The sequence below is a fragment of the Microcaecilia unicolor genome, chromosome 14 (genome assembly GCF_901765095.1).
Source record: "Microcaecilia unicolor chromosome 14, aMicUni1.1, whole genome shotgun sequence".
Lineage (NCBI taxonomy): Eukaryota > Metazoa > Chordata > Amphibia > Gymnophiona > Siphonopidae > Microcaecilia > Microcaecilia unicolor.
In genome coordinates, this window is record NC_044044.1 from 41457533 (window position 1) to 41528778 (window position 71246).

The following is a 71246-nucleotide window of genomic DNA, read 5'->3' on the forward strand; positions in this document are numbered from 1 at the left end:
TCTACTTCCACACCTGCTGGTCTGCTCTGTGTTTTGCTGCTTGCAGGTCATCGCCTCTGGGTTTGTTTGTGGTCTGAAGACTATTTGGTTGTAGGCTCCTTTGTCTACTGCCACTGCTGTGTCAACAGAAGCTAAACTGGGCTTAAGAAGGAAAGCACAGCTACCGTGGCTGCAAGATTGAGCACAGCCATTCTGTGAAAGGAGCCTGCAGCCGAAGTCCTGTAACTACATTTAAAAAAAACAAATGGTAAGCAGTTGTTCCTGTCAAGTCCTTGCTGGTTCTGTTTTTTAAACAAAAGGAGAGCTGCAATGTCACAAGAACACAGAAAATGACAAACTGAAGAGGGACGAGGAGCCTTGCCCAATGCACAAATGCCTTCACATGGGCAAAGGGCTTCTGTTCAGTTAGAGAACTCTAGCACACAGTGTACTTTCAGATCTTCTGTTTGTTTGTCTCTGGAGAACATGATGGATTTCTGGTGCCAGGTTTTCAACGTCTAGACAACTCACCACCTGTGGAATAAGAGGAAAAAGCTCCTCACTGTCAAACAAGTGTACAACAGCGGTGAACTCCGTCCTCTAAACTCCTCAGCCGGTCAGCCTGCTCCCCAGAAAACCTCAGCTTCCAAATCTCTGCTCCCAGATTTCACTGCAGTAGTAAGATCTATGCATCAGCAAAACAAAATCTGGAGGAAAAGAAAGGGCTGTTTACATCCCTTTGCCAATTCCCAGGCAGAAGGTCCCATCTCTCCCCATCCAGTATCTGTACACAAGAGCTTGCATTTGGTGGTTGTAAATGCCATCTTAAATGAAAGAGCTTCCCTATAACCAAGCCTCACATTTTCATCTACTACTACTACTAATTTCTATAGCGCTACTTGACACGCAACGCTGTACACATTATATACAGGTACTTTCTCTGCCCCTAGCAGGCTCACAATCTAAGTTGGGTTAAATGACTTGCCCAATGTCACAAGCAGCTGCAGTTCGAATCAAACCCAGGTTACCAGATTCAAAGTCCACTGCACTAACCATTAGGCTACTCCACACCATGGATCTACCTATGGAGTTTCATAACCATTTTCACAACAGATTACGTTTGATATTCTTGGCACTTCGCATATGCCACAATTGTCTGGACATTTTAAGAAACCCACAGGGATTTCCTTTCTAGATATACATATGAGGCCCTGCATACAAGCCACACTCAGAAAGGGCATCATATTATTCCCATTTATGACAAATAAGTGAAAGCACCCATTTTTACTTAAAAACAAAAGTTTTTATTCCAGAAAGATAGGATATGGGCTAAATCCCCAGCTCCTAGTCTCTTGCAAATCCTCAGTGTCCACGGCAAGAACCTGACCATTTTGAGTATGTCCTCTCCCACAACCAGAGGTGCTCCACCAGCAGCTCACACTTTTCCCCATTTCCTACCATCTACCACTAATGTAAACTTTCACCTCCAGATTAATATGGGTTGCTTTTCTTGGTTTCAATAGGTCAATCTAGGGCCAGAAAGTATGGTACACAAATTCAGAATGTTGGGGTGCAGAACACAATGGCTTCCAGCTCATGTCTGAACTACTTCCAAGGTCATTACCACAAAGAAACCTCACAATCACAGTGCAATTGCCATGAAGTAGTCAGCTGAGCATCTGATCGCATTACTACTGGAACACTGTTTTTATACAAAAAAAAAAGGATGTTCGATATAGATGTGTAGACAACTTGACCTACAGAAGCACAGTCATGGGAAAGGAAATGTATGCAAAATAATTTTAACAATTTTAAAATATGTGAACTGTATTCTTGCTCATGGGTTTCTTTACAATCTAATGGCAAGACAGATGGAGGTGGTAGAGCCTTTGGCCCCAGTACACTTTTGAAGAATAGCCAGCGACTAGGCTAAGGTTCAATAGCTGGGGTGGGAAGGGGGGCATGAACCAAGCCACTCAAGAGACAGAGCAGGAAGTCGACAACAGTGGCAAATGTTAAGATTTCAGGGTTTTGGCCTGCTCTCTACTTCTCAATTTCATGGCTCCGTGACCACACGGGTGTTTTTATATTACTCCACCACCTGGCAGTCATCCAGGGCTAGAAAACCTGGCTAGCTGAGCTCTCCAACACCTGGCCTCCCACTGCTTTATACAAACACAAGTCTTTGTACATATCTGCCACAATCCAAGACAAACCATATTGAAAAACACAAGGTATAAATACTACCAAAAATAGATATTTTCCATTTGTCTTATTTCAACTTCTTTTAGAGAACGGAAAGCTAACATCTGAGCACTGGCTGATGTTAGCATAACACACCAATATTCAATTGTTAATCTCCTACCAGACTCCATAGGACCAGTGTTTGATGCTGAAATATCTGTATCCATGACATTTTTGTACCAAACTGCCAAGTCCTGTTTGAAGTTTTAAACTCTTGCATGTTACATGGTAGGGCTTTTAGCCTTTGTCCTCCCCTCTGCTTTTGGCCTTCTTTTCCATACACAAGATCTATGTGTGCTGGGTGGTAGGTGAGGGCATTCACTCTGTAGATTCTAACACAGACATGCTTAAAGCCAGGTCCCAATAGTGCTCCACTCCATATTTTTTAAAATGCTCCCGTGCCATGTTTTCAGTTGGGCACTGTTTAAATTTCATGTCGCCAAAGCTGCGTTCTTTTGTTGTACCCTTGAACACAAACAAAAAAGTGTCAAGAAATCAAAGTAGTCAGTAATAAACAGAAAAGGACAAAACATTTATTTGTAACAGAACAACTCCAGAAAATAATTTGTCACTTTCCAAATTCTGAAGCCATCTCTATAGGACATTTTAAGGCTTCAGGTGTGGTGTGCTATCTTTTTATTCCTGGGTGGTCAGAAACCCAGAGTACATTGCAACATAAGTTGGTATGATTACATCTAATCACTCTGATAGGTTAATTAGAGAACACACATTTAATCTAGAAACAGCCACATCAATACTATATTGGAACAGAGTGAACAAGCAAAGTGAGCAAGAGACAAAGCTACTGACAGAGAAATCTTAAGTTTATTAGTGTCTGGATGAATTAACACTTTGAAAAGTTTATAAACATTAAAAAACTACCCCTAAAGCAAAGTTGCTTACCCGTAAAAAGGGGTTCTCCATAGATAGCAGGGAAATTCAGCCAAACTTTGCAGAATTGTCATCTAATAGTGCCAGGGTGCCCGGAGTCCTCCATCTTGAAAGGTGTGGTGTATTTTGGTTGTCAGTTTTAACTTGGTGCATTTGTGCAGATTCCTGCATTCTCTTTAGCAGCCTATGGTAGGTGCTTCTCAACCCAATTTTTGGGGTATACCCAGCCAGATTTTCAGGATAGCCACAATGAATATGCATGAAATGCATAAATTTGCATTCCAAAGAGGCAGTGCATGCATATTCATTGTGGATATTCTGAAAACCTACCTGACTGGATGTGTCCTGAGTTTTGGGTTGAGAAGAACTGGCCTGGGAGACTTCAGGTATCCTAAAGCTAACAAATGAGACTTCATGTGTGCATATAAAGAAAAAAATAGGCATCCCCAAGAATAAAGAAGTTTTACAAAGTGGCTAAAGCTGGAGGGACAGTGTGGCTGTAATTCCCTGCTGTCTACAGAGAACCCCTGGTACATGTAAGCAAATCTGCTTTCTCCATAGACAAAGGCGAAATTAGTTCTTACTGTTAATTTGCTTTCCTTTAGTCCCTCCAGACTGGCCCATAATCTGACTGATGGGTTGTGAACACCTTCTAGCAGGTGGAGACTGAAAACTCTGACTCTAGAGAGAGCCAGTAAGAGCTCTGGCTAGCTAGAGATAGATTCAGTATTATCATAACAAAGCAGAAGAAGAAAAGCAAAGAACCACATTCTGTGCCACCAGGAAACTTGAACAGCCAACAACAACATATTATCAATGAGTATGTGCCTCTTGCGAAAGTAAATATACTTGCTGCACATGTATCGTTTTTTTACTACTACTACTACAAATCATTTCTATAGCGCTACCAGTCGTACACAGCGCTTCACAATTGAACATGAAGAAAAGACAGTCCCTGCTAAAAAGAGCTTACAATCTAAATCAGGACAGACAGACAGGACAAATAAGGGATAAGGGTAGGACAGACAGATGGGACACATAGGGAAAAGGGACTATTGAAGAGAGGAAGACAAGATAAAGGTTACGAGCAGGTGACAAGTTAGGAATTAAAAGCAGCATCAAACAGGTAGGCCGTATAGGTATGAGAGAGCCCTCTTCTGAATATCCCCATACATAAAGCATCCCGCAACTGGGATCTTCTCTTTCTGTAAATGAGGTAAAGCAGGGGGTTCTCAACCCGACGTTAGACAGGTTTTCAGGATATCCACAAGGAATAACCACGACATAAATTTGCATTCACTACCTCTACTGTACGCAATATTAATTGTGGCTGTCCTGAAAATCTGATTGGCTCTGTCCCGAGAACATGTTCTGCCCAACTTATGAGCCAAGCCACACTGCTTCCTGTTGTAACTGGCGACTCCTCGTCCCCCCCATGCCAATTGACATAAGTAACTGCTGTGGCAATATCTGATGAGTACTCGCCCACTAACAGAGAACAAAACGCTGCCAGAGCCAACCAAATTGCTCTTGTTTCCAAGAGGTTGATCGAGCAGGAAGTCTCCGGCCGAGACCAAAGACCCTGCGCAACCCATCCAAGACAGTGAGCTCCCCAGCTCCATAGGCTGGCATCTGTTGTGACTACAATCCACTGCGGCAGATCCAGAGGCATCCCCCGTTGGTCAGGTTGGTTGTCCAAAGCCACCAACAGAGGCTGCTGCGCTCCCGAGCTCACAGTGGCAATTTCAACTGCAGGGAATCCTTCTGTGGCAACCACCTAGACAGGAGGCACTTCTGCAGAGATCTCATGTGTGCCCTGGCCCAAGGCACCACTTCTATCGTTGCTGCCATGGAACCCAAAACTTGAGGCTAATCCCTTGCACTCGGTACCAACCTCTACAGAAATGCTTGAATCTGAGCCTGCAACTTGTGAATCCTGCTCTGAGGAAGAAACACTTGATCCTGAATTGTATCGAAGGACACCCCTAGGTAGTTGAGTGTCTTGAGACGATACTAGATGACTCTTGAGAGATTTGACCACACAAGGGACTGAAGGAACTAAACCATTCAAGCCGTGACCTGCAGACTTTCCTCTGATCAGCCAATCGTCCATGTAAGGATGAACTAGAATACAGTCTTTCGTGAAAGCCGCTGGCACTACAATCATAACATAAGCATCGCCATGCTGGGACAGACCAAGGGTCCATCGAGCCCAGCACCCTGTCACCGACAGCGGCCAAAAGAACAAACAACCTTTGTGAACATGTGAGGAGTCATAGCGAGTCCAAAAGGCAAAGCCCAAACTGATAATGCTTGCCCAAAACTACTACTTATCATTTCTATAGCGCTACTAGACGTACGCAGCGCTGTACACTTGAACATGAAGAGACAATCCCTGCTCGACAGAGCTTACAATCTAATTAGGACAAACAAGAGATAAGGGAATATTAAAGTGAGGGTGATAAAATAAGGGTTCTGAACAAGTGAATAAGGGTTAGGAGTTAAAAGAAGCAAAGCAAAGACAGCGCTGGTGCATGGGCCAAATTGGAATGTACAGATAGGCCTCCGTTAAGTCCAGCGCAATCAAGAACTCCCTGGACCAGACGGCCACTATGACCAAGCGAAGAGTCTCCATACAAAAAACTGGTGACCGTGAGGGCTCAATTGACAGCCTTGAAATCCAAAATCGGTTGGAAAGACCCTTCTTTCTTCGACAACAAAATAGAATAACGCCCCTGCCAGACCTCTGAGGAGGGAACTGGACAAATAGCCTGTAGATCGAGAAGTCTTTTCCGAGTATCCCAGAACAAACCCACCTTCGGGCAAGAACGACAGGGAGACTCCAGGAAGGCGTCTGGAAGATGTTGCGCAAGTTCTTGATTGCCTGGGCCCCCGCCCATAACAGGATCATACCTGGCCCTTTATTTTCAACTCTAGGAGACCAAGGAGAAGAAATTTATTTTGTTACATTTGTATCCACATTTTCCCACCTTTTTGCAGGCTCAATGTGGCTTACATTTTACCGTTAACGGCGTTAGCCGATTCTGGTCTGAACAAATACATGGTATGAATGAATGCAAAGTAATATTGTGGTATGATAGGTAATTGGAGGGAACGTAAAGAGAGAGAGGAGAGGAAGAGTCAGGTAATGTCCATTACGGTCTTTGGTTATATTGTATCACAAGTGTTCAGGTATTTTATGTTGGGTCGGGGGGGTATGCTCTTCTGAACAGAAATCCACATGCACACCACTAATAAATAAATAACTATATATCAAAGGCCTCTGGGAGAGAGAAAAGGGTCACACGTACAATCAAGCTGTGCACAACCATCTCAAAATCCCTCAGGTCCTCTGCTCTTTTATTAAAAATGCATTAAGTCATAACTTAACTGGTTACATCACAAATCATGAGACACAAACTTTGAAAAATCATTGGCTAGATTACATTCTGCTTATATCTGCAAGTTCAAGGGATTCAGGGTACCTTCCCAAACTGCTAGTGGATTTAGTAAAAATCAAACATTTATAGGAATGTGAAACTATCATACATTATTCCATACATCTGTATGCTCAGACATCTGCATGAATCACATTCACTTCCCTATTCTCTTCCAAACATGTTTATGTCTATAAAAGTTTCCTGCATCTGGTAAAGACAGCATTTAGTCATTTTCCATCTTATTTACTATACTAACATTTAACCTCTAATATTTCTCTCTATGAATGGGGGGACCATTATTTTCAAATATAACCTTAATATCATCATTCTAAGGCGTAAACGTCGCAAATAACCTCAGAGGTAATCCAGGCCCACCTCCAATAGAAATGTGTTAAGCGAGCTCCCACAGCTTTCATCAGAGGCTGGACCCAGAAACCTTCATTAGGCAGGAAAGAGGCTCCTGCATCTCTGCCCCCTGCTCCCCCCCCCCCCCCCCCCTCTGAAAGGAGTGCTGAACTGAAGCTACTCTACCAGCCCTATACTGATGAAAATCTCATCCCCAGCTTCGCACAGAAAGCAGGCCACGACCCAAAGCCTTAGGCCGGTCTTCAGAAAGTTGAGGCACTTTACTATCTCCTAGACTGCAGACCAAATTGTCTAATTCATCTCCAAATAGAAAGGATCCTCGAAATGGGAACTTAGGGCCAGATGCACTAAACTTAAAGAGCCTTTAACAAGCCATTAACGAGCAAGTAGTAAACCCTGGCGTGCACTAAAGGCTTCTCCGAGTCTTTTTCCAACGACGATAGCAGCTAACCAAAACGGAATGCAGATGAGCAAATTGTGTAGAAACCCTGTTGTAATGAGATGCACTAACCTTTTCCGATTGCCTATGGACGTCCTTTACTGTATATAAAAAAAAGACGAGCTGTGCCTATGGACGTCCTTTATGGACGTCCTTCACTATATATATAATGTCCTTCACCGCCGCTCCCAACTCCCCCCTGCATTGAAATGACTAGAGGACATGAATTGAGGTTGAAGGGGGGCAGACTCAGGAGTAATGTCAGGAAGTATGTTTTCACAGAAAGGGTAGTAGATACGTGGAATGCCCTCACGAGGGAGTCAGATGATTCTTGGATAGGTTGACAACCCATTCCAATGACTGAAACAGACTGACCACGCTGGCCATCACCAGAATCCTTCATCCACCTGCTGAGATAAAATATTTAAGAGGCTTCTGCACAGGACACTATGGAGCAGAGCTCTCTCATTCTCTCTATCTCCACCTGCAGATAGATGGGCATATCCTGCAAGTCTCTTAATTGATCAGTGGGATGAAATGGAAACATCTGTTTTATTTCTTGTGCTTTTCAATCCCACTTGTAAAGCAAAGCAGTTAAAATATCACCTTAAGATTAGGCATCCAAACTTTAAACCCATTTGTTACCTTCCAACTATCAGCACAGAACTGAAGGTTTAAAACGATGGGGAAATCCCCGACTAGACATAGAGAGGAGGCAAAAAACAGAAACACCTCACATACCTCCCAGACCAAGACACACTTGTTTGCCTTTACAACAGATTCTTCATCAGATTCGTTGTCATCTGTAAAACAAGCAAACTTTATTTCAAAGCAGAGCTCCAATACCTTGACATCAAAAAGCACTGTGAAAGCTGCCATGCCATAAGAGATAGGATGAAAGGATAAGACCATGCCATGCCAAGGATTATCCATACACTGTAGTTTCTATATTTCAGATTACACTCACCCCATACTCACCTTTTCCTTTGGAGCTGGTCGTTTGTTCATCCCATTTTATTCGGTGTAGAATAACACGTTTGAATTTCTTTTGCGATTTTGGCCCTAAATGGACAACAAATATAAATTAGTTATCTTCCTTACAATAAGCTTCTGACAATCACATACAAAAAGGTTTTTTTGTCATGTACATTTTCCTTAGTGTGAATCCAGAAACCCACTCACAGCGATGCCCTGTTCCATCTTTAGAAACTAGGTGGATCCAAAAACCCACTCAAAGTGATGCCCTGTTCCATTTTTAGAAAGTAGGTGGCCACTGACTAAGTGAATTGCCAGGGCTGACAAATCAACTTAGAATTCTAAAGAAAAGATGCCAAAAAGAAAACATCCTCTCAACAATAGTCCAAATTCATTGAGCTCTCTAATTAAGGAAGGAGGTGGAACAATTATTTAAAGAATATTTTTAAAACATTTTCAAGCAAAAAAAGAAAAAAATACCTAGTGGGGACTCTATTCCAGGACATTCATCCCCACAGTCCATGCATATGCACAGGTCCAAAAAGTTATCAAGTCAGAATCCTCATGTGCTCCCCGACACGTCTGGAAAATTTGGCATGAGCAGAACACTTAACAATAAATGTTATTAACACCATTTACACAGAAAACTAAAGCAGGGTCTCTTCAATTTCAATCCTCTCAGGACCCTCAACCAGATCTGATTTTTGGGCCATTTAAAACTTCACTATTAATTTGGTTCCAAAATCCAATATGTAGAAATAGTGCTCGCAGACTATCCTGAAAACCAGGAGGCACTGGTATACCCTGATCAACTATTCCTCTCCAAAACAGCTACTGCTACAGCAGTGAGACAGACTTGTTACTGTTTGATTTCTCTTTAGCATGAGCTTAGTGAAAGATGTGCATGTTTTACTCCTGAAGTAATTAATTCCCATGTAAAGATGTAATTTCATGGTCACAGACTGGTTATTTCAGAACAACTAGTACTGAAATTTATAACACATTAGTAGGGTACTACTACAGATTTCCACATTGGTGTCCATGGCTCTTGCTCTGACCAGGCCCTGCATTCAAAACAGCAAATTACATTTCCATGTACACTTAAGTAAATAGCATGAAGAACATAACCACACCTATAGCCCTTTTCTGTGGTCCTAGGTTGAAACAAATTTTATACCAAAATGTATACAGACATGGAGAGGCTTTTAAGAATAACCCTCTGTACTGCAAGATATTTACAACAGTAAGCACTATGGCTTAAATTAGATTCAACCTAAAATGTTTAAATGCCTTTACTAATTACCAGTAGCAGGAGCTTTGCCCTACCTGATAATTCGTTTTCTGATAGCTCTTGCACCAGTCTGCACCCTGGCTTACACAGTGCCTCTCAGGAACAGGAGACCAACTCTCATGAAGCAGAAAATCCCACAAGACTTCTTGTGCTCCCCTGAGCCCACAACTCCAGCTGGTGCCATTTTGGTGGCTTCAACAGCATAATCTAAAAAAACTCAAAGAGAAAACAGAGTGTAAGTATTCTGTAAACTCATTTTAGGATTAAAAAAAAAACTTAAAAATTGGATAGGTAAAGATAATTACATGCCAAAGTCAAAATGTAATGAAGAAATACAAGGAAAACACGAGAGACTGCTGCAAACTGGTATGAGAGCTAAAAGAACAGGAATTAGCAAGTAGGTCAAAATCCTTGTTCTAGAGTGTCGACACCAGTCTGCAAGCTTGGATTTAGAAAATCAATATCTTAAGGAATGGGACTTACTGCGGCTTGAAGCAGTGTTCTACCGAAGGCTGATTCCATCACTGACCACTTATCTTATAAGACCTTGGTGTTTATACGAACGGATTTTTAAGTTTCTCCTTTACAAATCTTTTGTGTTGGAGCTAATACCTTTTTCCACAGTCCATGTAATATATACATAAATATATATTTTTTTAAATCTGGTAACCACTTTTTAATACCTGATCGTATCCACATATTTACAGCAGGTGATCCTGTTTTATGTAGATCTTTGTAAAGCCTTGTTTGTTAATAGTATCTGTTTTTATTTATTCCTCAGTTTTATCCCACTCCAGAAGATGCAGGATTTTTCAATGACACTTGGGAGTCAGTTTTGAGACCGCCCTTTGTAGTTGTTCCTTTCAGCCAGTAGGTGCAACTGCCCTGGCTGTAACTGCATTACATCCTTCCTCAGGAACAAATACGTCAGCTTCATGGTATGCCCCACTCAAGCAAAGTCCCAAACAGGAAACTTAAATGCAAGTCTCCTGCGCTGCAGTAGGACAGCTTGAGTCATGAGGCCAGACCTGTAAAGAATGTAAAGCTCTAAAGCATTTAATAAATGTGACAATTTATTTCACAGACTGACCGTAGAGCTAGCTAATGCAAAAAAATTTAAATTCAGGGACTAATACAAATCAAGTCCATAAAACAAATGGCAGCAAAACTGCTACCAAGATAAATCTAGCAGCTCTTCACAAGAACCACCAAAAATAAAATGTTTACAGTTAAATTAACAGATTTTATTAGAAATGGTGTGTTCAACGCTAAAGTCCCACTCAATGAAGACGGACGGACAGATAGTCCAGACTTGGCAAGCTGGAGTGGAGAAGTACCCTAGTGGTTAGAGTTCCAGTCTTGATATAAAGAAGTGCCTAGTTCAAATCTGCAAATCACTTAATCCTCCACTGCCTCAGGTACAAAATTAGATTGTGAGACCTCCAGATACAAGGAAATACCCAGAGTACTTGAATGTAACTCACCTTGAATTACTACTGAAAACGTTGTGAGCAAAATCCAAATAAATAAATAACTAAAAATAAATAAGCTGAATATCTCAAGGGGGTTTTTTTTTTTTGGGGGGGGGGGGGGGGGGGTTGTTTTTACATTTTTCTCTCAGCTTCCAAGTTAATTTTCTGGATTATAAGAGAGAGGCAGTTGAGGCAAGACATCTACAGGAGGTTTAAAAAGCAAGGTTTCCTTGGCCAAAATAATTTACTACAGATGTATAATGCACATCTTTCCCAAGTTTGAGTTAAGATATCAGCATTTTAGGTAGTTTCACTCTTTGCCTTGTTTCTTTATGACTTCTTGTGGTTGCAAGATCTAGTTAAGGAGACAAAGTCAGTGAATATTCCGTTTTAATTCCCATTCATTTCGAAGGCCAGTTTCTTTGAATAATGATTTTTTTTTCTGCTGTTATTCATTAGATGTCACATTTTCAGTCTCTTTGTTGAATTTGTGCCTTTAGTTTGCTGCTTAAAAGAAATTACTTCAACTACTACCGTCGTTGTTGGCCAAGTACATGTGTAGGGTCTTTGTCTTGTCTATCATCAGAATTCTGTGATAGGTATCTCCCTACTGCTCACATTATTGGCTGCAGTTACAGGGAATCTATGTATCCAGTTTTTGGCAAATTACATTGGTTGCCATTGTCATCATTTAAGATTATCTGTCCAACATTTCAAGCCTTTGAGGTGATAAAGTCGGCAGTTTGCACTTCACAGTCCCACGTGCTTATCTTATTCATCACAAGATGCTCTTTTAGAGAAGCTCTCCTTTTAAACAAGCTTTGCATTGATGCTATTTGGAGCAACTTACCTCTTGAGACTCATCTGGCCACAAGTTATTTGCACTGTGGAGAAACTAATTGAAACATTCTTTTTCTCAGAGCCCTTTATGCAGGGTTGGATAATTGTTTTTGCTGCTTCTGCTCCTGTGCTTTTTACACATTCTGATGTATATCATTAGTTGTCTCACTGCTGATGTGTCAAATATTAGAACAGTGATATAAATCCAATTTTTGATCTTTGGTGTGAAAAGACCACCAGCACAACTATTCCTTGGATCACAAAATAATGCATATTGCGACACCAGATCTGATAAATGCATAGGATTATTCTTATAGCGAATGTTGAAGTTTTACCCATGGCACGATACTCATTACATATACCTTCTATGATTTCCAGGCAGGGTCTTTAAAAAAAAAAAATAAACATGTAATTGCACTGACAATAAACCACTTCTCCAATGGAATAGCAAATCTTTTTTTTCTACTTATAAGAAGACTGTTGATGTAAAGAAGTCACTACCAAATGATGAACATCTTGAGCAGGAGCTGAGAAATATATCAACAACTTTTATCAGTCTGTGGTCTTTAACTGACCAACTTTTGCTGACATGGTTTCTAGAAATGGCAGCCTTCCAACAGAAATGTCTACATAAAATGGCTGTGCTGGGGTTCTTAAAATTGCTAGAAGGGTTTTAGGGCTTTGGGGGGAAAACACTCTGGAATCAAAGGTCAAATCAAATGGAACAGCCTTGTACTGCAACTAGTATAGCAACCCCATAATCCATTGTCACACACTGCTGCAGGATGAGTTTCTTAAAGAGCTAGAGATCAAAATATCTGATCACTATTTCTGGCTTGTTCTGTCCACTTTCTTTGACTGCCAGAGTATCTTCAAATGAACAATAGATTTCTTTGGAGGATTTTATTTAATTCACTGTAAGGTGCTAACTCATTTTTCCCCATTATATCTTTATGTAATCACTTAAAACTCATTTCTAGAAACAGTAAATGTTTAAGCTGCCTGGTTCTATAATTCTGTGCAGAAAACAGCAAATTCTATAATTGGCAAGAAAAAAGAGAGGATGACCAGGCTAAATGCTAACACTAACCTTAGTATGCAAACTGCAAGTTTATTAAACCACAATTCAAACACATGCACACAGACTGGACACTTGATTAAAGGTGGTATTTACTTGGTCATAGATTGAGGGTCCACCAAAGAATGAAGTTTTAAAACATCTGCTGCTATAGCTGATTTTGAGGCAACAGATACATCCCTTGCAAACTGCCCATCAGTATACATCTTTCCAGTGTATTATCTCAGGAATATAAGAGCCCCTAATGCAAACTTGTTGCCAAAATATGTTGGGCACCTAAGGAGAAATTAAGTCTCACCTGATAATTTTCTTTCCATTAGTCCTTCCCACTATTCCAGAACCTGTGGGATAGTTGTGTCAATCAACCAGCAAACTGAAAACAAATGAGACATCTCTCTCTTGGCATCCAGTCCAGCTCCTCAGTATTTACGTAGATAAGCAATAAAGAGAAACTCAGAATAAAAACAACAAGTTTAAACAACTCAAACCTAACACTAACAAGACGAGCAAACATTTGTGGACTCCCTCATCTCTGCACGAACTGTAGAGAACAAGAGATATGAAGGAAGCACCATTCAAGGTGACAATCGTTATCTGACCCATTAGTTCACATCAACTAAACATCTCAGAAATCTCAGGAGGGCCTCTGGAATAGTGGGAAAGACTAATGGAAAGAAAATTATCAGGTAAGACCTAATTTCTCCTTCCATTAAGTAGCTTCTCACTATTCCAGAACATGTGGGATGTTCAAAAGCAATCCTTAGAGTTGGTGGGATCCTGGCACCACCGCCATGAGGACCGAAGCCCCAAAAACTGGTTTCTGAGGGCACTGCAGCATTCACCCTGTAGTGCTTGGCAAAAGGTATGCAGCATCAACCACATCACCACCTTGCAAATATCCACCAAATGCAGTTAGTCTCTGCCCAGGATAGCGCTGTACACCTTGTAGAATGAGCCTGCAAGGCCCAAGGAGAATACTTCACTGCAAGCAATTAAGCTGATGCGATAGTTTCCTTCAGACAACTAGCAATTGTGGGCTTGTAAGCCATAAGGCCAAGCCTCTGTTTAACAAAAAGCACGATATGTCCGATTTGCAAAACTCATTCATGACTTACAGATATTTTAATGAGGCCTGTATGCACCTCAAGAAGCTTCAAGGAAGAATAAGGAGCTTCTTCATCCTCTCTGCGAAAGGAGAGAAGCTCCACATAGTGGGTGAGTTGAAATGCAGACAACTCTTTCAGAAGAAAGGAAAGAACCATGCGCAGGGAGACCCCACCTCCGAAAAACAAAGAAAGGGATTCCAACAAGAGAGTCTATAGCTTTGAAACCCTACGTGCATACTCAAGAGCCACCAGGAACATTGCCTTTAGCGTAAGATCTTTCAAGTAGGTGTTCCCAGTGGATCAAAAGAAGGCTTCTGAAGAGCCAGGACTACGAAAGGAAGGCCACAAGCAGCCCATTCCCCTCAAGTATCGAATAATATCCGGGTGAGCTGCAAGAGACTTCTACAGTCGCCCCCTGAAACAGGCCAAAGTAGCAACCTGAACTTTTAGAGAACCCAAATCTTTTCTGAAGACCTGTCTGGAGAAACACTAGGATGTGTGTGATCTGAGCAGAGAAAGGTGAAAGTCCGCACTCGGAACAACAGCCCTCGAATGTCCTTCACACCGTTGCACACGCCATGGACGTAGAGCATTTCCGAGCCTGAAACAAGGTAGCAATGACTGAATCAAATTAACCTTTTTGTCTCAGCCAAGCCTTTTCAACAGCCAAGCCATACAACCAAAGGGGCACGGATCCTCCATAAGCACCAGATCTTGTTTCAGTGGGTCGTGTACCTGCAGAAGATGGAAAGGACCCACATCCAGCAGTCGGATCAGGTCCGCATACCACGGCCTCTGAGGCCAATCTGGGGCTACAAGAATAATTCAACCCCGGTGCAATGTGATTCTTTTCAACATGCAGCCTACCACGGGCCAAGGAGAGAGGACATATAGTAAATGTGTCTCCGGCCAAGGCTGCAGTAGGGTATCGATCCCCATGAAGCCCGGTTCTTTCCAAACGCTAAAGAACTTGGGTATTTTGGCATTCCTTTTGTCAACATCCAGAAGCAGAGAACCCTATTGGTAGATTATCTGTTAAAAACACTGGCTGGATAGTTCTCATTCTCCCGGGTCCAAGGAGTGCCTGCTGAGAAAGTTCACCTTCACATTCAAGGACCCAGCAATGTGAGCTGACAACAAGCAGAGAAGCTTTTTCTCCACCCAACTCATGAGGGATGCTGTCTCCATCACCACTGGAAGGTTGCGAGTCCCGCCATGCTTGTTGATAAAAGCCATCGCCATCACATTGTCAGAAAAAACTCGGACCAGGGCTTCCGTCAGTAAGGGAGCAAAGTCGCATAAGTCACATGGCCTGAGCTCCAAGCGATTTATTGACTAGAGAGACTCCTATTCCGTTCAGGTGCCCTGTGCCAAATGGAACTTGTAATGAGCCCCCAACCCGACTTGCTAGAATCCGTTATTCAATTCACATCAATTCTTGTATACTGCTAATATCCCCTTTCCAGGGTTCAGTGCCGTTTACATTCTATATTATCAGAAAGGGAGCTCCAACACTCAAATTCCTGGGCGACAACTACCACTGCATACTCCATCTGGCAACCAGTGTGCAAGGAAGATGAAGTTTGTACTTCTATGACACCAAAAACCAGCGGCTGAGAAGAGATTGCTGCAATGGCCGCATATGAGCCATTGCCCAAGGCACTTCTATCATCTCTGCCCCATGCTGCAACCAGGACAGCCAAAAACATAATGCAGGCCATAAACTGTAACATGTCATACACAGCATCTGCCAAGTAAGCCAACCAAACTTCTAGCCGGGGTTTATGGTGCCCGTCTTGCACTGCAGACTGCTAATGCCACATCAGGCATCCTCTTGCCAGTAATGAGCTGCACACTGTCGCCTGAAAGCACAAAGAGGCCACTTTAAAGGCTTGTTTCAGCTAGCCTTCTAGCTTCCTATTCTGTAGGTCTTTTAGGGCAATACCCCCTTACAATAGCAAGGTGGTCTTCTTAGTCACCGCCGTAACCTGGGAGCCCACCCTGGGAAGCTGCAATTTATCTTTTTCCTTCAGAACTAGCAGATAGAGGTGAACCATGGCTCTTCTCACTCTCAGCCCCGCATCTGGCGAGTCCCATTTTGCTGCAATCAGGTCCTGAATGCATCGGAAAAGCCTTAGAAGAACCTCTAAGTCCCTCATGATTGACAGAGATGAAACTACTGAAAACGAAGCAAAAGGCCCCTCAACGGAATGCACCACTACTGCCTCAAGAGTACTGAGCTCCTCTTTATGAAACCACCTCAGTATTTTCAGATCACCCCCCTCCTCGGGAGGGCGCTCTCCTTCCTCTAACAGCGCCTTCAACAGTGGTTCCTCTGAACATAGTAAGGCCAGATCACATAAGGAGGGAGAAGCAGAGATATCCTCATCTGCCCACTCTTGAAGGTCTAAATGAGATCTCTTAGGAGCCGAAGGGGCAGCAGGGTGAGAAAATGAAGCACCTTGCAGCAATTCCAACTGTTCCTGATTCAGTAAATAGGCCTGGTGTAACAGCAATATAAACTCCAGCGAAAACAAAGATCCCGGTGCAGCTGAATGCTGTTGAGCCCTGAGGCTGTAAAATAGCAGAGTGCTCCACATGTGATCACACAAAGGCTGCTCCTAACTGCCAGTCGGCCCTAACAAAATGGCGCCTGTTCCAGCTCTCTCCTGCCTCAAACTGCACATCGGCTTTGCTGAAGAGCACGAAGACCACAGTATATTCGGAGGCTGCGATGTGCTGCCGCCAACTGTTTCCCTCTGCATCCCGTGGGATTTCCGTCTTGCACACTCTGCAATACCCTGACGCTGGCCCTGGCAGGTTTCACAACAGGAACACCGTTAACTGCCTTGACGGAGTCACCATTCACCCTGACTGCCACCAGCTCAGCACAACATGTCCCAAGCAGTGAGTCAGGATCCCTCTCCTGCACCAAGTAGAACTTGCAGCCCTCCAAGGAGTTCCGAGTCAAACTTTAGTTGGACTTACCATTTCCGGCTGCTGTCGTCAAGTTCACAGTCTCCACCACAGATGAGAAAGGCTCAGGATTGAAAAGGAGAGCTCCACAAGAAACAGAGAGGTGAAGGGAGAGAAGAAATACATTTGCAGGGCACCAGAGAAAGGGATCTGAAGACCTCCAGATACGACTGCAGACTCGAACCATTTGCAAAGCTCAACTGGAACAGGAGCAAATAGCTCAGAACCAGAAGCTGAAAAATGTGTCCATCCACCTGCTGAAGATAGAAAATACGGAGGAGCTGAACTAGACACCAAGAGAGAAGCATCTCAGCTCAGTTTTCAGTTCTCTATCTCCACCTGCTGGTTGATGCAGTGCAACTATCCTACAGGTTCTGGAATAGTGGGAAGCTACATAATGGACTGTTTCAGAAGCATTTGAACTGGATTACTTTAAAGACTGTATATGAACGGTTAGTTTAATAAACTTGTAGTTCACATATTTCTGTTACTAGCACTCGACCTAGTCTCCTCTGCTTTTTTTTCCTGCTATACTTTTGTTAACATTTCTTGTATGTTACGATACATGGGAAGAGCTTGACCCCCTCCTCTTCCATTTCAGACTGCATTTCTAGCAAGGGATCAGAAAGGTTTTTTTTTATTTTGGGGGGGGGGGGGGGGGGGAACTTCAGGCAAGGTGTGAACAGCTTCTTATCAAAATCAGAGACTCAAACCTTTGCGTGGATTTGAGCAAAGGTGATTTTCAATATCTATGCAAGAACTACAGCTATAGGCTTCTCTGTCCAGATGGTCCATTTGGGTTTTCATACGGAATTAATTCCATTAATAAAACAAGAGTCCACTTCTTCAAGAAAAGTACCTAATTTAACCATTCAAGCACAAGCCACAGCATAACCCAAGGTTCTTCAGGTTTACATCAACATTTTCATCTCAGACAAGGCTTATGTAGTACAAGGAACATATCTTCTCCCTCCTTATTTCAATGCACACTAGATGTTACACCATTATCACAGCACAGTTCATTTGGACATTCTATACCAGGCTAGAATAGCAAAATGTCTGGCATATTCAGACAGATCACACCAGCATAGGGAGCAACCCAGGAATAAGTACTCACTTGGGTTGGCAGAACTAAGGAAGTCTGTAATTCTTAAGTTCAGTGGTGTCTATTTTGAACTCCAGCTAAAAGCAGTTTAAATCAAGTATTGACTCTTCAAGATCAGTTTCTCTTGTCAAATGTATATATACAGTCTTCATCTAGAGGAAACCCCCCCCCCCCCCCCCCCCCTTCACACACACACACAAAAAACAAAACAAAGGCGGCACCAGTGGGAGCTGTGGGTACAACGATGTATGCTGTTTCACAAGATTTCTGCTTCATGAGAGCTGGCCCTCCCATTCCCAAGAGGCACTGCATAACTAAGGGTGACGCCTTGGATTGAGAGAAACAGAATTTTATAATTTTAAGAGAAGAAAAAATAGAAAGCACTACCAAATAGTTAGGCAGAGCACAGAAAATATCATTCATACGTATTTTGACAGAAAACTGACCTTTAAAAAGTCAGCTCTTTAAGTCTACTTTAAAAGCGACTCGTCTTAAGGGATAAAAACACAAGACATGAATCAATGAATTTTCTGACAAGAAAGAGGTGAGATGGGTGTTACAGAGTGAAACAAAATATACAAGAATTCTTGAACATTTGAGGAGAAAGAGATGGTGCACTAAAATTAAGTAAAAAAAATATATATATACATACATTTAAGTAGAATAAATTCCATCAAACCCTTCCCAGCCTCACCTCCTTCTACAACCACCACATTCACATCTTTATGCAGGATCACAACTCCTGTAAGATACAGTTGTCCTGCATTGGCTTCAATTTTAAATTTTTTTGCTGGATTACTCAAATTCCGAACTCTACAAAGAGAAAGATGAACATTTAGAGGATACTTTTCAACACACATGATTTTCTAATGCAGTCATCCATCACGCATGTGTGTAAACACTCTAAATGTATGGAAAATCTATCATGGAACGTAAAACCCTTGGCATTGCTTAATGAAGACACTCACCTGTACACTGCCACATGAACGCCCTGTGAAACGTCTTCTTTTAGTTTTTTTATTTTTTTCTCTTTCCTCTGTTCTGCTGTCAGTTTTCGGGCTGCATTTGCCTCCTCATGAGCTCTGTGGTGAGGAAGAAGCACCAAACAGGAATCTTGTCAACACCTGTTCTATTATCTAGCAAACCAGTCTGTACAGCAGGGATTGACCAATGCCTCCCCATACCCATCTTTTCCAAATTTAGGAAGCTAGAATTCAAATCTCATCCTACCACCTCTCTTGCCTTAGTTTGATACATTTAATATGAAACATCTGTGAAAACTCGCTCATTAAATTTTTGGAAATAGGTCCCTTGAAATCTGTCTTGCTGAATGAGGCACTAAAATGACAACTTCAGTCTGAAAATGATCAACTATACTAAGAAATCTTTTGACTGTTGATACTTTGGAATACTAGAAAATTAAAGCTTTAAATTTGTAGGCAAACAAATCTCTATATATAAAAGGCACCACCAACGTTCTAAATGAAGCCTCCAGCCGGAAGTGTGAAGGGGGAGAGATATCCGGTTTCCCCATGAGTGTCTGCCCCGCCCTCGCTCTCTCTGTAACACAAGCAGTGAAGGAAAACACAGCAAAGCACGAAATCAAATTGCTCTCTCTGTAACAGTGAAGGACTCAGAGGGGGGAGGGAAGAGAGGGCAGAAGCCCTCACTATCTCTGTAACACAAACACAGCACAGCAGGAAACTTAACACTGAAGGACTGAACTCCGAGGGGGGAGGGGACAGAGGGGACAGACAGCACAGGGGAAGGGAGAGAGGGCAGGGACACACACACTCCCACATGCACACAGAAGAAAACCTTCCTAGCCCCCTTTTTATTTGCATCAGAAACGGGGCTTTTTTACTACTGTTTAGTTATTAGAAAATTGATACACTGCCTTTAAATCACAAGATACATCAAGGCAGTTTACAATAATGACAACATACAAAGGTGAAATTAGGTTTTACCTGCTAATTTTCTTTTAGTCCGTCCAGGCTGGCACAAGCTTGGCTTATGCACCACTATCAGCAGCTGGAGACTGAGAACCACTGATTTCTAAGTAACCCATAAGTGGGCTGAGCAGTCCCCCTAGAGTCAATCATCAAATAGCCAAGCAGATTGAATAACATCCTGGGGGGGCAGGGGCTACCCCTCCCCTTTTTCTTTAGAGTTGGTGCACACTGAACACCTGTTCGGCACCATTTTTTATTATTCTTAAGAACATTAGACTAGCCATACTGAGTCAGACCAGTGGTCCACTACCCAGTATCCTGTTTGGAACAGTGGCCAATCCAGGTCACAAGTATCTGGCAGAAACCCAAATAGTAGCAACATTCCATGCTACCAATCCCAGAGCAAGCAGAGACATCCCCATGTCTGCCTCAATAGCAGACTATGTACTTTTCCTCCAGGAACTTGTCCAAATCTTTTTTTTAAGCCCAGATACACTAACTGTGCTTACCCTCCGGCAGAAAGTTCCAGAGCTGAACTATTTATTGAGTGAAAAATACTCCCTATTTGTTTTAAAAATATTACCATGTAACTTCATCAAGTGTCCCCTAGTCTGTACTTTTTGAAAGACTAAAAAAAAAGATTAACTTTTACTCGTACTACACCATTCAGGATTTTGTAGACCTCAATCACATCTGCCCTCAGCCATATCTTTTCCAAGCTAAAGAGCCCTAGCCTTTCCTCATACGACAGAAGTTCCATCCCCTTTATCATTGTGGTCGCTCTTCTTTGAATCTTTTCTAATTCCGCTATATCTTTTTTGAGATACACTGACCAGAAATGAATGCAACACTCTGCGTCAGTCCCAAAATTTCAGGTGACTGGAGCCAAGTTTTGCATGCATTTGGTCTGCTTTTAATCTAGATTTTAAATTAAAAAAAAAAAAAAAAGGATTTCATTTATTTGTAAAATAAGCAAACCTACTTTTGCCTTTTTGCCATTTGAGCTCTAACATGAGCTTCCACTTTTGTGGGATCCTGAACAGCTTCAGTCCCCAAAACTCGCATTAAGTTAGATATTCGCACTGAAACAGGAAATAAAGAAATGTTAGATCAAAGTGCAGAAAAGAAGTACAGTGTGTAGTAATCTTAACACAATTTGCTGACAAGTCATACACTTAAACTTAAAAAAAAAATTATAAATCAATTTGTACTAGACAAGCATGTTCACTGTATGAATGAAAATTAAAGAAATAAAACTTTTCAACATCATCTGAACGAGGCAGCTAAGGGATTCATGAGTTCCAAGATCTTTTCCTGAGAGAAATGGGAAATGTTTTACTTAAGACATCACACCAGTTTTATGGAAGGTTTTTTTTCTTCATTTTAAATTTTACAAGAAATACAGAATAGTAAAGAACCAATTCTGGTGCATGGACATAATCAGAAATGAGGTCTCCATTTTCATTTTTCAGAAGATTTTCTTAAAAAAAAAAAATACATAAATGTATTCAAATTTAAAAAATAATAAAATAAGTGTATCAGGATTTGGAATTTATGGGAAACCCTCTCCCTACTGCCTGAGGGCTTTACTTAAGGACAATAAGGTCTATTATAGTCCATGGCTAATACAAGACCTGATCTGTGAAACATCCGATATTCTCTACTTATTGCCTGAGCTGTTTGCAAACTATCAAAGAACACTGGTCTGAGGGTCTGAGTGGAAACTACTTTTTTCAGAACCTACAAACTATATTATTCATTTATCTATACCCACTTACAACACATACCTTTTGGCTCCGGAGGAGGCATAAGACCAAGTCTAACTTTCTCCTGCAATTCCTTCTGAGCTTCTCTCCGTGTCTGGCGCCGTAACTTTTTTTGCTCTTTTTGTGTCAGATAAACTCCCAGAGTCACTGGTGCATCACTATCGACTAATGGACAAGGAGCACAAAGAGAAGAACTTATTACACGTTTAGTTTATGACTCTGCTCCTTTAACTCAAAGTTTCATTTCAACCACAATGTACATCTGTGCTCTTAAACACACTATACAGAACTCTCACCAGTACAACTAGATAGGAAGGAGAAATCAGATTTTACCTGCAAATTTTTCTTCCTTTAGTCACTCCAGACCCAGTCCAGATGGGTAGGTATACACCCACCCACCAGCGGATAGAGACCGAGAATCAGTGGCACATGAGACTAGTGTTCTGAGTGTGGTTAGTACATGTGCATTTAACAGGAGTTTGTGAAGAGCTATGATTACAAATGCAGACTCATTTGAAGCCATTTTAGCAATTCAAGTCACTGCATCTGGCCATATGAGCTCCTTTTCTCCCCTATATATAAATGTTAAAAGTTCTCAAATTATTCCATACATATTGGATAGTGGTTATACTGTTTACAGCAGTATTGGAATTGTTTTCCATATTAGTTATTTGCATACGTTACACTGTATACACATCTGTTGACATATTATGGATATGTTAGACCTATGTATATTGTAATCACAGTTGTGTACATGTTATGATATACTGAGCATTTCATTGTAGAACACCTTTTTCTTAAACTGCTTTGTTCTATGCCTTGAACTTGAAGATTGTGGATTATAAATGCCTAAATTAAAACACTCTAGAGCTGCAAAATTTGAGTTCTGAGAGATGCTAATGCCAAACCCTTCTCCACACTATTCTGAAGATTCTAAACTCTCTGCCACCAACTAACACAAGGGCAGGACAAATCTTCATTGGTAAGTTATTTGCTGGGAAATTGCTTTTAAAGTTGGGAAAGGTACATTTAGCACTAAACAGATTATCTCAGAGTGTTTATTTTTAAGTTACTTTACTTATTTAGCAAAGGCAGTTTAAGGAATTTAGGGTTTTCTTTCTTTGTTTAGCATTAAAAGTCATACAGTTCCATAGGTTAGCAGTTAAGGGACCATCCTTGGGTGAAATGGCCAACCTCTAGCCTGCCTCAGCAAAATAAATTCCACGGAAAAGACCTGAGGCCCTCCTGCATCATCCTCCTCGCCACTGCACTTGTCCTCCAAGATCAAGATACCAACTGTTGCTACTATATGGGTTTCTGCCAGGTACTTGTGACCTAGATTGGCCACTGTTGGAAGCAGGATACTGGGCTGACTCAGTATGGCTATTCTTATGTTCACCCTGGATGCAGGCTCAAAAAGAGGCTTCAATGGAGGACCCAATTCCATGCGGGAGGACTCCAAGATGGAACATCAGGGCCTCCTTTTCCACCTGAACCACGACTCCCATGAGCTACCTTTGATTCCCTCCATGGAAGGACTTTCCGACAGACTTCCTTGCGTGAGCAGCACCTGCCGCTAACGGAAAGGCTGCTTCAATGGCTGCAGTGCCAGCTTTTCTCTAACTTCATCACCATTACTAACACTGATGTCACACCAAAGTGCCTTGCATGGATGGCCCTCCACAGCCAGAGCTTTCTTCACAGCTTCCAGCTGTCTTCTACAGTACAGCTGATCAGACCTGGACAGGTAATAATCTGATTCTTTGCCCAAGGCCTTTTGTTATTAGACAGTTGTTTACTGCCAAATTAACCCTAGTTCAGGCACTCAAGATTCTCCTCCCAGAAGTAGGGAAGAAGAGCCAAGACACAGGCTGTCCTACACTCCCCACTGGCCAACTGACCAGGGGAAGGACCCAGCCTCCAAGGTATAACACCTCTAAGCACCAAACCGAAGCAGACCAGCAATTCCTTGCCTCCTTATTTCACCCAGGGGTCTTCCTGGCCTTTTCATGGCTAAAAGGAAACCCCAAAACCAGTACACCCTCCCACCCCCAAACTAAATCTATACTGGGCTGCACAGGATGCCTAAAGCCAGTGGTTCTCAGTCTCCATGTGCTGATAGGAGTGCATATACTCACACATATGGACTGTCTGGAGGGCTGCTAAGAACATGAATTACTGCCACAAGAGCTGAGCACAAAAAGTTCAACTGTAAAACATTTCATTTAATAACATGAACTATTCCTGAACTACAAGCATCTGAAACCAAATCCATGTGAGGAGGTAATGTCAATCAGTCTGTTTCAAACCCAACAGCAAGAAACTCATGGCAGGGATGAGATTTACCTGGTGGGTTTAGCTGTGCTGGGTGCTCCACAAGGTTTGTGATGCCAAAGAACTCTTCTCTTTTCGATAACACTTCTTCTTTTCTGAAGGAAGAAAGCAACTGAGTTTCTACATAATCTCTTAGGTTCTGGTGTGAAAAGCCATTACAGAGCTACAAAAAAGACTGATGCATGGCATGATTTTATACATACAGGGATCTTTTACAGTCAGGAAACCAAATTTACCATAAACTGGAGGAGGGACAGTCCAGAACTAGCAAGGTCACAGGCAGCGCTGTGCCTAGACTCTGTGCTGCGTCATAGGTTATTATCTACCATTACACAGTAATTGTTGGAATATAAAGACCTGTACAGTCCAGCCAAATTGAATCTGACACTCTGCATAGGCTCCACTTCTTCATGATTAAACACTGATATACTTCATCTCTGTCTCTCCCTGCCAATTTTGGGGCACAGACCATAGAAGTCTGTCCATCATCAGTCTCACTTCCCAACTACTGGAGTTACCGTTCAACTCTACTCCAGTCTTGATCCTGATTGTTTTTGCCATTTATGGGACACAGACTGTAGAAGTCTGCCTGGCATGCAAGTTGCTTTGGGAATCGCTCTGCATTTCCAAATCAGTAATTTTTACCAAGGAGGAAATACAGAGCGATTCTTAATGGGGACCTTTGTGCATCTGGGCCTAAGACCCATCCGAGTATTCCCCTTTGATAACAGAATCTCCTCAGGTTATGAAACAACCAGAATTGCCAATAGCAGACCTCCATGCTCAACTGGAAACCTGACACTATCTGGTCCAAGATCTGGCATCAGATTAGAACTTTTCCATATCTCAAAGGCAATTTGACCCCAAGATGAAAAACAAACACCTCTTGAGAATGGGGGAGTGAATCCAAATATTCTATAAATATTATCCTCATATACCTTTCCCTTTATGAAACAAGTATAAAGAGCTCAACTTCACCAAGGGAACCTGGTTGAGAACTCAACAGTCTACATGATGTACCACCATCATCATCCGCTGGAAACAGAAAAATACTGAAAATGCCTGTCCTTGCACGGTAACCTTATGGAGGCAAGTCACGGGGAAATATTTTGTTTCTCTGTCTCCATCCACTGGTCAAGTGACAACTCAAGTTCTGAAGTGAGCCACACACTAAGGAATGGAAGCTTACAGCACTTGGAATGATCCCATATGAAATGTAAAATAGCTTAACAATAGCACATCTACTCTGCCCCTACAACACTTAAAGAATTTGGATAAAAAAGGAACATTTAGCCCCGAAAAATGTAATATTTCTACTCTGCACCAAAGCAATCTGAAGAATGAGTATAAAAAAGTCTGTCTTACAGCTCGAGCCCATTGGGGATAACATAGGAATCCCACCACTCTATCTCAGGGATATCTCCCTCCAACAACTCCTTCTTGGGGGTGATGAGAGCAAGCTTGGTGGAGGTATGGATCCCAGTCTTCTTGGCAGCTTGAGAAATCTCTGCCTGAAGTTTTTCAAGTTGAGCCTGAGCAAAAATAGCAGAGTGCAGTTAGAAACCCTGACTGGCTCGGGTAAACGCTTCCCATTTTCTATGTCCTGATTTCAGACTATTTCTCCCTCCCTACCACTATCTAGCTAACTGTATCCAGTCTGTTCAATTAATCAGTCTGTTCCATCAATCACCTCTTGACCCAGAAACCCCACCAATGAGCAGGCCACCATTTTTAAAAAGCTGCTCTAATAAACAGTAGTATCTCTATATAATATATGTAAACCACTTCGGTTATACCCACAGAAGGGCAGTATATCAAATCCATGACCCCCCTTTTAGAAAAAAAAACAATTACACCTACATGTTACCTTATTACAGAGATTCTAAGCATTGAGACACCAAGCAGTACATGTGCTGCTCATGGATAAATTAAACTACCTTTGTTCGCAGCCTCTGTGCAATCTTCTCAAACTTGCCCTTATCATGGAATTTGAATGTTCGTTTCTGACGCTGTGCAGGAGCAATGGAAACTCGGGAATCAAAGAAAGTATTGGATTCTAGATCCTCTGAAGGTTTCTCTTTTAGCTGCTGCTTAAACTGCTCCCTCTTCACTGCCCGGATGTTGGCCTTCAGGGTTGGCATGCGGTGCGTTAATTCAATTTCTTTCCCAGTGGCATCCACAGTCCGGCCTTGGTCGTCCAGGATCAGGGGCGTGGGTTTGGTTTGATCTTTCAACTCTACCTTCCTATGGGAAATGCAAGAACAATGTCTCTCTCTCTTGCAACTGTATAAACAACTTTGTAAATCTGATATTAAAATGAAAACATAAATTCCAGTTTCAAACTTGTCACAGAAAATGGAGATAAGCTAAACAGTTATGGAGATTAGTGTAAGACAGAAGATAGGGAGACAGATTGGAACAAAACAGCGGATTAGCTATCTGCTGAGGTTTGTACTCACGGAGGTGCAATTCCCATGGCATGCAAGTTAGCCAGGCCCACCATGTTGGTGTTGCCAATGAGTCCTGGTTTCAGAGCCAGCTGAGCCTGGATTCGGGACTGTAGGTCTGCAGCTTTCCTCGCCTTTTCTATGGCATCATTGATGAAGGTGGCCGCCTGCGAAGGCTGGATGGTGTTTCCTATGGACGTACGCTCAGGCTGCAAAGAGGAAACTCTCTACGGCAAACCAAAAGCAAAACATACTTGGTCTTAGTGCAGTCCTCACAAACCTGTGTACCCATTAAGTCACTTTGAACTTGGATTTGGAAAGGTGAGAAATTAAGTCTCAAATCCAAGGTCACGATTCGGGCCACATTACTTAATATAGCTTTAGCTTGGTTGTAATCAAAAACATTTGTTATTTTGGCTCTTAGCTGTTGGTGGTCTCATAAATGGGCTTTTCTAGAGAAACAAAAGCTGAACCACTTCTTTCTAAATACCTTTTCACCGTTATCACTATTACTCCTTCCTCACCACCCAGTCCCACCACAATGAGCAAATAAATAAGATCTCACCAACAGACACAGCTATGAACTTATAAAGTGACTCAGCGACCAAATGGAAAATTCCCTAATTAAACAATCCAAAACATAATCAGGGTACTTACTCTGTTCCTAATCTACTGGCCAAAATAGTGTTAATTTTGAGTTATCTTGTAAACCTGTTATATTTGTAAGCCGCATTGAACCTGCTAATAAGTGGGAAAGTGCGGGGTATAAATGTTATAATACAATTAATCTGGACAATGACACTTTCAAGTAAATATTCACAAGACACACTGATTAGGGGAACCTAATGCTTGCTTTCCAACACTGCAAAATGGTCACATTTACACCTCATACCTGTGATGCTGTGGGACGAATAAAACTCAGCTGCTTCTTCCTTTCCTCAATTTGACGTGTTGCTGCCTCCATCATTTGCTTGATCTGCAAAGATAAAACAAGTTATCTATTTCTCTCTCAATTATGTCAAGGTTATTTAAGTTTCAACATTTTTTATTGATGACACAGCAAATCAAATACATCCAACTAGTAATATAACCAGTCAAATGCCAAAGCGTACATAGCAAAGAGAAAAAAAAAAGATATAATCCGTCATCAAAACTGTAAACAATTTCCTCCCCCCACTTTTCAAAACCTCCTTTACGTGAAAATGTAACATTATCGTTGGTGATAACAACAATACAAGATAAACTGATCGGTAGCAAAGAACCACCAAGTTTAGAGGCAACAAATACCAACACAGCAACATCAAAGGAAAAAAAAGGGGAGGGGCAGGGAACGAGGGTAGACTAGCCCCGAAAAGGGAACAAAAAAGAAATCCTCTCCCAACATAGAAAGTCAGAAATCCAAAATGTCTGTGCTCTTATAACACCTCAGAATATCAAGAAAAAGGACACGTCCTTCTCTCCACCCCCCCCCCCCCCCCCCCCCCGGAAAATAAAAAAAATTAATAAAAAAAAAATAAAAACCCCCGAAAGAGATCTTACAAGTTAGATATATCCAACTCTCCAATTGCATGTACCATGAAAGGGGCCCACCCCCCCTGCCAACCAATCAGAAGAAATGGATTCCCCAAAAATGGGGAATCATGAAAAAACTATTACGTGTTAAGGACTAGACCCCTGGCTTTGTGAGGTAAGGACTGTAAATAGGCATTCCGAGTGTTCAAAAAGAGTTTCTTCCATTTGGGGGTATAGCCAGCATATTTCTGCTCAAGCAGCATCAAAGTATGAAAACAGTTCCTCCAGCTCCAAAAGGATGGGGCATCCTCACAGGTCCACACTCCTAAGATAATTCGCTTACCCAACATCCCTGCCTTCTGGAGCAGGGCCTGGAAGTCCTCTGGGTAATCTTCCCAGCGAAAAGATGGCAACATCAGTGACTGGTTCAAATGAAAAAGAGACACTACCTTGGGCAAAAAGGATGGCACCGGTCAAATGCAGACCCCCGCCTCAGTGAAGCAGAGGAAGGGATTCCTGAATGACAGGGCCTGAAGTTCTGACACATGCCTTGCTGTGGCAATGGCCGCCAGGAACACTGCCTTCAGAATAACATCTTTCAAAAATGCCCTATTCAAGGGCTCAGAGACCTTTGCATGGCCCACAATACCAGGTTAAGATTCCAAGCCGGGACCACCAGGACCCGAGGTGGTCTCAGGTGGTTCACTCCCGAGAAAACGTACCACATCAGGATGCGCGGCCAGGAAGCGACTGCGAAGACAGCCATGTTAGCAGGCCAAGGCTGTAAAAAGGCCAGAATCAATGTCACTGAGGCCTCCTCTGCCAAAATCCCCAATGAGGAGCACAAAGACACAAACGTGCGCCACACTTGTGCATAGGCTGTGGAAACAGAGCACTTCCGTGCCTGCAACATCATTGCAATCACATTCTCGGGATAACCCTTCTTTCTCAAGGACTCCCTTCTCAACAGCCAAGCTGTAAACCCAAAGGGGGCAGGATCCTCCATGACTATGGGACCCTGAGACAGTAGGCCACTGTGTCCCATCAGGCGCTGCAATAAGTGGATGAGATCCGCATACTATGAACGCCTGGGCTAGTCCACAGCCACCAGGATCACCAGCCCTGGGTGCCTCACAATCTGACCAACAACACACCCTACCATGGGCCATGGAGGGAGCACAGAAAGAAGCGACCCCAGCCAGGGTTGGAGAATCGCATCGATACCTTCGGAGCCATACTCTCTACCTCGGCTGAAGAAATGTGCCACTTTGGCGTTGGACCTGCGCACCATCAGATCGACTACCGGCGCACCGTGATCTGATCGAACGCTTGCTGGGAGAGCTCTGATTCCCCAGATCCATCTAGTTCTGGCTGAGGAAGTTGCCTGTATGTTCAGTGCTTCCACAATGTTCGCCGCCGACAGGAGGGCCAGGTGTTTCTCCACCCAAAGTCAGAGAAGCAATGCTTCCTTCGTGAGCAGGGCACTCCCATCTATTGACATATGCAACCAGCGTCGCAATATCTGACAGTACCCTGATGGACAGTTCCTGGATGAGCAGCTCGAATGCCCACAGAGCCAGACAAATCGCCCACAACTCCAGAAAGTTGATCATCCATGCAGACTCCTCCGGGGACCAGGTCCCCTGGGCAGTCCGGCTGAGTCAATGAGCTCCCCAGCTGTACAGGTTGGCGTCCATGGTTACTATGAGCCAATCTAGTGTCACGAGGGGCAACCCCCTCTCCAGATTTCCCAGAAGCAGCCACCAGCACATGGCTAACTGTGTGAGTGGAGACTAAGGAATCCGAATCGTGTAATCCTTGGATAGGGGCAACCAACAGCTGAGCAGGGACCATTGGTCGCATATGGCTCCTGGCCCATGGCACCACATCCAACATCACTGCCATTGATCCCAATAACTATAATGGACAGGAGTTTACAGCATGTTGGATAGCCGACGCTTCAGTCGCAGCCTGCGGGCCTCCAGAAGGAACAACAGAGGGAAAGAAGATGTGTAGTTTCCTCTTCAGTGATTTCAGAAAAGGAGGGCAGGGGTTGGAGGGTTGAGAGAATGGATTAAGGGAAGGAGAGGTGGAGGTGACCTGGTTGAGAATTCAAGTTTAATCTTGTGAACCTTATCATGAAAGAACTCAGCCAGAGTCTGGGGGAAAGTGAAGGGGGGGGGGGGGTTGGAGGTGAAGGCACTTTGAGGAGAGAGTTCAGTGTGGCAAACAGACGACAAGGGTTTGAGCCAAGAGAATTAATCAACTGGATGCAATAGTCCTGTTTGGCAAGTAAAAGAGCAGACTGGAAGGAGGTCAGCAAGAATTTGAAATGTATGAAGTCAGCATGGGCACGGGATTTCAGCCAAAGGCATTCGGCAGAGCGGGCACAGGAACGTAGGTAGCAGATTCTAGAGGTCATCCAAGGTTGGGGTTTGGTACGTTTTACAGAACGGGGAATGAGAGGAGCGAGTATCCAGAGCAGAGGAGAGAATAGTATTATAGGAAGAGACAGCCTCACTGACAGACTTGGATAACACAATGGTTGCCTGTGTAACATGATTCCAGGCTTCTTTCTGCATATGTAGGGAATCCACCAATGATAGATTACAAGCTAGTTCAACAGCATGTTTATCCTTCACAGTCTGGTCATCCATAATGCTCATCAGACGACGTAGCACAAGAGCCCGATAATGTTGTTTGAAATTGGCTATTATGCCCTGATCCAGAGGTTGGATCAGAGAGGTAGTGTTTGGTGGGAGGAAGACCAACTTGACGTTAGACAGTCTGACATCATCCCTGTGTGCAGCATAGTTATCACAAAGCAGCAAAATCTGATGCTTTTGTGCCCGCATTCTGGTGTCTAACTTCTTTAGCCACTGCTTCCAAATTTCCCCAGTCATCTACAAATTTGCATTAACCTCATATGACACAGGAAGTCGCTTAACTTTCTTGAAGCAATGGGGCTGTTTGCTCTTTCCAATGACGAGGGGTTCCAACTTCTCACTCCCATCCACCATATTGCAGCAAAGGAGGATTGTAAGTTGATCCTTCGATGTTTTACCTCCAGTAGTTTTGGCATGTTTGAATGCAAGTGTTCCATCAGGAATCGCTCGCCAGTAGAGACCATTTTCGTCAACACTGAAAATGTCATGAGGTGCAAACTCGTTCAAGATGGTAGGAAGAACTGAAACAACCCAATTTTCAGCACCAAAGTCATCAGCGTCTTGTTTCTCACCATGCTGTTTCTTGAATTTTATGCTGTTCCTTTCCTTCCATCTTTCCAACCATCCAACAGTGGCTTTGAATTCAGTCAGACCAAGACTTTCTGCTACCTGGTTAGCTTTCTCCATAAGCAGTGGACCACTGACAGGAAACTGTCTGCTCCTGACTCAAGAAAACCACCGAAGAAGAGCATATTCTACCTCCTCAGCTTTTCCCGCACGTTTTCGTTCTGGATTTGTATTGTTTTGCCAGTCTTCCAGAAGCTGGTCTTTCTGCTTCAAGACACGTGAAATTTGACTGGGATTGACACCATATTCTTTAGCAATAGATGCTTGACTTTCTTTGTTTTCTAATTTTTTAAGAACTTCTATTCATTCAGCCAGTGTTAAAGTCTTACAGTTCCTCCGCCGCCGCAATGACAACCCCGGTGCATGCTCCAACAACATTCTTTCCCTTTATATGCCTGGGGCAGTTAAAGAGGCGGTAAATTTGAAATCTCGGTTGTCACGCTCCAATCGGCTTCCATATTCCATGCACGCGCTTATGCGGAGTCTTTCCTGCAGAGGAGCGGTCTTGAACCATGCATATAAGCGAAACTTGCACTTATCAGTGGTGCGCTAAACCGAAGTTTGTCCCCATAGAAATTGATGGTGCCAAAAACAGGACCGAAGTACGGAATGCAGTTAAACAGAGAATGTGCTTATCAGACGTGCACTTAAATGGAGTGCACTGTATATGTATCTCAACACTTATATTGCAAAATCTTTTAAGAACTGCTTGCCGCAACATTCAGGATTGCACTAGTAACAATATGCTATGTGCCTTTCCAGAAGTGCATGCAGAGAATGTGATGGGAGGTGCAGAACTCTTAAGGGCTTCTACCACGCAGGTTTCTGCGCACATCTCACTCTACATATTAGGATTACCCACACAGGCTCCATTAGTACAGAAAAATCTGAAGACAGGAACAATTTACTGCACATGAAACCCTTCTTCTGTCCATACACATTACAGGTTACAGCAGTTTTCACGGACACTAACCTGCAGTTTGGTCAGCATGCCTGGACTCTCAGTTGGTGGGCCAGGGATAACCTCTTGCTCCTCCTCCACCTCTTCAAAGCGTGGAATGCGACGTTTCTTACCACTGGAAGCATCCTTAGAGAGATCAGATTCATCCCCAAACACTTCCTGGAAACAAAACATTCTATCTTTTTCAATGCTCAAACCTAATGATGACGTTAGAGGCAATTAGTGCGCACATTAACTTGTACAGAATGTTCAAAAAGCTCTAGCACAGGAAACAACATGTATGTCAAAGACGGCCACAAATTGTATTTAAATGTACTCAAATGGATGTTAGAGGTCATTTGGTATTCCCTCCAAATGCGCAGAAATACTGGAAACTTACCGCCAGCTCAAGAGTGGCGAAGGTTTTCAAGAGAGGATTTTCTCAGTTTTTCCAACTTTAAACTGACTTTTTTCTTTTTAAGAAGGAAGCCCGTGCAGCCTATAAATGTTGATAGTGAGAAACAAATATATGCGAATCCAAGCACACCAGCACCGTTCTTCTGCGCTTAAATATGAGCCTTTCAAGTAAAAACAATCTTTGTAATGCTTATATTTAAAGGCGCAGAAGAACAGCGCTGATGTGCACATGCCCAGGCAAGACTGAAACTGCAAGCACACAAGAGCTGCGCTTACTGAGAAACTCTTGTGTACACCAGGCACATTCCTCCCCCTTCCTTTCAGTTTCATAGCATGCACATAATTTGAATACCATTGCTTTGAGCATTGAAGAGCTTCTGCACTGTTGGCTTTAGCACTGAACATTTGAGCATCAGCCCCTAAAGGTCTTAAGCCCCAGTTGTTGCATCAAAGCACTAATGACTAGACTCCAAATACAGAGATTGATAATGTACTGAGTTGCAGCTGTCCATTCACAAGAGTTTCTGCCCAGGAGGGAAGGGTTAGGATGACTGTTATAGTTGGTGATTCGATTATTAGGCATGAAGATAGCTGGGTGGCTGGTGAACCTGAGGATCACCTGGTGACTTGCCTGCCTGGTGCGAAGGTGGCAGACCTCACTCGTCACCTACATAGGATTTTAGATAGTGCTGGGGAGAAGCTGGCTGTCTTAGTACATGTAGGTACCAATGATATAGGAAAATGTGGGAGGGAGGCTCTGGAAGCCAAATTTAGGCTCCTAGGTAGAAAGCTGAAATCCAGATCCTCCAGGGTAGCATTTTCAGAAATGTTTCTTGTTCCACGTGCAGGGTCCAACACACAGGAAGAGCTCCAGAGTCTCAATGCATGGATGAGACGATGGTGCAAGGAGGAGGGTATTAGATTTGTTAGAAACTGGGCAACATTCTAGGGAAGGGGGAGCCTATTCCAAAAGGATGGGCTCCACCTTAACCAGGGTGGAACCAGGCTGCTGGCATCGGCATTTAAAAAGGAGATAGAGCAGCTTTTAAACTAGAAACTGGGGGAAAGCAGACAGTCGCTCAAAAGCACATGGTTCGAAATAAGGTATCTTTCAGAGATATCACCAAAACAGGGAAGATAGGGTATCCCAATAGCAAGGTTGAATTTGAGAGCATAGTAGACCAGGAGTCTTTAAATAAAAAGCAGACAGATTTTCTAGATTGCACATTATCACTGTCAACTGCAGAGCAAGATGTAAATAGAAACAATAAACACAGTCTGAAATGTCTATATGTGAATACCAGAAGCCTAAGAAATAAAATGGGAGAGTTAGAATATATTGTACTAAATGAAAAAATAGATATAATAGGCACTTCTGAGACCTGGTGGAAGAAGGATAACCAGTGGGACACTGTCATACCAGGATACAAATTATATTGCAGTGATAGGGTTGATCCAATTGGAGTAGCATTAAGGAGGGCTTTGAATCTAATAGACTAAAAATTCTACAGGACACGAAACATATCTTGGTATCCCTATGGATTGAAATTCTATGTGTAAAGGGGAAAAGGATAGTGATAGAAGTGTACTACTGTCCACCTGGCCAGGATGAAGAGACAGATGTAGAAATGTTATCAGAAATTAGGGAGGCTAACAAACTGGGGGAAACGATAATAATGAATGACTTCAATTAGCCCGATATTGACTGGATAAATGTTAACATCAGGGCATGCTAGAGAGGTGAAATTCCTTGATGGAATCAAGGACTGCTTTATGGAGCAGTTGATTCAGGAGCCAACAAAAGGAAGAACAATTCTAGACCTAGTTGTTAGTGGAGTGAATGATCTGGTGCATGAGGTAATGGTGCTGGGGCCTCTTGGTAACAGTGATCATAACATGATCAGATTTAATATAAGCTCTGGAGTAAGTACACAAAGGAAATCCAATACATTAGCATCTAACTTTCAAAAAGGAGACCTGTGATAAAATGAGAAGAACGGTGAAAAAAAAAACTTAAAGGAGCAGCTGCGAAGGTCAAAATCTTACATCAGGAATGGATGCTGTTCAAAAATATAATTCTGGAAGCCCAGGCCAAATATATTCTATTAAAAAAGGAAGAAAGACCAAACAACAGCCAGCATGGTTAAAAAAGCGAGGTAAATGAAGCTATTAGAGCTAAAAGAAAATCCTTCAGAACACGGAAGAAAGGTCCAACTAAAAATAATAGGCAACTACATAAAAAATGGCAAATAAAATGCAAAGAGCTGATAAGGAAGGCAAAGAGAGACTTTGAAAAGAAGATTGCATTGGAGGCAAAAATGCATAAAACCTTTTTAGGTATATTAAAAGCAAGAAGCCGGCAAAAGAATCGGTTGGACTGCTAGATGACCGAGGGGTTAAAGAGGCACTCAAGGAAGACAAGGCCATAGTGGAGAGATTAAATGAATTCTTTGCTTCGGTCTGCACAGAGGAAGATTTGGAACAAATACGGGTGCCAAAAATGGTATTCAATGCTGACAAGTCAGAGAAAGTAAATCTCTGTAAACTTGGAAGATATAATGGGGCAATTTGACAAATTGAAGAGTAGCAAATTGCCAGGACTGAATGGTATACATCCCAGAGTATTGAATTGAAAAATGAACTTGCAGAATTATTGTTAGTAATATGTAATTTATCTTTAAAATCAAGCATGGTAACGCCGATTTTTAAAAAAGTGTTCCAGAGGTGATCCGGGAAATTACAGACTGGTGAGCCTGACATCAGTGCCGGGCAAAATGGTAGAGACTATTATAAAGAACAAAATTACATATTCAAAAGCATGGATTAATGAGACAAAGTCAACATGGATTTAGTGAAGGGAAAGCTTGCCTCATCAATCTACTACATTTCTTTAAAGGGATGAACGAACTTATAGATAAAGGTGAGCCAGTCGATACTGTGTATCTGGATTTTCAAAAGGCATTTGACAAAGTACTTCATGAAAAAATCCAGAGGAAATAGGAAAGTCATGGGATAGGAGGTAGTGTCCTATTGTGGAATAAAAACTGGTTAAAAGATAGAAAACAGAGAGAGTAGGGTTAAATGCTCAGTATTCTCAATGGAGAAGGGTAGATAGTGGGGTTCCACAGGGGTCTGTGTTGGGACTGCTGCTTTTTAACATATTTATAAATGATCTAGATATGGGAATAACTAGTGAGGTAATTAAATTTGCCAACCACACAAATTTATTCCAAGCTGTTAAATCGCAACAGGATTGTGGAAAACTGCAAGAGGACCTTACAAGACTGGGCATCCTAATGGCAGATGTTTAATGCGAGCAAGTGCAAAGTGATGCATGTGGGAAAGAGGAACCTGAACTATAGCTACGTGATGCAAGGTTCCACATTAGGAGTCACTGACCAGGAAAAGGATCTAGGAATCATCAATGACGATAATTTGAAACCTTCTGTTCAGTGTGCTGCGGCAGCAAAGAAAAGCAAATAGAACGTTAGGTATTATTAGGAAAGGAATGGAAAATAAAAACGAGGATGTTATAGTGCCTTTGTATCGCTCCATGGTGCGACTGCACCTTGAATACTGTGTGCAATTCTGGTCACTGCATCTCAAAAAAGATATAGTGGAATCAGAAAAGGTGCCGAGAAGGGTGACGAAAATGATAAAGAGGATGGGACGACTTCCCTATGAGGAAAGGCTGAAACGGCTTGGGCTCTTCAGCTTGGAGAAAAGACGGCTGACGGAAGATACTATAGAGGTATATAAAATACTGAGTGGAGTGGAACGGGTAGACATGAATCGCTTGCTTACTCTTTCCAAAAATACTAGGACTAGGGGGCATGCAATGAAGCTAAAATGTAGTAAATTTAAAACGAATCGGAGAAAATATTTCATCACTCAATGTGTAATTAAACTCCGGAATTCGTTGCCAGAGAAAGTGGTAAAAGCAGTTAGCTTAGAGGGGTTTAAAAACGGTTTGGATAGCTTCCTAAAAGAAAAGTCCATAAGCCGTTATTAAAATAGACTTGGGAAAATCCACTGCATATTTCTGGGATAAACAGCATAAAATGTATTGTACTGTTGTGGGATTTTGCCAGGTACTTGTGACCTGGATTGGCCACTGTTGGAAACAGGATACTGGGCTTGATGGACACTTATGTACTTATCAGCTAGGAAGGCACTATCTATCAACTGAACAGAAGTAACAGCACAAAGAGACCATATATAGTCTTTCTAGATTACATGGACAAACTGGTTTCATTTGGAAATATTTGGGAACCATATATTCGATGGGCTGAGGGAGCTTGAGGGTTGTGATGTGAGAGGTTTGTGAATGGCAAGTCTGTTGCCTAGGGATGACCATTTATCAGGTCTGTTGTGGGTAGGGGCAGCAATTACTTTTCTAGGGAAGGCGAGACAGGGTAAAATATCACAGTTGGAGAGCCAGCATATGTATCAATGTTTTAATGTATGAGACAGCTCAACTGTATACCGATTGCATCACCCAATAAAATAAATATTCACTGAAAACAGAAAAAGGAAAGCACATTATACATCATTTCTAACACTGTCTTTTTTTATTTTATATACTTTTTCTACCCACTTTAAAGACAAACACTAAATACCATTCTTCAGTAAGTCCCATTCCTTGCAGGTCAAAGCTGCTTATTTGTATCTAGTATCTAGTCTGTACCTGTCAAATTTTGCTCCTCCTCTGGGCCCCAGTTACTAATATAGCCACATCTGCCAGAACTCCATAGAACAATGTTCTTCATTCAAGACCCAGAGGCCAGTGGAAGCTCCCACTGACCTGAAGTGTGGCTCCCTCTCTTCCTCTCAGTAATACACGCTTTCCCCATCTTGTCCAGAGGCTTGCTGTTGGCACTGTCTCCAGAACTGCCACCCTGATTTTCTTCAGGACTGGGTGGCTCTCAGTGAGTTTGAGTTACATGGCTTATAAACTCTCAAGATATTCTTGCAAGATTATGAATAGTGAAAAAGTTTAGATACCATGCAAATCAAGCTTACAGAGAGCCACAACGTGCTGGAAGAAAACACAGCATCTCTCCCAGAGGCACTGCCTATGGCAAGACTCTGAGAAAGTTAGGGCCATTAACGGAACAGAAGTTGGACTCAGAGAAAGACACGCTGGAAAATCAAATTTCATTTTAATTTACCAGTACTGTTCTGAATACACCTGAGCAGCCTGACTGCCAGAATCATCAAAGTTAGGTCTCTCCCCCCCCCCCCACCCCAAAAAAACAAAAACCTCACACATACACTCCCTTACCACTCAGAGATCTATGAACCATCTGCTTTACCTAGCACTGATCCTGGCTCTCATGCTGAAGTCTTTTTGCCCCACTTCAAAAATAGTGAAGATCACAGCCCTAGAATCACGTGACTGGATATTTGCTTAGGAGGCATGAGAAAAAGTCATTATGGGAGCAATCAGATTGAAAGTGCTGCATCTACTCATTTTCTGTAAACCTCAGCTAGCTAGTATATGCATTCTTACCTTCAGCTCCCGCTTCCGGCTCCTGTCACTGCCTGATCTGGAGTGCCTGGAACTTCGCCCCTCATCCACTGCCTCAAACAACTTGTCCACAAATCGAAAAGTAGAGTCATCGAGAAAGGGCTTCAGGTGGTCTGGCAGCAGAAACAAATCTTTCTTGTGTAACTTAATGTACTAAGAATTACTAACTTTTCATCTCAATGTCACTGTATAACAAGCATTAAGACAATTATAGCACAGTCCAAGTTCCCAACAAAAGTTCAAATGAAGTCCATGCAGGCAAGATTCAAATGCACCTGATTTCTACTAAACACCAAGATATGCCTGAAAATGCACTTGTTACAAGATTATATACATTTGCCCAGTACAAATAGAAGCCCTTAGCTGAGTTTATTTACTTCTCCATGAAGTTACTCTCACTAATCTATATTCCTAGTCTGGATGGTACCAGAGCAGATTAAACACATCAATGTTGTGCCATTTATATTAAACACACAAATGAGATTAATATGTACCAGCAGCTTTCTTTTTGTCCATCCCCTTCCCAACACAGTTCAGTGCTGCAGTCACCACAGTGGGCTCTGAGAAACCCAGAACCCGTTTCACCGTCTTCTCCACCCATGGTTTCAGGTCATCCAGCTCCCGCTTGGAAAAGGCCATCTCTGTTCAGTTCCGTCTTACTTACAGATAGTGCCTGTCATGAAAGTAATACAGATAGGCTCTCAGGAAAATTATAACAAAAATATATCTACTAAACAGTCAAATACTATGCTCCTTTCATGAGACACTTTACTGAGCATTCAAACTCAGAGGCTTTACCAGAGAAAAGGAAAAACTAGTTCCTACCTAATCTGCTTTCCTTTAGTCCTTCAGGACCCGCATAGAATGACTGATGAGTTATGCACGCCTACCAGCAGGTGGCGACTGAGAACACTGATTCTTGAGCGAGCCAATAAGACCCCTGCTCAGCTCCTGAAAAGCTAACCCTTTCTCAAAACTATAAGTACTGTGGCTCCTGGGACCGCTTCCATGACAGCCACCATTCATCCCATAACTTGTAGATTAGCCCTGGCACACAGCACTGGGCAACTCAGCAACTCTTGAACCTAAGCATGAAGCTTGGCCATCCATGACCTCGGATGATATATTTGGCCAAAAAGCATATCTCAGGAGGCACCCCCGAAATCCAAGAACTGTGTTGGGAGTAAGGGGACAACATGGGAATACAGCACCCTAAAAACAACTTGAGCAGAAGACCCAACAGACGCCCTGACATGGGTCAGCACGAATTAATCAAATAACCAGACATGGAAGAACCAGCACCCCTTCCTTGTGAAGGACCGTTTCCACAACTACCACAACCATGGCCAACGATATCAAATCAAAAGGCAATACACTGAAAACAAAGTTCACTCAAAAGGGCAAAGTAAAAGCATCACTGAAGAGACCAATTGGCCAAAAAGCAAAGTCAGACTTCAGACAAGACTAGTACAATAAGCAAGTCTAAGAAAAGAACCACCTACGAGTCTCCATGCGGAACGAGGGAACCCAAAGAACACTTTTAAGGTCTAGGAGGGGATGAAAAAACCTCTTCCCTCTTCAGCACTACTACAGAGATGGAATAACAATCCTTCTCTCTTTTGGACCCCATAACCAGCCGACTGCCCAGAAAAGAAGGAGACACAAGTGATAGGTAGACTCCAGAAAAGCGTCCAGCAAAGCAGGAGCAAACTCGAGATCATAACCGACAAGGAAATCCTCGAAGACCCCCTTGTCGAAAGGAAGCTGAACCCACCTTCAAGGAAAAAAAAAATCTGAGCCTCTACTGGAATAGAGAATGGGTCTCGACCCTTAGAGTGTACAACACGGCTGTGGTCCAGCCTTCAAACCTGCCTCCAAGAAAAGACTGAGTACACAGGAAGCACCTTTGTCTGTACGATAATACTTCCCCTTACAGCCACACTTCTACCAGCCACAAACCTGCGGCCGAAAGAAGACGAGGCACCCAAGAGAGCCCTAGGCTGTGGGCCAATGCAACCACCTCATCTCTAAACTACAAAGATCTCAGAAAGGGTGACTTGCCAAGTTTGGACATAGAAGCTGCATCTGCAGACCAACCATGCAGCCCAAGAGAAAGACTTGCAACCAACCTGCAGGAGATATACGTAGCAGATGCCTGAAGCATCAAAGATAGTGCACTGGACGGAAAAACCAACTCCCTTCCAAACTGAGCTACTTCCCGATCCACCAGGAAAAAGGGCTCTCATCTAACATCCCCGGAGAACAAGGAAAACATGCCTTGGCCACTAAATCTCTGCAGATAGCCACTTGAACCACCAAAGCTGGAAGAGTGAAACAATGCCAGAAAAAAATAAAACTTCCATATAGTTGGTCTACCTGGTAACTGCATTAAGTCCAGCAACCCCTACCAAGGGCTTAAGGAACTGCTGATTATAAGCAACACCAGGGAAAGACTAATGGTAGAGCTGGCCAACCAAAAAGAAGTACTCAAAATGTCTCAATGGGCTTACACAAGGTCCCTGATGACTAGATGCATGGGAAAGGGTCTGCCAGATGTGCAAACTCCTCTCACAACAGGGTTCACTTCACGTAGTACAAGAGCCTCCTGCTCCTCTTCAAAAAACAAATCCTGGAAGTCTATGAAATACCCTCACTACCAAGGGGTTCTAATCCAGAGCCAAGACAAGTCTTGGCCATGTGTAGTTTCAGATGACAGTGTTCAGCGGAGAATATACTTGCCTAAGAATATCTGACATATTCAGGTACATATGAAGATTTATACACCGCCTTCAAGAAGGGTATCATGGAAGGAAGAGTACAACAGCAGAACAAAATAAAAACAAAATATCAGAACAACACACAACAGAACAGTGTCAAGGCAAAGATAAGGTGGCTGAGATCAATAAGTAGCTTGAGCACCCCTAAATTCACCGAGTCCTAAGGGCTGTGTCACGATGGTGACTGTTTCCTTGTCTGTGCTCACCTCGCCCTCTGGTGGCCAGAACCGGTGGCTGCTATGGACTGTCACACGTTCCAGACTTCAGCGCAGTACGGTCCGGATCTTCCGGGCTGCCAGACTTGCTTTTCTTGTTTGTGCCTGAATAGCACCCGTAGCTGCCTTGTGATTCCTGCATCTGAACTTCAGCTGCTGATGGGCTTTATTAACCACTTGGAAACTTCTGTGTCTGCCTTTGCATCGTCTAAGGTCCCTGGTATGTGGGTGTGCTCTGTGCACTTCTGCCTAGTCCAGTCTGAGTCTCTTGCCTGGTTCTAGTTTGTTTGTGTGTAGTTAGCTTTGGTTTTATTGCTTAGTTCCTAGTCTTGTTTCTGGTCTGCATTTCCTTGTCTTGTGTCTGTGTTCCTTTTTAGTGGCTGCTTGGCAGCTTTCAGTCCTGCCTCTCACCTGTCTGTGTTTCTGTCTTAGTGGCTGCCTGGCAGCTTTTAGTCCTGACTCTGTTGTGTGTTTCCTGTTGGTATCCAGTTCCTGCCTGCCCTGTAAGTCCTGCCGGCCGCCTGCACCCAGGGGCTCAACTCCTGGGGAACGGCGGTCAAGCACAGGTGAAGTCTAGCTGTTCCTGCTCTGCCTGTCCCAGCTTGTTTGCCTCTGCTGCAACTCCAGTCCAGGGTTCCAGTCCTGTTCTGCCGTGTCTCTGGTTTGGGGGTGGTTTTGCCTGCTGTAAGGGCTCACAAACCCTGTGCTTCCGTGAGAAGCCTGACAGGCTGCTCCGCCAGGTCCCACAAAAGTGAACCCCGAATCAAAAACGCTATACAATTCTCCTGAATCCCAACTCACACTGGCCATGACAGTGTGGAACCCGAGGAAGCCCCCCTCCCTGGAGTCACCTTTGACAGGCGTGGAAGGCTGTAGCATAAAAGCCCTTACCTCACTAGGACAATTGCAGTGTTCTTCTTGCACTTCAAAAGAGTCTGACGGATAAGTAGATGTCAGTTTCAAGAGCCTCCTGAGACACTCCTCTGCCGCTCTACAGAACGTAGATAGATCAAAAACCAAAAGCAGCACCTTTTTTTTGTTTAATACAACTCCGAGGCTTTGGCTGACTCTGGTGCCAAGGAAAATGGCAAACGTAAGCAGCAGCAAAAATAAATCTCACCACTAGGAAACAGAGCACCGGCGCTACTCTCCGCCCTAAGCGGTTACTATGGAACTTTGTAACTCTAAACGTTTTGAAAATGAGCCCCAAAGTGACTTAAAAGTTAGGAGCAGTGTTGGTGACAGAAGCAAGATGTGAACCCAGCCTTCCCTGGCTCTTAGCCTATTGCTCTAACCACTAGGCTACTTCCCCTTCACTCAAAATCAACAAGTCCCAACTCACTAACCAGTTTTTTTTTTTTCAGACTTTCCTCACTAACCAGTTTTTTTTTTTCAGACTTTCCATGACAAAATGCAAAAGAAATATGTATACAGTGGGGACAGCACATGCAAGTTTATCATGGTGACTCTTAAAACCAGATTGGCCAGGAGTTATGTAAGTTCATAATGTCAGGCTGGCTCTCCCAGTACATAGCTTTACCTCCACTGAGCTGTGGGAGATTCAGACCTGCCTATATTCAGAAAAATCTAGAACATCTTACGTATACTAAGATAAAAGCACAAACTGGTTCAGCCTGTCCCCCCTAACTATGAGGCCACACAGTCACACTATTCTTACATTAATTCTGACCAGCGGGAAAAAAAAAAAGAGATGATGGTGCCTTTGTATAAGTCTCTGATGAGGCCCCATTTAGAGTACTGTGTGAAATTCTGGAGCCCGCACCTATGTTAAGATATTAACAGAATGGAGTCGGTCCAGAGGGCGGCTAAAAAATTAGTAAGCAGTCTCATAAAACATACAAGGCCAGGCTTAGGAACCTTAACATGCATACGCTGGAAGAGGGGCAATATGACAGAAACATTTAAATACCTCAGTGGCAGTAATATACAGTAGCAGAGCCTTTTTCAAATGAAGGAAAACTCTAGAATGAGATGACATGCGTTAAAGTTAATAGGAAATAAGCGTAGGAAGAATCTAAGAAAATACTCTTTCACCAAAAGGATGGTGAATGCATGGAATGGCTTCCCGGTGGAGGGTGTGGGGAGGAGAACTGTGTCAGAATTTAAGAAAGCTTGGGACAGGCATGTGGGGTCCCTTAGGAAAGGAAGAGTTAGTGGTTATAGAGGATGGGCAGACTGGATGGGCCATTTGGCCTTTATCCGCTGTCATGTTTATTTATTTATTGCATTTATATCTCACATTTTCCCACCTCTTTGCAGGCTCAATGTGGCTTACAATGTGTGTTAGTAAACAGCAGATTAAGAGATAACAGTTTGTGTTACATAGAAAGTGGCATAATGTTTCTATGATAATTAAAGCCTAACTACAAGCAGATAACACTATCAATAGCACCAGTAACCATATTTAATTTTGTTTAAATCTTTTTATTAGCAGAAACATAACAATTCGATGAGTACAAATGCAATAAATCCTACCATTAATCTAAGATCACTAGACAGTTTTAGTTTTTCTCCCCTTCCCTCCTCCCCAACTAACATCCCTTATCAATTCTACATTTACAATGCATTATTGATGATGACAAAACAAATATACTGCAAAACAGATAAGAATGCGACTTCCTGATAGTTGGCACATTTTGTGAAAGTTATTCTATTGGGGTTAGTCATGCAAACCATACTTAATTTAAAAAAACAAACTGGTTATAGCCCACACTATTCACAGTTCTAGGTAACTATACAATAGCCAGCAGAGTGTCTGCAATAAACACCCCTTAATGATCACGTTGAGCAATTCACTCTGCCTCCGGGAAAGGTACTTTTAGATTTAACTCTCACCTTTTCACTGGTAGCTCAATAAGACTAGCTTAATTCAAGTTCTGTTCTCTTGTCCCCAGACACAGCATTATAATCTAAGCAATGCCGAGCTCTAGTTCTTCTCAGCCCGCTGCTTTATCCATACACTTCCACCCCTGAGGACCTTACTTAAATCATAACGTCCATAAGGTAGGGAAGGAAGGTACTTATGCCCAAATAACTAATGAGGTCAAATCTTAAAGCATTACCTATGCAAACATTTTTGTTTGAACTTTTTGTTGATCATCCGATTTGTTTGAGACACTTTTATTATAAAGATCTGGCCAATTATAAGTATACTAGTCCCCAAAGGCATGGACTTTCCCCAGTAGAAGTCGAGGGGGAAGGCCTGAGAGTGATTGCGAAACCTCCTCCCCCACCCCGGTGTCCGCAGCGGCCGCTACTCCAGCCCGGGGACGCTGGGCCTGCGGGAGAAGGGGGGCTGCGGAAGCAAGTGAAGAGACCCGAAGGCCAGCGCCCTAGTGCTACTCACCCCGGCCGCCAGCCACAGGAGGGAGACGGACGGAGACACAACGTTAGGAACGGAAGCGGAAACGGCCGAGGAGGAGCGAGGGCGTCCACACACGATGGCGAGACGCGCACGCGCAATTAGCAGCAAAGCCACGACAAGGCGTCCTGCTGCTACGTACGTGCGCGTGACGTCAGGTCGTAATCCCAGCAGTGATTCAGAACGAACGTTGATAGAGAGTCGCGCGGGCTGCCTGCGAGTACGAAGGGTATGCGCGCGCGGAAGTTAGCTGAGGAGCAGTTGTGACCGTTAGCGCACCTGCGCGCCGCGGTGATTGCTCGCGAGCTTCCGGTTTCCCGTGTCCTTCTTTCAGGTTCGGGCGCCTCCGACGGTTATCGGGATGGCGAATCACCTGAAATTCATCGCCAGGACGGTCATGGTGCAAAACGGAAACGTGGACTCGGCTTACAGAGCGCTGAACAGGTAAAAAAATATATAATAATAATAATTCTCAGAGAAACTTAATTACACGTTTTAGCAATTTGAACCCCACACACAGTTTGTCAGCAGGAACTTGGTTAATGCCTGGGGAATTGTACTTTGCTGGCCCCCACAGCATATGAACGATGTAACTAGGGAGTTGATGTTTGGAGGGGGAAAAAAATTCAATGGCCCAACAAAAGAAAGTCACCCATTCTCTGCTCTCTTCTTTGTGGTATATGCATGTGGTCATTTGTTGTACTTAATATTGTAATAAGCTTTTTTTATATTGTAACAGGTTTTTTTTTCTGTCAAAGTGCTTCTTGCCCTGTTCCCCCCCACCCCACCCTTATCCCCACAATTCAGACTTTCTTTATGGCTTTTCTCATCACTTGATGTTACTAGGCCCTCTCGCCTGTATTTCTTTTGGCAGGGCATTGTTAATTATTTGTATTCTGCCTTTTTGCAAGGTTGGTGGGGGGTTATATAATAAACCATTAATATACCACAACACACACATACTAAAATTACATAAAATATTTCCTCCAAAGAAAACATGTTCTTGTTGGTTCACATTTACCCATTCTACACTGCTCAGGAATTTTGTAGACCTCAATTTTATCCCCATCTCTTTTTCCAAGCTGAAAAGCCCTGACCACTTTAACCTTTGCCCATGTGAGAGGAGTTACATTCCTCTTATCAAATGCTTTAAACTGTTTATTGCTAACCCATCACTTTGTCATCTTTATATGGGCTGTCGAGAAGTGTTGTTCTTTTAAGCTGTTGGTTTTGGCTTTTAAAAAAAATTTTTCGCTGTATTGCTTCAAAGTATGTGCTTAAAAACTTACCATTTTTTGTATCTTGCTGTGTTTCCAGGATGAGCAGTGTTTTTCTGCAAGTCTTTTTAAACTTGTATGTACTTGTAAGTGTGCTTATTCTTGTCCCTTGGTATTTATATGAAACAGTCTTCGTTTATCTATTAGGAATATCAATAATCTTTTTGAATTTCACAGATGTTGCTTGTTTAACTTGGCTTAGGTCTTGGAAACTTTAGAGGTTTTTTTTCTTGTTTACTGAAATTTTTTTGAAATTTTTATTGTGGGATATCGCAGAAATTTGCTTTTATATTTTGTAATTCTCATTTTGATGTTTTATGTAAATGTCTGTTAGTATGATTATGTATATAGATTTGTAACCCGTTCTGGGCTTTATCAGTAGTGCGGGTTAAATATATAAACAAATTTTGTGTCCTCCTAGAATCCTAACTGTGGATGGGATCCTTGATGATGCCAAACGGCGCCGTTACTATGAGAAACCATGCATCAAGCGGCGGAGGTTGGAGTATGAAAACTGTCGGCGGATTTACAGTTTAGAAATGGCGAGGAAGGTTACCTTCCTGATGCGGAAAAATCGATCTGATCCCTGGCTGGGATGCTAACTATCATGTTAATGAAGATACTGGAGGAGTGCAAGACTCCTTGCTGTTGCACCAGTCTTGTTTCACAGCATTCAGAGAACAATTATTTGTTTCTGTGGCTGTCTCCTAAAAGTCTAACAGCTCTTCTTGGAGGTTATTTAATGGTGTACTGAGGTTTAGTGATGACCCAGATTTTTTTTTTTTTTTTTTTTTTTGGGGGGGTGGGGTATAGATAATTAAAGTTTAATCTCTTGCTGTGACTTTAAGAAGCAGAAGACTTAGGACTGTTGATCTGTTGCCTTTGAGATTCATGTCTTTGTGACTTTTTTTTTTTTTAATAAATGTTTCAGTTAAGTGCCAGATTTTATGTACATATGATCTTTTTGCATCTGCCGTTTTCAAGAAGAGCGTACTTTGCTTCTCCACTACGGCCTAGCTCATATCCGGAAACCATGAGTACCTGTAGGTTCTAAAAAGACCCAGGAAGTACATGGGCAGGTGCAGGCAGGCATAAAGTCATTGTCACAGATAATGAGGTATAATCAATATGAATGAAACCCAATAAGGTTTCCAAATTGACTAGAAAACATTCCATCTTTCGGAGCCTGTCAGTTTTCTCTCCATTAGGGCAAGATACAAAGGCGTTAGAACGACAGGACATGAAATGAGATTGAAGGGGGGCAGACTCAAGAAAAATGTAAGGAAGTATTTTTTCACGGAGAGAGTGGTGGATGCTTGGAATGCCCTCCCGCGGGAGGTGGTGGAGATGAAAATGGTAACGGAATTCAAACATGCGTGGGATAAACATAAAGGAATCCTGTTCAGAAGAAATGGATCCTCAGGAGCTTAGCTGAGATTGGATAACAGAGCCTGTAGTGGGAGGCGGGCTGATGGTTGGAAGGCGGGGATAGTGCTGGGCAGACTTATACAGTCTGTGCCAGAGGCGGGGATAGTGCTGGGCAGACTTGTACGGTCTGTGCCCTGAAAAAGACAGGTACAATTCAAGGTAAGGTATACACAAAAAAGTGGCACATTTCTTGGGCAGACTGGATGGACCGTGCTGGTCTTTTTCTGCTGTCATCTACTATGTTGAACATATGGACCTTCCAATGTAATATTTGTGGGTTCACTAAAAAGTCAAAATCACTTTCTTAGCTAAATGCAGCAGTTTGGCAATTAAGCTTTTATGGTCTCCTGACAATGATTTGGAAGGTAAGAGTTGAAATGGTAGAATACCGTTGAGACACGCACATAACTGGGCCTGAATCTGAAACTAGAAACTCTGTATTCCAGTGCAAAGCCAGTGCATATGGCCCAACAAGTCCTTTCCACATTTTGTGCTTTTCTCATCAGGAAACAATCCCGCTTTGTGTGCTCTCCATGGAGCTTCATAGGCCCTAAGGAGAAATTTGTATTCCTGTTCAGTGTAGCATATTTTCTGATGCTTTGGCGATATTACCAAAGATTACTTTGAGCAAATCAAGTTGGACTGCATATTCTTTACGACTACTACTTATCTTTTCTGTAGGCTCAGGGCCCGACAGAGCATTCAGCTGCATTGAGATGTCTTCTTTGGAGTTTATATTGCTTACACCAGGCCTAGTTACTGAAGCAGGGACGGTCAATTGTTGCAAGGTTCTTCAGTTTCTTGCCCTGCAGCCTATTTAGACCATGATCTCTGCTTCTCCCTCCTTATCTAATGTGGCCTCGGTCTATTCAGAGGAGCCGTTGTTGGAGGAAGGAGATGATCCAAAAGTACTGAGGTTGTTTTATAAAGAGGAGCCCGGTACTGTTATTTTTGAGGCACTGGTGGTGCTTTTCATTGAGGAGCCTTCTGCTTCCACATCAGGAGTTCCATCTTCATGGAGCATGAGGGGCATAGAGATCAGGATCTGATTGCAGCAGAATGGGTCTTACTGAGGTAGAAATACAGACCTTTTTTTTTTAATGTGGAGCTTTTGTGCATCTCGGTGAATGTGAAGAATCTTCCTGACTAGAAAATTTCCAGCCCTAAGAGTGGCTGCCCAAATACAAGAAAGATGTTTCCTGAAAAAGTCAGCAGGTGGCAGTCCAACATTTAAAATAAAAAAGTTTATAAGGAGTCTAACCCTACAGTCCAGCAAGGTAAAGAAAATGAGGTTTAGGTCCTAAGGTTCCAATTCATGGAATATTGTGCAGAACCAGCAGCGTTTTGTTAGCTGTCTGCTGGGGGCCATTTATTCTGGGTAGGTCTTTCAATATGCAGCCTCCAGAAATGAATGTAATACACATAATGACCTCTCCACAAGAAACGGTTTCAGATGTGTCGTGTTTTACCTAAAAAGAGACTGTGCACCTAAGTCTTTTTTTTTTTTTTTTTTTTTTTTTCCTTAAAAACATTTAGCTGGAGCTCATGTACCTTATTCATTATTAACCACTTTCCAGCTTTCACGTAACCCCAGGTAGTTTGCATAATTAAAACACACTGTGTACCACATTATTTATATTTAATACAATGTTTTTATTGTATTAAAAACAGAATAGTGGCACAGGTTTATGTATTGACACAGCTGGCTGCGGAGGTAAGTTGCTACTGATGAAAGCTGTAATCACTTTGCATTTTTTACAATGGTGCAACCTCTTCTTTCTGCCGGGCTGATCACTACCATTTCTTTAGGCAACAGCAGAAGGAGTGGAGACACTACTACAGTATCCTTCACTACCTTCCATCTCTCAACATGCACCTGTCCTTTCCCCAATCTTTGGTTCTAAACCCAGCTCTGTCTGTTACTCCTGGGCACCAACTAAAATCCTAGCGCTGCCTTACCATTTAGATCTTAAGAGTTTACCCTGGATCTTGCTTAATGAACGTCAAAACCTTCTCCAGTCTGGGGTTTCCAGGAATTAGAACTCATCATGCACATGGGGGGAATCCTGGCCTGGATCTGTTGCCTCACTTTTTTTTTGGGGGGGGGGGGGGGTTAAGGGCAGAAGAGGGCACTGGAGTAAAAGAAACTGACACTTTTTGGCTTTTCTTTTTTAAGTCGGGCAAGTGAGAACCACAAACCCATCAGGCAGAGGAGGGGGTGATAGGGGAGGACCTGGTACCACCATGTGTGCTCCCTAGGACTGGGACACCTCAGACTCCAGAAGCTCAACTAGAGCCTGGGGACCAGGCCAGGAGCCATTCAATCCAGAACTGCAGGGTTATGACCACCTGCTAGATATAGAGAATACTGAGGTTAAGGTGACTGCACATGACCACACATAGAAACCTCTGTGAAGTTCTATCTCCACCTGCTGGTAGAGGGACATAACCCACAGTGGCAACTCGGAAGAGGGAGAAGGGAAAGAGCAGTGGCTCAGACTGCAGCACAGCCATCATCCCCGTTCACTGCGAATCGGCTGCGGCGACTGTCCAATTGGAGGGGGAGGAGTACTCCCCCCTACCTAGGGATCCAATGTGGAGGAAGTGGGTGAGGGCAGCGGTCGGGGTCCAGTCAGTGGCGACGTGGAAGACGGAGAAGGGAAAGAGCAGCGGGTCCGACTCCAGCGCAGCCGTCATCCCCGTTCACTCAAAACAAAGCAAGCAAACCTATGACATGCTGCAGGATGTTTAATACACAGGAGTGGAAGTGAACAAAGCAACTCTACAGTAAGCAAGGAAGCTCATTGGTTAATCTCTGTTTCCACTCCCCTACGCAACCGTCATTTGTATACACACACACAAAAAAAAAAAAAGCAAACATAGGAGCTGCTGTTTCACATTGTCGTTTTTAAGTTGTTCCATCTGAAACAAGTCTAAAGCTGTTTCAACTCGATACACAGTGCCTTAAAATGTAGAGGACAAAAGGAGGGGGGAGACAGACTGATCCTGCAACTGGGAGACGGGGGGGGGGGGGGGGGTGACCCTGCAACTGGGAGAGATGGGGGGGACCCTGGCACATACTCTTCATTCTCACACATACACTCACACCCAGCCTCACTCTCTCTCTCTCACACACACACACTCAGAGGAAAACCTTGCTAGCGCCCGTTTCCTTTAAAACAGAAACGGGCCTTTTTTTTTTTTTTTTACTAGTCCTATATAATAAAACGCACCTCCAAAGTTCTGAAGCCGTAGTTCCGGAATGTTGCAGGAATGCTTCAAGGGTTAAAGGCTTCACTTTCTCGGCTTCAGAACGTTGGAGGTGTGTTTTATTATATAGGATTTGCTCTGTGGGAAAAGGCAGCAGGAGAATTATGGCTGATCCATCCCAAGTACTACTCTGTGGTTGATAATTTGCTAGCCTGGACAAACTCCGATAAGCCCTTTTGGTTTCAGTTGTTTATGGCACAATTAATTTGAGAACTTAATGTGCTGTGATGGTTCCCGATAATCTCATGTGCACTGAGAGGTGATAAACTCCAAGCACATTCTACCTAATCTGCACATCACTGTTGATGTGAGAGTAATACACAGTTTGATTATGAAATGTTAAAAGCCATAAGCAATTGTGATTGGTGGGAATGTACATGTCCCATGGATTCAATACAGTTTATTCTAATTCCAGGAGGAGGAGGAGGGAGATTTGTTACTAATTGAACCCAGATTCACAAAAAAATAAAAATTAAAACAAAAATTCCTCTTAGCAAAAAACTAGAGCAAAGCTTATGAAGCCCCTGCACTGGTTTCCACAAAAGAACGATTTAATTCTGGCTTGGCTGGACTTCTCAGTTACCTGGTAACTTATAGTTGCCCACATGTATAAACCTCAGGGTCTGGCCAACTCAGGCACCCCATTATAAAAGAGCAATGCCTTCAGTTCCAAAACCCTTCATCCTCAAGGAGAAATACATGCCCTCTCCACTGTCTCTGGGAAAAGTGCATCTTTCTAAGTCTTGTCCCCTATTGGTTAGGTGTGGTTTGCTCTAATGATATACCCCACCTAGTCACCCTTGTGCTTGTTTTTATTTATTTAGATTTTGCTCACACCTTTTTTCAGTAGCTCACTGTGAGCTACATTCAGGTACACTGGATATTTCTTTATCCCAGGAGGGCTCACAATCTAAGTTTGTACCTGAGGCAATTGAGGGTTAAGTGACTTGCCCAAGATCACAAGGAGCAGCAGCGGGATTTGAACTGGCCACCTGCAAGACCTGTGCTCTAACCACTAGGCCACTCCTCTATATTTGCATTCTTCTACACAGCTACAGTACTTCACAGACCAAACCATTTTTATGACCCATTTCAGACTATCACTCACAAAGGTCCCAGCCTTGCATGATAATCCAAGAATCCCAGATCTCCATGACTGCTGAGGGGAAGCTAAATTTGGCCTTCAGTTTGGCTGGTCAGCTCAGAATAGCTGTGGGTGGCATGAAGTGACTTCAAGCAGCAACATGATGGGTGCTCCCTTGTAATATCAGAAAATATAGATCCACTGGAAAAACTACCCACAGCCCTGTGACAGTGCTGCCCCATGGCACCCACAGCGCTTGAGGGGAAGTTGCAAAGGCCTTACCATATTTTATATGCAGAAATGTGCTCATATTTATTAGGTGTATCCCTTTAGTCATACTTTTGTATTTGCGACAGTACACTCATATTTCAACAGAAAAAACACCTGCCCAAATAAATGAGCTGGGCATGAGCTTTTCTACCAAGTCAGTTGTCTGTAGGAAATTTTCCCATTAAATTGAGCAAGTGCCTGAAAAGTACATAGTTGTTCAATCACAACCTAATTAGAAGTCTACAATCAAAATTTTTAATTGCTACCGACAGTGCCACTGAATATCCTGGCAACACAAACGGGGGGAGGGGGGGTTATTTTACCAACCTCCCCCTCCCAAATTCCTTCCCCTAAAAGTACAAGGTTAGATTTAACCCCTCGGTGGTACAATAGAAAGGGGATGGGGTAAGAGGAGAGAGACGAGTTCGGACAGGAATATGAGACTGGGGAAGAGGAAGAAATAGAAATGCTAGTTTTCTCCGGGGGGGAGTTCTATAAGAACGCAAGCCCTCTCTGCTGTTTCCTTAATTTTTTTTTTTTTTTTCAAAAATGGCTTTGGTTTGGGGGGGGGGGGGTTATGATTATAGATGTGTTGTAGTAAAGGCTTACATTCTGCAAATACCAAGATAACCAGAAAGAAATCTGGAAACTACTACAACCTATATATAAAAATGTGCTTGGAAAAATAAATAGGTTTTAAGCGCTGTCTGCATCTGTAGCAGTAACGAATTCCAAATAGAGCCAACCTGATAACAGATGAATTGTAGGGTTTATGGGGCAGTGTTGTTGGAAAGAATTAAACTGATCTGTATATTAAATAAATAATATTTCTGTACAATACATATAGAGGGTGGGGGAAGGGATCAAATCTCTGAAAAGTAAATTAATGAAGGTATTTTCCATTTATCATTTTTAAGTTTTGACATTGTTTACTGTACAGCAACTGTGTTGGACAAGTTTTCTTGTAATCAATAAAAACCTCAGAAATAAACCCCTGGGGGGCAGGAACATGCCTAGCGTATCTGAAAGTAGTTTACCTTAAAATACCAAGAAAGGTGTGAGCTAAATCCAGATCTGCATTTTAAATATCAATATATAAAAAAGTGTTCTTTAATTTTTGTAGTCTCTTTAGTTATGTTTTACGGTTATAAACCTAGCAGTAAAAGAAGATCAAGTCCGAATTAAGAAATTCAGCCGGCGGCAACTCGGTGTTATGCCCAGAAATTTAGCGTTTGCGCAGCTAAAAAGCATAGCCAATTAAACGTAATATTCAGCACCACATAAAGACAGATCTGACTTGTACGTGTTCATCCTTGCCAGTAAAGTGCTAAATATTGATATTTAACCTGCCCCCAGGGATAGGCACTAAGTGTCACTGAAAATGACCAGTTAGCCCCAAACAGGTAACTTAAAGAGCCAGGAAATGTTTCTTGCCGAAAATACCCAATAAGTTTGTGCTGCTTAGTCTTTTGCAGTAATTGAACAACAATACCCCCCCCCCCCCCCCCCCCCCCCCCCCCCCCCCCCCCCCCCCCCCCCCCCCCCAACACACAGACACATAGGTTAAATCAAGCAATTAAAAGCTCACATTCTGCTGAATGCTGAGAGTTTTTATTGCTGTCATGCTGGTCAAGTCAATAATACCTTACTTTTCAGCTGTAGACTTCAGCAAGCCAAAAGGCAAAAATTACATCCATATAAAACATTTACCAAAAAAAAAAAAAAAAACTGTAAAGCATTTTAAGAGGGAGATCACAAACAAGGAAAACTTTGCAAACAGTGTTCCGAAAACTTTCCAAGCAAGGGCCTTTACACAGCAGGACACAAGTAATCGGAGAACAACTGTTGTCAGTCTCTCAGTGCCGCCTTCATCAATCAGATTCAGCATCTTACTCATCATATTCTACTCATAGGAACAGAAAGAGTTGCCCTACTGGGTCAGACCCAAGGTATCCTCTAACAGTGGCCGGTCCAGCTCACAAGCACCTTAACACATTCCACATACAGGCCCACTGACTCCTTGGCCCTGGAAGGATTTTATTTGCCCAATGGAATGGCAGATTTTATGGCCATATTTCAATACCAGCTTAAATCTGGCTGGGAGAGCACTGTGCTGGATGTTCAGGGAAGCAAGGCAACAAAGGGACCCAGGTGACCAGAAGACATGATATGTGACACTTTCAACTGTGCTTTTCTTTTTTCAAAACACCTTTCCTTACATGTAAATGCAGTGGTGCGACACCTATAATCTTCCCCCCTCTCATACACCACACGTCTCACCTTAACCCGTGGCCTGTGGTTTTCACTCAGTGTAGAGGGAAAAAGGCAGGATTTGAAAGGGGGGTAGGGAGAGACACCAGCAGCAACAGAAGGAAACTGGCTACACCTAATTCTGTCAAATGGCTATGGCCGATTATGGTCCCTTTGTTGTGGGTGGGGAGAGATTTAAGTTCCATGCTTCAGACTCAGGTGAAGGCAGATCCCCCCCCCCCCCCCCCCCCCCCCCCCCCCCCCCCCCCCCCCCCCCCCCCCCCCCCCCCCCCCCCCCCCCCCCCCCCCAGTGACTATTTTCCATGCTGAATCACCCCAGAAGCCAAGGGCTGTAACAGTGAGCTATCAACACTAAGGATATTGCCAGGAACCATAGTGGGAGTCTACTGTGCATGCCCCGACGCTCCCCTCCACCCCCAGTGCTTACAACACCACCAGTTCTGTGGAGGGTTTCTTGCTTTGGCACACGCACATTGAACACCCACCCCCTTGCTGTTCCCCTGCTCACATGGCCTAGAAAGGTGCCACAGCCCAAATGCTCCAAGCCACACGTGGCCAGCCATGCCAAAGGCTCCCACGCCCTGCCAAACTGCTCAGCGGGATCCGGCCAGGAGCCAGGTGCCTGTCAGCACCTGTTCACTGGGGAAAGTCACACAAGGCAACTTCTTTTCAGTGAAGCCACACCCCAGTCTGAGTAACAAACAGTTCAGCTTTCCAGGGACAAAGCCTACAGCTTTGGCAATACCTTGGTGGCTACTGCTGGGGAAGGAGGGGGGGATTGCATATCTCTGTTTCTAATTAACTTGTTCCCAAAGCGGTGAAAGAATGTCACAACTATTTTAAAACACTTCAGAAGTACAACACTACAGGATACATTTCTGAGATGTTACAGAAAATCGTTTTAGGATTTTGAGGCTGGATCACAAATATCAAAGTTCTTCACATACATTTTATACTGCTGTCCTCCTGCTCATTTGAACATCTAATTCAAATCATGATGGCGAGACCTCATTTAGGGTACTGTGTACAATTCTGGAGAGGCACCTTCAAAAAGATATAAACAGGATGGAGTCGGTCCAGAGAGCGGCTCCTGAAATGGTCAGTGATCTTTGTCATAAAGCGTAATGAGACAAACTTTAAATGTCTCTATCACATTTCCCCTCTCCTGCCTTTCTTCCATTTTGAGATCTTTAATAGCTATGCAGCATAAACGCACAGGAGGTGAGTCTCTTTCAATTGAAAGGAAGCACTGGAACAAGGGGACATAGCATGAAGAGGGACAGACTCAGAAAGAAGTAACCTGAGGAAATACTTCTTCACAGAAAGGGTGGTGAATTCGTGGAACGACCACCCTGTGGAGGTGGCGAAGATGAAGACATCCAAATTCAAGAAAGCTTGCGGACAAGTACATAGGATCTCTAAGGGAGATATAGGGATATTCGATTGTATGGATGGCAGATTGGTTAGGTCATATGGTCTTTATATGCCTTCTATTTCTCTGTTACTCAGTCTCTCCCGCTCCACCTTTTCCACTCTAACTTCCACCCTCCTTAACATCAGTCAACCTCTTAGAGGCAGGGAAGGCCATTAACTAGAGGAACTCCAATGAGGAGCAGCTCGCTCCTGTCCCCGGCCATGTGACGGTCTATGCTCTTTGGCTCTTCCCCCCCCCACCCACTTTGGAAGTTGTACCTACTGCCTCCCCAGTATCCCCAAATAGATGCGAGACATGGGAGTTGAACCCTGGTCCTTTGCAGGCGCGAGCAGAACACTACGACCAATCTGGCAGGTCGTCCCACCCCACCCCCTTTCACATTATAATCAAAAAGGTCACAGCTCAGATTCAAGGTGGGCTAATGTTGCAGGCCACTGCAACATTAAGCTCCTTTCTTTTTTTTTTTTACAGCTTCACAGAGTTCAGCCCACGAAGCTGCAAAGCAGAACTTAATTTGAGGACAAAAAAAGGAACCGTGGCACCGGGGGGGGGGGGGGGGGGGGGCAAGGACAAGAGGGGTTGGGCTGTTCTCTGCTTTTCTCCAGGCTTCCCTCTTCCCCTGCCATTCCCTAGTCTGAAAAGGAGATGAACTGTTTGCAAGACCATTCACTCAGAAACAAAGCTTGGTTCAGTGTAAAAGCAGAGCTCCTTAATGGTATTAAGTCAGCAAACCTCCAATTCCTTTCACAGAAACCTGGTACAGAAAAAGTTCCTCTGAATCAAACAGACGGGGGGGGGGAGGAAGGAAAGGAAAATATAATTCACATTCACAGGGATCAACAATGGAGGTTTCACCCCTAAACCCCCATCCTCCAAGAAATTCCATCTAAAGGGGAGAGGGAAAGAAAAATCCCTCCCCCAACCCCTCCACCCCACAGTTTCAATTCTGAAATCAAACTCCAATAGCCATGCTTTTCCTTCTCAGCTTTAAGTGTTCAAGCAGCTCCATGTCCAGGGTCCCTGCTCACAATGCAGCTGTCTCACTGGGTTGTTTTTTTTTTTCACCTCTCTTAAAACATGAAATGCTTGTTTTGTTAGGAAAAAGAAAAAAAATCAGTTATTCAGAAAAAGACCTCCCTTTGATAGGAGACACCTAATTCAGGGCTGCATCCACCAGCAAGCCCTGTCTTGGACCTCCAGTCTCTGGCAGGGGAAGCAGAGAGGTGATGTGGCTCTCGCCTTTGCCGAGTATTCTGCTGCTGCTTCCAGGGGGTGCTCCAGGTCCTGGCACGCTCTGGCTTCTTAGATGAACCCTTCTTTCAGAAGGATGGGCTCCCTGGGGGCAGGCAGCTGTCAAACTCTTCTCAGGGGGCACAGATGCTGAGCACATGCGTGCTGGACAGGTCAATAAATTGTTGTGCAGAAACAAGATGACACCACAGCTGGCTGTACTGGAACTTAGCAGTGTGGCACTATCTGGCGTAGCTGGCAGCCTCAAGGGCGGGTTGCAAATGGGCGAGGTATGCATCCAGGTCAAATTCAGAGCAGACCAGCCGAGAACCTGAGCACCATCTTGGGCAGTGGTAGCGGTATCCGTTTCTGGCACCCCACTGGGGCTCTCCTGCTGTGGGCTCTGACTAGTGACATCAGGGTGTTTTGCCAGCTGTCCTGGTAAATTCTTTATCTCGGTGCAGTTGGTGCACGAGTGCTAGAAAACAAAACAAAGGTGGCATGAACCCCGAGTTGTAAAATCAAGCAGCACCCTCTGGGAGGGAGCATATAAAAGTTTGTCATTTTCTAGCTCCCCCTCCCCCCTTTTCACACATATGAAAATGCACAGTGAAACTCATGTGGGGCAGGTAAATCCCCCAACCAGAAAACAACATACGTCATTTTCAATGACTACTACTCACTCCACTGCCAATTCTCGATCACTGTTAGTACAAACTAACCCCCGTGCCCCCCCCCCCCCCTACAAATATGAAAGAAAGACAGCAGCTGCTGCCCTGGCCAAATCATCAAGCATGAAGGAAGCATAAATAACCCTTCCCAACCTATTCACTGCTTTAGCCAATTCAAAAAAAAGTCACCATCCTTCCAATAGCAGAAGAGCCGAGAGAGCAAAGGATCCCCCTCGGCAACCGCGAGTGCGTGAAGCAGGGCAGGGAGAGAGGCAATTCCCAAAATTTCACCCCTAAACTACTACTTTCGACAGAGCTTACAATCTAATTAGGACAGACAAACAGGACAAACAAGAGATAAGGGAATATTAAGGTGAGGATGATAAAATAAGGGTTCTGAACAACTGAATAAGGGTTAGGAGTTAAAAGCAGCATCAAAAAGGTGGGCTTTTAGCTTAGATTTGAAGACGGCCAGAGATGGAGCTTGACGTACCGGCTCAGGAAGTCTATTCCAGGCATATGGTGCAGCAAGATAAAAGGAACGGAGTCTGGAGTTAGCGATGGAGGAGAAGGGTGCAGATAAGAGAGATTTACCCAGTGAACGGAGTTCCCGGGGAGGAATGTAGGTAGTGATGAGAGTGGAGAGATGAGGAGCTGCAGAGTGAATGCACTTATAGGTCAATAGGAGGAGTTTGAACTGTATGCGGAAACGGATAGGAAGCCAGTGAAGTGACTTGAGGAGAGGGCTAATATGAGCATAACGACCCTGGCAGAATATTAGTCGTGCAGCAGAATTTTGAACAGATTGAAGAGGAGAGAGATGGCTAGTGGGAGACCTGTGAGAAGCAAGTTGCAATAGTCTAAGTGAGAGGTGATAAGAGCGTGGATGAGGGTTCTGGTAGTGTGCTCAGAAGGAAAGGGCGAATTTTGGTGATATTATAGAGAAAGAAACGACAGGTTTTAGCAGTCTGCTGAATATGTGCAAAGAAGGAGAGGGAGGAGTCGAAGATGACCCCAAGATTACGAGCTGATGAGACAGGAAGGATGAGAGTGTTATCCACAGAAATAGAGAATGGGAGAGGAGGAGAGGTTGGTTTAGGGGGAAAGATAAGAAGCTGGGGCAAACCACACCGAACATTCACCAGATATTCATGCATGCCTCTGGCCTATGACTAGCTCATTTGTCTGAACCAGTTATGCTGGCAACTCGGACCTTTTTGGGGAGTATGGAGGAACAGACCACAGGAAGTAGGTCTTGTCAGTACAGACACCGCACACACATGACTTCGTAATAGCCCTTAAGGTGAGGCGTGGAGGCACTGGTACTGTACCTTGGTGGATCTGTCCTGAACATCTCCTACACCACGCTCTGGAGGGGATGAGCTGCACACAGGCACACGAGGGAACCAGACTTTCAGCATCATTTCCACCTGCAGCAGGGTTCCCAGGTATCGCTCCCTATCAAGACAAAAAGGGCAGTAAGCGACAGATCCGGTGCTTCAAACACTCAGATATTAACGGGGTCACTCTGTAACTGGACTTTCAAATAAGGAGGGGTGGCGGCGGCGGCAGCAAGCAAGCAAGCCTATTTTATAGGTGCACAAGTTGGTATCGGTATGCCTACATGCAATCTACGGCTGGCATAAACAGGCATAATTAAATGCAACATTTAAGCACTGCAGTTCCAATATTCTGTAAATATTCTCTGCCCAAGCCCCTCTGAACATTAACACGCGAAGCCCTTTTACACTCGGGGATGCTTCAGCACATGTTTAAGCCTGCGGATGGCAGTATCCTATGAATTTAAGCATGCAAACGGTGCCCCGTTTGAGATTGAGGGGACAGGGGAGGTGACAGGAGTATCCTTACCCCATCTCTGGCTTCTGCAGGACTCCCACAATCCTCTGGATCCTGTCCATGGCTACGCTCTGCTGGAAACTGCTTAGCCCTGAAACAGCAGAAACAAGGGTCTAGAAACAGCATCATAAAAGCAAGCAGAAAACCCAAGACCCAAAAGGCACCTTTTAAACCTTCCCCTCCTAACACTAAACTTACACAAGGGCTTATGCAAAATCGTGCATGTCGGAGGGTGAGGAGAACCACACAAGTACATTTGGATTTGCAAAACCTACATGCATTCTTTTGCTGCCCAACATCTGTAGGGTTCATAGATATACCCTGCCCACAAAAGTATCTTTCTGCAAACCTGCAGAAAGCACACATCCTTAATGTCTCTATGCAGCTTGCAACTATATGGGTTACCCAAAAAGTGGCTACTTAAGGGACAGCTGGCTGAGCCACTCCTACAGTGACTGTCGCTGCATGTGTAGATGGAAACAAGACTATCCATAGTCACGTGGTCACAACAGGGAGACAGCGGCTCAAGACGGCACAATGCTCTGCATCAAACTGATGTCCTGGGTCGGAAAACGTAATCTTTCTCAACCAGGACGAATTATTAGAAAGTTTCAAAACAGAAAAATTAAAAAGATGGAAAAAAGAGGGAGGAATTCAAACCCAAGCCCCCCAAAAAACTCTGCCTGTCCCCCCCAGCCCTAGAAGGGACAGGTTCTGCACCCCTATGCCCACCCGTTCATGCGTGCCCAGATTCTGAAACGCTGCTTAGGGAACCAGGCAAAGAGGAGAAGTTGCCCGTGAACTGTGATCCTGAGTTACAGAAGTATCGTAGCGAACCTCAGGAATGACTTGCAGGAACGGGCATCCAGTGATGGAACAATCACACCCACATGTTACATAACCTGTTTACATAAGCTCTGCAAGGGATCTGCCAGCACAGCTCAGCCGCTGCCTCATTTACACGCACATGTAAACACAGGGAAAAAAAAATCCCAGCACTTTCCACTTGAGGAGCTCACAGCTGGCAGTTGTAAGTAAGGCTGAACACTTTGAAAATCTGAAGTCAAAGAAAGCAGCAAGGGCCGTCAAGCATAGGATAATCAAGAATCCTTTATCGATGAACCCAACAAGCTGTGATATGGCATAAAATTCCTACTTCAGGGGTATAATCAACCCCTGGCAGTTTCCACACTTTAAAATAAAATAGTGTGGTAGCTAGGTTAGTCCCATTTTTTTGACTAGCTTTCGAAGGCACAGCCACCCTTCTCACGTCAGTTATAATCAAAAGATGACAATATGAAAACATACTATGAAACATGAAAAGTATTCCAATGCGTCTCAAGTATAAGGTAGGAGTAGGCTGGTGGGGGGTAGCAGGGAGAAGTGGGTAGGCGATTACCTAGCCACTTCTCCCCGTCACCCCCGCCTACTCCTACATTGCCCTCGAGACTGTCATTAGAATACTTTTCATATTTCACTGGTCGAAAAGTGCATTATTAATCCAAAAATTACAAAAAAAAAAAAAAAAAGGCATGACTTCATTTTCCTTTTGTTGTGTTTTAATTTCTATTTATCACCCCTAAATGGAAAGTTTCTCAGCCGACTTCTAGTACTGTGGGAAGAAAAGCTGGCCAAACCCATTTGCTCTTTGGTGGACTTGGACAAAGGCGAGACCCATCCTAGGGAACCAGTTTATCTTTGCTAGCAGAGGCATTAAAGCCACAGGAGACAAGGGGCATCTCCTCTGCAGCCTGTCCCCATTCCCAACCAAATCAACCCAGGGGATACTAATAAAAAAAGGTGTTCTGATGCCCCGATCCCTCCCTTCGGGTCTGCTTCTCACTCTGCTCCACAAATACCCAAAGAGAGAGAGAGTGCAGCTGTGACAACACACCAGCCAGCCAGGAAAAGGGAGACCATTAGTGGAAAAGGTGCACACTAAATGGAAACAAAAAAAAAAAAACAAGGCAGAAGGGGGTTACCTTTCTCGTAACGTCCTCGCTTCAGTCCGTTCAGGAGCCCCAGGAGAGGTTTGATAAAGCCCTGCAGCTCTTTGCACTGGAAGAAAAATATGAGAGAAGTCAGATGGGTGCAACTCCTTCCAAATACAATTTCAGAGCTTCCCCCACTCAAATCTGAACACACCAGGAAACAGTCCTATACCCCCCCTTTTGCCCAAAGCTTGCTAATCTGTTACATGGCCCTTTCCCAGAGGTCACTCTGTTCAAGGCTTGTCCAATGCAGACAACAAAGGAGCTGGACTAGCAACACAGTCATCGGTCTTGCCAACGGAGGATGTGGAATGAACTTCTGAAAGAAGTATCAGAACTTAAGACTCGGCCCAAAGCACGATTCCCACCCCACCCCCGGCCTACCTCACCGCTCTCTCTCCATAGCCAGATCCAGAACCCTGCCTCGCACCACTGAACACCCTGTCTCATCCCTCTGCTACTAGCAGGGCTTATTACTGTAGCCACAAACTAACTAGCCAGGGCATCTCCATCTCACAATAAATTTGGTAAAATATAGAGACTTAAAAAAAAAAAAAAACATGGTGTGTCTTGTCTTGAGACCAGATACCTGTCTGCCTCTCCCACCTCAGGGCCCAGAACAGCAGCCTCCCATACCCCATCTCACACAAACCTTCTGAGCAAAGATCCGGTCGCCTTCAGATCTGGGGTGCCCCTCTTCTCCTCCACTTCCTGTATTTCTCCGCCATCTTGCCTCTTCTTCCACAACTGCCTCTGTTCTTTGCCTCTTGACCCATTCACCTTCCGTGCTCTGGGCTAAACGTTTTAGGCCCCCTTCTGGCTTCTTCTGACTCTGGTTCCTATCCGGCAACGTAGCTTCTTCCGCTGCTAGCCGAGTGTGAACAGAGGGTAACACCCCATTTTCCAAAAGCTCTGGGTACCTTGCATTGTAACCCTTTGGTTGATGCCTTCCCACAGTCTGCCCAGCCGGTCTCAGCGTCCTACACTCATGATCCCCATAGAGCAAGCCAGGGCTCCTAGCGCCATCCAATCCAGAATCAGGGGACAGCAGACGCAGTTCACACCGCCCACCCCTCAGGTCTGCCTCATCCTCCATGCTGTCCGAAAGAAAGGCATCCAGGTCCTCACAGCCGTCATCATCCCCACTGGATACACTGTCCACAGAGTACAGAGAGTCACAGGATGACAAGTAGTCTGAACAGTCTGCTTCGTCCATGGTGAACGCCAACTGTGAGAGAAAAGAGAGAACAGACACGTGAACCTCTAGGACACAGATCACATGCAGACAGAGGATTGATGTCTCTCATACTCTAGGACTCTGAACTAACTTCTCTCTAGGTCTCAAACTATTCCCCAAAATTCCAGGATTAAAGAGCTGAAGGCCAGAATGATGATAGGCACAGCTTATATGGAAATTCTCACGGAAAAAGGACCCCAACTTCCTTTATAAGACTAGCCAAACTGGGTCAGACCAATGGTCCATCTAGCCCAGTGTCCTGTTCAAACAGTGTCCAATCCAGGTCACAAGTACCTGGCAGAAACCCAGTTGGTAGCACCATTCCATGCTACTAATCCCAGGGCAAGCAGTGGCTTCCCCCATGTCAGTCTCAGTAGCACACCACGGACTTTTCCTCTAGGAAACCACACCTCTCTCCCTGCGTGCTATACCCGTGGATTTCTACTAAGACACGCACATTGAAAAATGAGCACATTTTGGTTTTAAGCCCTTTTTTTTAGGGGTTTTTTTTTTTTTTTTGCTTAAATACAAATGAGTTAATTTCACAATTAGCATGCTTTAGAAAAACTGGTATAGCATGTTTATATATGTGGGGCACATTATACAAGTATTTTTAGACGTGCAATTTGCGTTATATGCATGGCTATGTGTGAAAATAAATAAATAAACACAGGAGAAAGCATCAACATTTAAATGTCTCGTATACCAAAGCCTCGAGTTCTAGGCAGTTTCCAATAGACTACTGACATTCAGCTTACCGGTGCCAAAAGCAGACTTAGAATCATAAAAAACAGGAAAAGTGTACAGCTATTTTACAGCCAAAATTTCAAAAAGTTTGAGGTTCAACAAAACTCTGGAAACTTGTCAATCTCCACTGGCACTGCATTCCCAAGACTCAGCGACAAAACAAAATTGTTTCTTACAGGTAGAGAGCAATCTAATTAAAAAAAACTAGGGGGTCTGTTCACTACGCAGCATTGCTGACAGCCAGCAGTGCTAACAGCTTAGTAAACCCCAGCGTAGGTATTTCTAACTGGTTTATGAATTTAATTACTTAGGATGCGAACTAGAACTAAGATGAAGTAAAGCCAATGCGTAAGAACAGCCTGCATCTATACATCTTGAAAATAACACAGATTTAAATTCAATATGAGCTGCAACCAGAAGCCCATGGGGCAACTTCAACAAGTGAATTATGTCATATTTACATTTACAAATAATTAATTTTAGCCACTGTTTTCTGAAATTACTGAATTCTGGACCAAAATACAAAGTATTACAGTAATCCAACTGCAAAGATATCACAAATACTAATGAATTAATGCAAATATATTAAACATAAACCTGGCACAGTAACAACCAGCAACAGAAAATGTCACAGTAATTTCCAGGTACATCCGTTCTACCATCCACAGACGAGGCTTGGCGTAGACTCGACTTATAAATGGGGAGAGGAGTTATGGTGTTGATTGTTTTCAGGCACAATGGTTCATGGACATGAGCAGACCCTCACGTGGGCTGCCTCCGTGTCCTAGTCGTCTGTTGCATCTCCCCCACGAGGAAACGGAGTAGAGGGTGTTCAAACCTGTGCCACTGGGATCTGCTATTCATGAATGACATGCGCACAACTGGGAACTACTGAGCTGTTGGGGGACCACAGAGCTGTTAAATGATTTTTCTTTCCTTGCTTGTATAAAGTATATATAAAAACAAGTCCAGTGGGTCAGACCAATGGTCCATCTAGCCCAGCATCCTACTTCCAACTGTGGCCCATCCACATCACAAGTACCTGGCAGAAACCCAAATAGAGGCAAAGTATATAAACACATCAACAATTAAAATAAATGTGAAAACCAAACAAAAACCACCATTACATCAAAATTAAAACAGTACTTCCTGATTTGAAGCTGGCATGAAACTGCTGAAGCTAGGACCCTAAGATGTAAGATTCAATAATAAATCTGGCACAGTTGCAGTCCTCATGCTGTTGTCAAATACAGCAAGGACAGCCATGTCACAATCTACTTAAACTCTATGCCCGGGGAACCCTTCTTACCAAGGCGGCACAACTGCGGAGTGGTATTCTTACACCTCTACTGTTACATGTCCAAGCTCCTGCCTCATGGTCTTGCTATTAAAACATGGCTGGTGTTCACTGTCTTTTCAGCAGGAGAAGAAAAACTCAAGTCAACCATGCACACAAGGAAAACCCCTTGAGCCCCTACACAAAAGATCGCCCACATACAGCATGTGGCATGCTGGGTCCAACCTTTTCCAAGCTCACAGCAGAGCCAGGGCATCCCACAGATCCGGGTTTCAGGATGAACATTTGCAAGCGACCAACAAGCCTAATAGGAGATCTCAAGGACCAGATTCGGGAGCCACTGCAGTAGAATCACGTGGAATCCATCAACACCTTCTAAAAGCTGTCTGTGAGGAGTCTGACATAATCAAATAGTCCACAGTAAACTGCCCACACAGGGAAGTGACCTGCTCGAAGGATGTTATGATCACGCGAGTAACAGTTAAATACAACAGCCTGGATGGTCTTTCTGGGGTTCTCTGCATCAAAGCTGGGAGGGTGGCAACAGGGCAAGGGCCAGACCTTGTACCCACACCTCTGGGCTCTAGCTGTTTACCTGTGCTGAGAATAATCCAACATGAAAAAGACAGGTACAAATCAAGGTAAGGTATGCACAAAAAAGTGGCACATTTCTTGGGCAGACTGGATGGACCTTTCAGGTCTTTTTCTGCCGTCATCTACTATGTTATAAGAGTTATCTTCTGAGCACTGAGCCCAGATTGTATCATATGAGACACTATGTTCTTGTTGTTTCAAATGAAAATACATTTGCCTTGGGGCTTGGAAACAGACCAACTTCCGTGTTAGCATGGCAGCCTAAATAACTAAAAATCCAGTAAGACCCTGGGGGAGTTATGTAATACCACAGATCACATTACCAGAGTAAGATGACAAACCACATGGCACCCAAAAAAGGGAGCCTGCCAAATCCATCTGGCAACACAAGGCTGAGGCGGACCACATGCCACAGGACTGGCTGTGTTAGTTGTGTTCTACATCACAAATACCTGCACTGACCAGGAGGAGGGGGGGCACATTTCTCATCCCACTGAAGCCACTCAAAGCTTTCTATTTCCATCTGGATTTGTTGCAGAGCTGAGCTGCTGCGGAGAAGGGGACTGGGATTTCATATACCACCTTTCTGTGGTTACAATCCAAGCCAGACTGGATGGGCCGTACAGGTCTTTATCAGCAGTCGTTTACTATGTTACTATATTATCTGCAGGTACTTATTTTGTACTGGGGGCAATGGAGGGTTAAATGACTTGCCCAATGTCACAAGGAGCTGAGGGCATCCTTGGCACTCCAATGAAGAACTGGGATGCTGGGAAGAAGATTAGGGAGCAGGTGCTCTCTCAATGGCTTCACCAAGTAGTTGCCCTATCAGGACGGGGGATTCAGCTCCCCCATCAGCAACTGCATCCAGGAATAATTAATAAAGAAGCAGTACCAAACACAAGTAAAATGGCTTCTCAAACACCCAGCTCTGCCCAAATTCATCCTCATGTAAACCACAGGCCCCAGCTGATCTCTATTTTTCCCCTCACTACTTAGCCTGGGATAGGCACAGAGAATCTTTAGCAGCATTCTTAAAATGTCTTACCTGTGCTCATCTAAAAGGTGGTTTTGTGCATCCCACCCCCCACCCTTCAACTATTCTTTACATTTTCCTCCAACACACTTTTGTATAGGAACTGTTTGCATTCCTCTGGTGGCAAAACCCCAATATATTTATACACATCTGGATTCTGCACTGAGCAAATGCAATCTGAAGCTCAGGATGTGTTCTCTCTTTACATGACAATACCTCAAACAAAAATCTATGGCTAATGGCAGTCCACTATCAGTGGCACCAGCTATGGAAGACACATACTGAGCTTCAGATTCCAATTATCTGGGTAGAAATTAAAACAAGCTTTATGAAGGGCACATATTTCAAATCAACCAGAAACTCGGTCCAGACTATGCGCTCACTAAATGGACACTCCACTAGCTGATACCACCTCAGTATCACTACTCCATGTCACTCCTTGCAGGCACACAGACTGCTGAGTCTTGTGATGCAACATGGGCAAAGTGCATAATCAAGTAGCCACTGGATGACGTGAGAGCAGCCCAGAGAGTCACCTGCTCCTCTCTATGTACCAGAAATGGCAGAACCGCACAGCCCTTCAGTAGATCTCAGACATTTTCTCATGTCCTGTCTCCCTGTGTTCACTCTCTGTCACTCACCAGTGGTATCCCACTATCTCCTCCTGTTCTCCATCCTGCACCTTCCACAAAACCCACCTGTCCATGCCAACAAAAAGGACCAAGCCAGGTTACAGAAAATCTTCTCTTGGCTCGGTGGCTGAACCCTCGCTCCTACAGGCAGAGTTCAAACCCCCCCATGCTCTGTTACCCTTACTCAACACAGCAAAAGGTGTAGGGGAGCCATCGGTTCACTTTGCCTGCTTAATACTCGCCACCCATGGGACCCTGGCTACCGTGCACTCACACACACACGTCCTATACGACTGCAGTCTAACTGGCTCCACGGCCCAAGACAAAGCCTAATCCAGTCCAGACTTTGCACCGGTGCACGCTGGATTTTACAGTTCCTATTTCCCTAAGGAAAACGAACCACTACTATCTGCATACACTGGGGCCGATCCAGGACCGAATCTGCCCGTTTCCCCAATATACTGCACAACCGGAATAATCCCACCCCAGAAAGGTGCCCTACACTCTGCACCAGTGGCGCTGCAGCCCGGGGGGGAATCCCACCACCCCTCCACGGCGATCTTACAGACCTGACAGAACCTCCGCACGACGCCAGCGCTCTGCTCTCTCCACCACCGTCCGCAGCCCTGACTCGGCCGCTCCCGGCCCGTCTCCGACTCTCCGCCCACCTGCAGCGCTCAGGCACCGCCGACACGTGCGCCACTGCACGTGCCTCCCCTTGTGCATCCTCTGCTCGCGCCGCCATTGGCCCGGGCCCGGCCGTAGCCCGGCGGCTGATTGGCCGGTGCGAGGCGAGGGGCGGGAACGGGGGGGCGGAGAGGCGGTGCGGGCCGACGATTGGTGGAAGACAACAGCCGCCTGGCTCCGCCCTTTACATGTGGCTTCTCAGGCTGAGCGACTGGGTGGAAGCGAGGAGGGGGAGGGGCGAATCTAGACACAGCTGGGGGGGGGGCTTCGAGGCTGCTGTACAAACATCTGTGCCAAAAGATACCTCGGGCGGAGTGGAAAGGGAAAGAGCACCTAGGAGTACCGAGTAGGAATGGCAGGAAGATCAGGGAACTGTGGAATTGGAAGGGACCCCCCCCCCCTCCCCCGAGGAAAGGATCCGTAGGATCAAGGAAAGGTGGGCTAGGAAGGGTCTTCAGGAAGACACTTGAGATTAGAGAGAGCTGGAAGCCCCCCTCCGAGACCAGGGAAAAGGGTGGGGACAGAATAGGGACCTCAAGAACTACTACTACTTAACATTTCTAGCGCGCTGCTAGGGTTACACAGCGCTCTACAGTTTAACAAAGAAGGACAGTCCCTGCTGCTGCTGCTGCTGCTGCTGCTGCTACTACTACTTAACATTTCTAGCGCGCTGCTAGGGTTACACAGCGCTGTACAGATTAAGAAAAAAGGACAGTCCCTGCTCCAAGGAGCTTACAATCTAATGGGCGAAATGTCAAGTTGAGGCAGTCTAGGTTTCCTGAATAGAGGTATAGTGGTTAGGTGCCGAAGGCGACATTGAAGAAGTGGGCTTTGAGTAAGGATTTGAAGATGGGCAGGGAGGGGGCCTGGCGTATGGGCTCAGGGAGTTTATTCCAAGCATGGGGTGAGGCAAGACAGCAAGGGCAGAGCCTGGAGTTGGCGGTGGTGGAGAAGGGTACTGAAAGGAGGAATTTGTCTTGAGAGCGGAGGTTACGGGTAGGAACGTAAGGGGAGATGAGGGTAGAGAGGTAAGGAGCAGCTGCAGATTGAGTGCATTTGTAGGCTAGCAGGAGAAGCTTGAACTGTATGCGGTACCTGATCAGAAGCCAGTGAAGTGACTTGAGGAGAGTGGTGATATGAGCATATCGGTCTAGGCAGAAGATAAGACGCGCAGCAGAGTTCTGAACGGATTGAAGGGGGGATAGATGGTTAAATGGGAGGCCAGTGAGGAGTAGGTTGCAGTAGTCAAGGCGAGAGGTAATGAGAGAGTGGATGAGAGTTTGGGTGGTGTGCTCAGAGAGGAAAGGGCGAATTTTGCTGATGTGATAGAGGAAGAAGCGACAGGTCTTGGCTATGTGCTGGATATGTGCAGAGAAGGAGAGGGAGGAGTCAAAGATGACTCCGAGGTTGCGGGCAGATGAGACGGGGAGGATGAGGGTGTTATCAACTGAGATAGAAAGTGGAGGGAGAGGAGAAGTGGGTTTGGATGGGAAGACTATAAGCTCGGTCTTGGCCATGTTCAGTTTCAGGTGGCGGTTGGACATCCGGGCAGCAATGTCGGATAAGCAGGCCGATACTTTGTCCTGGGATTCCGCAGTGATGTCTGGTGTGTAGAGATAAAGCTGAGTGTCGTCAGCATAAAGATGATATTGGAACCCATGGGATGAGATCAGGGAGCCCAGGGAAGAGGTGTAGATTGAAAAGAGAAGGGGTCCAAGGATAGATCCCTGAGGAACTCCAACAGAGAGCGGGATGGGGGTGGAGGAAGGACCATGAGAATGTACTCTGAAGGTACAGTGGGAGAGATGAGAGGAGAACCAGGAGAGGACAGAGCCCTGGAACCCAAATGAGGACAGTGTGGCAAGAAGTAAATTGTGATTGACAGTGTCGAAAGCGGCGGATAGGTCGAGGAGGATGAGGATGGAGTAGTGGCCTTTGGATTTGGCAAGGAAGAGGTCATTGCAGACTTTAGACAGTGCCGTTTCTGTCGAGTGTAAGGGGCAAAATCCGGATTGAAGCGGATCGAGGATGGCATGAGAGGAGAGAAAATCAAGGCAACGGCTGTGAATGGTGTGTTCAAGTATCTTGGAGAGGAAGGGTAGGAGGGAAATGGGGCGGTAGTTGGAGGGATAGGTAGGATCAAGTGATGTTTTTTTGAGGAGTGGTGTGACTACAGCATGCTTGAAGGTGTCAGGGACAGTTGTAGTGGAGAGAGAGAGGTTGAGGATATGACAGATGGGGGGGTGACAGTAGGAGAGATGGTGTTAAATAAGTTGGTGGGGATGGGGTCAGAGGAACAGGTGGTGCATTTCGAGGAGGAAAGAAGATGGGAGGTTTCCTCTTCGGTGATATCAAGAAACGAGGAGAAGGAGGCCTGGGTTGGTTGGTTGAGGGAGTGGGTTATAGGGTGAAGAGGAGGAGATGGTTTGGTGGTGAATTCGAGGTTGATCTTCTGCACCTTGTCGCGGACGTAATCAGCCAGTGATTGAGGAGAGAGTGAGGGGGGGTGGGAGCGGAGGGCACTTTGAGGAGGGAGTTAAGGGTGGCGAAGAGACGACGAGGGTTAGAGCTGAGGGAATTAGTAAATTGGGTGTAATAGTCCTGTTTGGCGAGGAATAGGGAGGACTGGAAGGAGGATAGCATGAATTTGTAATGAATGAAATCAGTATGGGTGCGAGATTTTCTCCAGAGGCGTTCAGCCGATCGGGCGCAGGAGCAAAGGTAACGGGTGCAAGGGGTCAGCCAGGGCTGGGGATTAGTGCGCCTTGTGGGACAGGAGATGGATGGTGCAAGGGTTTCCAGAGCTTAGGAGAGAGTGCCATTGTAAGTGGAGACAGCCTTGTCGACAGACTCGGAGGACATGATGGAAAGGGAGGAGATTAGAGATACTAGAGGATAAGGTGGGAGGGTCGACAGCCTGGAGATTCCTGGAAGTAGTGGTTAGTGTTGAGCGGGACTGAGGGGGAGGGTGATGAAGTGTAAAGGTGATCAGGTGATGGTCGAAGAGAGGAAGAGCTGAGGCGCAGAAATTGGAGGGTGAGCAGGTAGAGGAGAGGACGAGGTCAAGGCAGTGGCCAGATTGGTGAGTAGGGGTGGTGGAGCTCAGTTGGAGGTTGAAGGAGGAGGTTAGAGTGAGGAACTGAGAAGAGTATGAGTCGGATGGGTTATCAGTGTGTATGTTAAAGTCTCCAAGAATGAGGGATGGGGATGAGGGCTCGAGAAAAACGGAGAGCCAGGCATTGAAGTCGGTGAGGAAGGAAGAGAGGGACTTATCAGGGGAGCGGTAAATGAGTGCAACTCTGAGTGGCAGCGGGTAGAATAGACGGATGGAGTGAACATCAAAGGATGAGAAGCAGTGAGACTGCGGTAGGGGGAGAGGTTGAAAACTGCAGGAGGGCAAAAGTAGTAACCCGACGCTGCCACCGCGGACAGCTGGGCGGGGAGAATGGGAGAAAAGATAGCCTC

The 71246-nt window shown here is 44.2% G+C and overlaps 3 protein-coding genes across 6 annotated transcripts; 1 reads left to right on the forward strand and 2 right to left on the reverse strand.

The window, feature by feature from the left end:
- Positions 1-1484: 1484 nt before the first annotated feature.
- On the reverse strand, positions 1485-44843 carry PRPF3 (pre-mRNA processing factor 3). 4 transcript variants are annotated; one of them, XM_030188298.1, is made up of 16 exons: positions 44753-44841; positions 38888-39066; positions 38376-38506; positions 32480-32626; positions 27594-27677; positions 26714-26928; positions 26192-26498; positions 25620-25786; positions 24267-24349; positions 21942-22085; positions 21137-21236; positions 19171-19284; positions 18897-19015; positions 8338-8421; positions 8101-8162; positions 1485-2688 (listed from the first exon to the last, which is right to left on the reverse strand). In XM_030188298.1, exons 2-16 carry the CDS (start codon positions 39030-39032, stop codon positions 2542-2544), a joined length of 2049 nt encoding a protein of 682 aa, XP_030044158.1. In that variant the 5' UTR covers positions 39033-39066; positions 44753-44841; the 3' UTR covers positions 1485-2541. The 4 variants fall into 4 exon arrangements, with proteins under 4 accessions (XP_030044158.1, XP_030044160.1, XP_030044159.1 ...); XM_030188300.1 differs by lacking the exon at positions 44753-44841 and adding an exon at positions 44469-44724; XM_030188299.1 differs by lacking the exon at positions 44753-44841 and adding an exon at positions 44242-44405.
- A 118-nt stretch (positions 44844-44961) lies between these two features.
- On the forward strand, positions 44962-46985 carry MRPS21 (mitochondrial ribosomal protein S21). Its single transcript, XM_030188303.1, has 2 exons — positions 44962-45211; positions 46466-46985. Exons 1-2 carry the CDS (start codon positions 45129-45131, stop codon positions 46644-46646), a joined length of 264 nt encoding a protein of 87 aa, XP_030044163.1. The 5' UTR covers positions 44962-45128; the 3' UTR covers positions 46647-46985.
- A 9404-nt stretch (positions 46986-56389) lies between these two features.
- CIART (circadian associated repressor of transcription) lies at positions 56390-67739 on the reverse strand. Its single transcript, XM_030187684.1, has 6 exons — positions 67664-67739; positions 62204-62779; positions 61543-61618; positions 59573-59651; positions 59035-59161; positions 56390-57510 (listed from the first exon to the last, which is right to left on the reverse strand). The coding sequence occupies exons 2-6, from the start codon at positions 62765-62767 to the stop codon at positions 56956-56958; spliced, it is 1401 nt and encodes a 466-aa protein (XP_030043544.1). The 5' UTR covers positions 62768-62779; positions 67664-67739; the 3' UTR covers positions 56390-56955.
- Positions 67740-71246: the final 3507 nt, after the last annotated feature.

Bases quoted from the DNA above. Each gene is read 5' to 3' on its own strand.
- CIART (XM_030187684.1), bottom strand. From the start codon at position 62,767: ATGGACGAAGCAGACTGTTCAGACTACTTGTCATCCTGTGACTCTCTG. The intron at 61,619-62,203 runs GTTTGTGTGAGA...TTTTTCTTCCAG, and splicing joins ACCGGATCTTTGCTCAGAAG to TGCAAAGAGCTGCAGGGCTT. The intron at 57,511-59,034 runs GTACAGTACCAG...TTTGTTTTCTAG, and splicing joins TTCAGGACAGATCCACCAAG to CACTCGTGCACCAACTGCAC.
- PRPF3 (XM_030188298.1), bottom strand. From the start codon at position 39,032: ATGGCCTTTTCCAAGCGGGAGCTGGATGACCTGAAACCATGGGTGGAG. The intron at 19,016-19,170 runs GTGAGTGTCTTC...TTCTCTTTGTAG, and splicing joins GTTCATGTGGCAGTGTACAG to AGTTCGGAATTTGAGTAATC. The intron at 8,163-8,337 runs GTGAGTATGGGG...CTTGTTTTACAG, and splicing joins GACCAGCTCCAAAGGAAAAG to ATGACAACGAATCTGATGAA.
- MRPS21 (XM_030188303.1), top strand. From the start codon at position 45,129: ATGGCGAATCACCTGAAATTCATCGCCAGGACGGTCATGGTGCAAAAC. The intron at 45,212-46,465 runs GTAAAAAAATAT...GTGTCCTCCTAG, and splicing joins GCTTACAGAGCGCTGAACAG to AATCCTAACTGTGGATGGGA.